Raw genomic sequence first — 72,089 nt, 5'->3', positions numbered from 1 at the left:
ATAAAATACATTTTCTCCCTGCATTCATTGAAATAAAAAGACAGACACATCTGTCCCAAATTTCTTTTAAGGAACAGAATGGCTGCTAGTAACTAGAAAATAGTGCCTTTCTGCTGGCTTACCTCAAGATAAATTTACAGCTTCACTGTAACAGTATCAGAATTCAAAATGAAATCAGTTCAAGTAGAATGAGATCAAACATTTCTGTCCACATTAACTCTTTGATGTCACAATTCAATATCTCACAATGAAAGATGGGGATGTAAAATGCGAGAAAGTTTATGCAAGTTCTTGCTGTTCTCAGAGTTGAAAAATCTGCGGGGTCTGTTACGTGGCGTTTGTACATTCCCATCGAAATGTGTGGTGAGCATTGTAGAAGGTTACCCTACCGCAGGAGTTGCAGATTTACATGCTTTTTGACCTCACAACCTCATAGTCCTGTAGCTGCTTAGAGACCTAAAACAACATCGCAGAGATAAAAAACCTCCCAGGCGCCCTTCAGTGCAAGATACTTGTGCAGTTAGAGTACCAACCGATTTCAAAAGTGTTTCAGGAAAGGGATGATTCTTCTGTCATCTGACCTCAGAGGAGGCATAGTCCACTCTCACCCCAAAACAGCGCAGAAAATGGAAAACAATAATTGCAGCTATACAAAAGAAAAACGGCACACTTTACAAGACAGAGAACAGTCGTCCTTCCCTACGACAACAGGTAGAGTTATTACACAAAGTCTCCCTGCAACTCCAGAACAAGGGATTTATGCAATGTCCCACGTCAAATGGAACACCCTTCTTTAAGAATTTCTGCTCTCCTCCCAGACCAGACATTTCTTCTTCATCCAAAGCCTTTGGTTCTCTCTGTTTCCTTTGCACTTCTCAGATGGCACCAAGGGGATACCAAGAAAAACCAGCAAGGAATTTCCTTATTTATGAAGCTAGAATCAGAGCATGCAAGCCGAACAGGCATATAAGCAATTGTTTGGTTTAATGTGGATTCCCTCTGTGGGGAAAGAACTGGCCTTATATTTTGGGGTCCTGAGTGCTAAGAACCTGAACTTTAAGAAAAGTTTTAAAAACTGAAGGCAGGAAAGGTGTGCGAACACCTAGCTATAATGGTGACCCTTCCTAATGAGAACCAAGAAGGGGTTTACTGGGGGTAACTAAGACTCAGCTAAAGGGGCTATAGGTCCCCATTAGCGCTGCCTGATGAAGTCCTCGTTTGTGGGGTGCTATGACACAGCTGCAGCTGCCCAGCAAGGCTGGGCTGCCCGCGCCCTGGCACACATTCAGCTTGTGCTGGCCAAAGAGCGCTTTGCTGGTCTAGCCCGAAAGAGTTCTGCAAACAAGGCAAGCTGTATGAGCAAAAATCACTTGATGCCAGGATAAGCTGCGTTCCCCTGAAAGCTTTTGCCAGCGTGAAGTGTTCTTAAAAACTGTAAAAATAAAAAACAAAAAATGTCACACCCTTGGCTGGCATTGGCATGTGTGCAGACGTTTTAAAGATATATTTGGCCCAGGTTTGCTTTTGCTGGATAAGACTGTACCAATGTAATTGAAGAATGTTATGTTAATAATAAATGTCATGTTTATTAACATATTTAACAACATTAATAAACGGGAAGCTGTCAAACTGGTGTTACCCTGAGCAAAGACCATAATAACATTAAATGGTAACTCTAGGGGACTATGTGAAAACCAGAACCTTTCTTCTGATGGACGTGCAAAGTACTGTAACCCAAAAATATAGTATCTCTCCTACCTTTGTGAAGAGCAACTTTCAGATAGGGAAGGTTACTGAGGCAGGGTCTAGAACATACAACGAAAGCAGGAAAGGAAAAAGAAATGAGCTTGTACTATAACAGGTCAAGGTCTCTGGATTCCCAAAGGCTATTTCTTTGCTAATAGAAGTGCTTTGCTGTCTATGAAACAGAGAGAGGGTATGCACTTGTCTATTGAGAAGCATCTAAAGTGATTTAACCTGCCACAGTGAAATGAAGACTTCCATGAGAGAGTCCCAGAGGAAAAATTAGTGGCCCTGAATATACCTGCCTGGGACAAAGCACGTGTCCTCCAAGGGATAGACAGGCCAGACTCTGCATCTGCCCAAGAAGTCTGAATACAAATCCTTGAAAACTAAAATTAAAAAGTAATTACCTGAATAAGGGTCACAGAATCCATTACTTTGTAGATAGGGCTTATTAGAACACGAGAATATCAGACAGATACGACAAGTATGACCCGCCATGATCCAAATAAACCACAGCTGCATATAAAAATGTACTATTTTATTCTGCGGAGCTGCCTGATTTTCAGAGCATTGTTAGCTTTGCTCTATGGCAAACCAGTGATTGCCTACCTTCTTCATAACTGGCATATAATGGGGGCTATAAACTGGGGAGACTAAACAATTGGGATTCAGAATAGATCATTTGCCTCGCTGCGTTTGCCAGCTGAGGTTTGGAGAGGGGAGGTTTTGAATATACTTTAGCACCACAGTTTTTCCTATTCAGCCAGCACTTTTTTTCCATAATTGCTTGCAGGTTAGAAGGACATTTGGACCCTGACCAGACAAAGCTCGTGAGTATTTCCAAGTCAAGAGCTTGGAAGTCAGTAGGATTACTCACCTATTTGGGAGCTCGAAGGAGCAAGGGAGGCAAGGTTTGTAGGGAGAGGTAATGTATTTTATGAGGAAAACTGATATCACTGGAAAAAATGGACAAGCTCTCATGGACACAAGTTCGAGGTGCAAGGCCTGTCAAAGGCTTTCATTTCTGGTGCAGATGAATTACTTGGTTCACACCTTCCATTGCCTTGAAACACCTCAGGGCCAGTTTCCTCCCATTTTCAGGCACTTGGCTGCAGAGCCTTTTCCCACAGCCTCGTCAATGAGATCTGAACTGCTCTCTAGACCTACCTACCTTTTTTTTCCCAGGGCACCTGAGGCACCTCCTGAATTATGTGCCTATAATTCAGGGGGATTTAGGACACTTGACGTGTCATGTAATGTTACACAATTACATCCCAGATCCTGGCTTTCAACATCTAAAATCCAGCAAACCCAGATGAGGCGATTTCAGGCTGACTTTCTTTGTGGTTCCATTATGATTTTTTGGACAATGATCAGCTGTAACATAAAGCAAATCGAAAAAAATCTGGCTCTGAATTCTCTATATACTCAATCCTCTAATCCACCCCCACGTAATCTGTTCTATCACACAGCCCTTGGTGTAGGTGTGTAGCTCAGATCTGATGACTGAATGCTATTATGTGAACACCCACACAGCGCTAGCAGACGGAGCGATGCTGCAGCTCCTCCTTCTGCACAGCAGTCAAGCTCGAGCATCCTTACTCCCCCCGCACCCCTTCACCCCATCTGCGCTCTCTTCTTTAATACGCTCCGGTGCCGGGGAATCGGTTTCTACAGACCAGACCGGTGTCTGTGCTCCACACCCTGCTCCGAATCTGCTTCGGCAAGATGGAAAAAGGGACTGACTTGTGTTTGACGTCACCAGAGCAGCAGGATCCCAGCTCGGCAGGTGAGAGTGGAAAATATGATATTCTGTGCTTCGTATTGCACAAACCCATGAGCTGGCAGTTAGTCTTCGTGAAGATCATAGAATCATAGAATCATAGAATCATAGAATCATTAAGGTTGGAAAAGACCTCTAAGATCATCGTGTCCAACCGTCAACCCAACACCACCATGCCCACTACACCATGTCCCTAAGGGCCTCATCTACACGTCTTTTAAATACCTCCAGGGATGGTGACTCCACCACTTCCCTGGGCAGCCTGTTCCAAGGCCTGACCACTCTTTCAGTAAAGAAATTTTTCCTAATGTTCAATCTAAACCTCCCTTGGCACAACTTGAGGCCATTTCCTCTTGTCCTATCGCTAGTTACTTGGGAGAAGAGACCAACACCCACCTCGCTACAACCTCCTTTCAGGTAGTTGTAGAGCGCGATGAGGTCTCCCCTCAGCCTCCTCTTCTCCAGGCTAAACAACCCCAGTTCCCTCAGCCGCTCCTCATAAGACTTGTGCTCCAGGCCCTTCACCAGCTTCGTTGCCCTCCTCTGGACGCGCTCCAGCACCTCCATGTCCTTCTTGTAGTGAGGGGCCCAAAACTGAACACAGTATTCGAGGTGCGGCCTCACCAGTGCCGAGTACAGGGGCACGATCACCTCCCTATTCCTGCTGGCCACACTATTTCTGATACAGGCCAGGATGCCGTTGGCCTTCTTGGCCACCTGAGCACACTGCCGGCTCATGTTCAGCCGGCTGTCAACCAGTACCCCCAGGTCCTTTTCCTCTGGGCAGCTTTCCAGCCACTCTTCCCCAAGCCTGTAGCGTTGCCTGGGGTTGTTGTGGCCAAAGTGCAGAACTCGGCACTTGGCTTTGTTGAACCTCATACAGTTGGCCTCGGCCCATCGATCCAGCCTGTCCAGGTCCCTCTGCAGAGCCTTCCTACCCTCCAGCAGATCAACACTCCCGCCCAACTTGGTGTCGTCTGCAAACTTACTGAGGGAGCACTCGATCCCCTCGTCCAGATCATTGATGAAGATATTGAACAGGACCGGCCCCAAAACTGAGCCCTGGGGAACACCGCTCGTGACCGGCCGCCAACTGGATTTAACTCCGTTCACCACAACTCTCTGGGCTCGGCCGTCCAGCCAGTTTTTTACCCAGCGAAGAGTGTACCTGTCTAGGCCGTGAGCCGCCAGCTTCTCTAGGAGAATGCTGTGAGATGCTGTGAGATGAGCAAGAGAAGAGGATAAGGATTTCAATTCATTGCATATTTCCCAGTTATTCCACTGCATTTGACATACACGGTCTTCATTTAGTTCAGCTCCTGTTGGGGAGATAGATTGAAACCCTGCTAGAAGTTACGTTGGCAAAATAGCTGCTCTTGCAATATATATACATGAGCATATTCCCGTTCTTGTTTTCAAGAGAAAATCATGCCTTTTACTTGCATATAGTGCACACTCTTAGTTCATTCCTCCCTCAATCTATTGTATTTAAGCTAGAACTGCAACTTTCAAACCAAATGCCTTCTTATATCCATTTATATTTACCAGCCTTCACAAATGTGCCAAATGCAGAGTTCCTGAAAAACAAAGGCCTGGTGAACAAGTGCTACTGCCTGCCAATAAAACAAGTTGTGCTGCAGAAACTTAATGGGAAGCTTGTTGAGTGTTTTAAAAAAAATACTAACAACCTCCACCCACCCAAATATCAATTGGAAAAATTGGCCAAAAGCCTCATACTCTTACATAAATCGACATTATTGTTAAGAAAAGATGTATTAAGGAAGATTCAGCCCCTAGCAGAAAGCAGCTTAAGAAACGGGGAAGTAGCAAAAGGGAGCTTAGCAAACGCAATGTCAGTGAGACATAGGACAATACATCCCATAGAAGTTATTTGCCTAAAGGAAACCCTTCTGATTTTGAAATCTAATTAAAAATTGTTACCAAATATCACATTAACCGATTCCAAAATCTGTTTCATCAGCTCAGAACTTTTTCATCTCATTGCGACTGCACAGGTGCATACAAAGGTATAATTTGAATTTGTTTCTTATGAAACAGCTCATAAGTAAAAAAATACCCTGGTTTAGCTATTATCAGACATATTTTTCTAGGTGCCCATAATGGCAAAACTAGCGTAAGCCATTCACATCATTAAAGCTTTGGGAGCTGACCAGGCTTGATACACAGGCTCTGTGAGACCATAAAGAAAATGTCTGCGAGCAAATTCCTATCAAGAATGAATCAAAACTCTGTGTGAAAGGTAATTCCAGGGTCTCTGGCCTAGCAAAGTAATGCCAATTTAAGTATATAAGACAGGTCGCTTTCCACTCTTGGCCTAGTTGAGTCAGCGTGACTTCTCAGGCAAGAGAGAGGGACTCAGAGCAGGAGTCTGTGCGCACTAAGGAAAGAACAAATCAACCTCTGTCATAAATCAGCTTTATTCTTACAGGAGCCAACCTCAGAGGTTCCTTTGTGAGCTCTGGAGGTAAAACCAAAGCAGTCAAGCTCCTGTTCAGGCAGTTCTTAATCAGGCTGGCATATTTTGTCCAACCACGCACCGCTGACCCAGAATCCCAGACAAATGACTAAAGTCTTTCTATTCAGATAACATTTCCAAGCAGAAAAAAAAAAGGTTATGTTGTAGGAAACCTCGGTGGGTATTAGTCCTTTTTGTTTTGTTTTGTTTTGTTTTTAAAGTAATAACACATCCTCATTCTAAAATCCACGAGCACATCATTTAACAGTTGTAGCTTGTGCCAGCTCTCTGGATTAGTAAATCAAAATAATGAAATTGTGAAATATCTTCCCACCATCAAGAAAAAAAAAAAAAAAAGAGTTTTAGGGCTTTCCCAAGCATTTGCAGTGATGAGCTTGCCAATCAATTCTTGTTGTGTAGTGAGCAGAAAAGAACTAATTACGTGACTTATATATTTTTTTTAATTTCAGAACAAAGAACATATAATAATTGTTGGTCCTGGAAACTTAAATATAGAATATGCTATAATCCAGAGTTCATTATGACTTGAGGAACTGGTAATAATAATAAGGCATTACGCAGTCCTAAGGAGCTTCATATCTAGAAGGTAAAGACTTAAAAGCCATGGTACATCAGCAAATCCAGAGGCAGGAATAGAGATTATTATGGTTTTAGGTTGGGGAACATTATAATTCTTGTTTTTAAATCAGCTTTAAATCTGACTGCAGAAGAGCTTGATTTCAAAAGGGAGATTTGGTATTCAACAACATGGGAAGGATCTGCATTTCAGGTACTTTCTACCACGTCTCTACTGGTATTCCACAGTAAAAAAAAGAGCCTGAAAATCATTAAGAATCAAACAAACTGAAGTTAAAAGCTTTGATCGTGTAGTGGAAATAGGAAGCAGATAAGTGCATAGTGTTTTCCTTTATTGTTTTGCCCTCAGACCAGGACGGCTGAAATTCAAAGTCATTGTTTGCTGATTTTTTTTGTTTACACTTTATACGTACAATGTTTCGATCATCTCGGTTCAGTTCTTCATACAGAAGGACCCTCACTGCAAAAAGCAACCACAAAACTGCCCTTGTTTTTGACAAGCTACAAAAAGTGGGTGGTTAAAGTTATTAAATGACCTCATTATCCTTCAAGCAATGATTAGCATCTGAGCCATAACTCTACATCAATAAGAACATATAATCTATATTATATAACTCTAGTTATAGAGTCTAACGATGGTTACTCTATAACTCTAGTAAATATATTATTAGTAACTAATTAAGGGTTGCAATGGGGTGTTCCGTCTCCTGAATGCCAGGCTGCCTTCAGTCACCCACCCTGTGCTTTGCTTTGACCCTAACGCAAGCCTTCGGGAGGAAAAGGGGAGGAGAGAGGACCTTTGGGGCCCTCCAGGTTCAGTTCTTGGAGGTGTCAGTGGTTTCAGAGTCCTGCTCCAAACAAGACAGAGGATTTCAATCACGGGCTACCCACATTCCAGTTACATATGCTAGCCATTGGACTGTGGGAGAGAGGGACTAGGGGAAGACTTGCTCTTTGAAATACAAATTTTGGTTAGAAATGAATCCTACAGAACTGACTTGCCGATCAATCAGCTGTGTTCCTGAACAGCTGTTTTAGCTAGCTTGGCTGCTGTGAATGCTCTCGTTAAGATGCTGCCTCTCCCCAAATACCAGGAGTAGCACAGGTCACAGAGCCCATTAGTCAGCATAAATATTCTCTTTCTATAATGCTTGACTTTGGCTATAAGTTGCTTTCTGGATTTAGCACTGAGGAGTGACAAAGAGTGACCTGTCACCTTATAGAAATGAGCCTGCTTCTGCAGCAGGGGACTCTCGGGCAAATGCCTTGTAAAACCAAGGGTGGAAAAGAAAAGAAGATGAGAAAAGCATCCCAAAGAAGCCCCTGAATTGAGGGAAAGGTAACAGCTGGATTAATGTTCAACTGCTTCATTTTGGGGTTTGCCATGAATAATTAAGTGCAATTAATAAATAGTGCCCTGAAGATAGGATCAAACAGACTTTGGGTGTGGTGCTTAATCCTTCCTGAGTTGGGGAGTAAGGCCAGCAGCCTATAATGGATTTAACTAATTCTCTTAATTGCAGCTTCATTTGCCTGATCTTTCTAAATGGTATTAATCTAGTGATTTGCAGAATAAGCACTTGGAAAAGACTTACCAAAATCACGTTAGAATCTCAAAGACATATTTCTCTTTTTAGATTTTTTTCAGTGGGAGAAGAGATTTCATTGTCAATGCAAATTCTATTAATTTGGCTAAGCATTCACAGTCTTTGTTGGTATAAAATAAGAATTTAAAATGTCATTAACAAATTCAACCCTTAGAATCATCATTGGTAATGACAAAATCTACAAGGTTCCTAATATTATAGATTAAATATTTTGTAAAAGACAGAACTACAATTTCTCTCTCACTGCCGTGCCGGGTACTGAAGCATTGCACAGATTTCTGCGTCTCACAGAAGCACTCACAAGAAACGCCTCCTGCGTGTTGGCAATCGCATGGGGAGACGACGAGATAATCGCATTTCTTTATCACCCTTTGCCTGGACAACAACAAATCTGCCCAGGAAGCCTTTAGCTCTGAGGAAATTCCAGCTAACAGAAGTTATAGCTCATATCCTCAGGTTTTCCCTATCAGATCTGCCCTCTGCTCCCACCACACACCACTCAGGTGTTCAGTTCCCTTCTCCGAAGAGCTCCCTAAGTTGAGCCCAGCAGAGCTAAAACAATTAACGAAATCTTGAGATGCAGACGACCGCCTTGGGCACAACAGAAAATTTCTTCTCTGACAGCGGTTTGTGGGAGAAAAAGCTGATGAACTGCAGCTCACGGGGAAAGAAGGGAAGCTCAGTGAATGCCGTGGACTTGCCATAGGTGACCGACTGTGCCAGTTTTGACTCTTGAGCCATTTTGAGTTTGATCCCGTTCATAAGTACTGCAGAGGTAACTTCTGTTCTCCTTGTCTGAAACTCAACAACGTCATTTGTGCTTTCACCCGTGCAAATAAACCCACTGGCTCAGCAGTGCAGCATCTACCAGTAAAGTCCAGTTCTGCCGTGCCTTTAGCTCATGGGAAGGATCATTCTATCTTTTAATTACAAGCTACGAATAAGATAGATAAAAAAACTTAATCAAACACAAGTAACACGGGCTGTCCAAGCACGCACGCAGCTGTGCTGGCTTAATGTAGGTTCACACTGCCTCTCCTTTTCCCTCCTATGGTTTGCCGCCTCCATTGCTCCATTTTGCCTTCAGTTGGGCTGTAAGTTATTAGGAAAGGCTTTTTTTTGTTACTCTGTGTTTGTACAGCATCAAGCACAGTGAGACTCCAAGGGCCTCTCACCCTACTGTACTACGAATAATTAAGAACAGTCATTATTTTATTCTCATTATCAAATCAAAGAAATAATGCTGCTTCGAAGCTACACATGCTGTTGCAAGTAGCAAAGTGCTTGTGATACCCATAGCCCTTTTGCTGCTCTTAGCTAGCCACTAACTCACTTAATTTTGTGTAGTTTAGCACATTACAAGATTGTTCAAGAGTGCCATAAATGATGTCAGGCACCATCAGAAACCACTTCAGAAAATCATTGCCTGTAGCCAGATCAAAAGGTGAACACCTGGAAACTTGCAGTTCTGGGAAAGCAGAATAAATCTTCTTTTTTTTTTTTCTCCTTTCTCTTCCTCTTGGAGATTTGTTTCTTTTTGCCTTAAAGAATTTGAAAGGTTTATTTACAGCTTTTCAAATGACCCCTAATCTATTTAGAAAAACATAGCATGGCAAATTCATCTCGGGTGTAACTCCATTTGTTGACTTAAGCAGACTTGTGCCAGAAGGGAGCCTGGCCCAGGAGTTTCTCTGCCGAGAAAAACAAAGCATTTGAATACAACGCTTAATTGGCTTGTTGAGTGCCATCACAGACTGTCCTGGAATATATTTATTAAAGGTAATTCTTTTATTTTGGTAAGATTGTACCACTAACTGGCTTGTTGAGTGCCATCACAGACTGTACTGGAATATATTTATTAAAGGTAATTCTTTTATTTTGGTAAGATTGTACTACTCACTGAAACTTATGGTATTAGCTTTAAACCTTGTCTTATTCCCCAGGCTTCGCTGCTTGGAGCTGATAATTTTCACAGCACCTCACAACATTTAAAGAGACATTGTATTATGTAGTTTAGTGAAATCTAAGACCATAAATAACTGGAAAGTTGCTTATTCTGTCAGATACCAGCAATATAATTAATTAAACAATCCATCAGGGTCAACTTTTGGGAAGTAATATAAAAAGTTATTTACTGTGGTACTGCAGAATTTAGAGACGTGCTGGGAGCCTGTTGCAAAGACACAGAGTCCATAAGTAATCTTAAAATGATGTCTGCTATAGATAATTTGATCAAAAGATAATTAGTTTGTTCAAGCTTCCAAATTGCTGGCATTCTTCTCTTGGTCAGGTATATATTGATGCATTGAGTCCCAAACCATGAATACTTTCAGGAACACATAAACCCCAGACAAAGAGTCTGGGGCACAATCAGTCCCATCAAAATTGGTCGCTGCCGCTTTTCATGTGATGCTGCACTAAATATATGGTGTGAATCTGGCTGTCAGAGCTCTCTCCACATGTTGTATGTGGAGCAGGGGCACAGGGGGAGAGTGGAAGGACGTTGGGGGAAAGGATTGGCAAAAAGGATAAGGAAAAGAGACAAAGCAGAAAGCAAGGAGCAAATTAGGAAGGGGGAAAGATGGAGATGTTTTGAAAAGCAGAAATAAGCAAATGAGATTGGGAGGTAGAGATGGGGCCAAAGCATCAGTGGACAACCAACCATCTTCCCTGCATGGCTGTTGAGTGGATATACCAGTTTATAGCACAAATCCTCCCCGTCCCGTCCCAAGAAACAAGCCCTAATTAACAAACCAGTGACGAAGTCGATAGAAAATTGGTGAATAACTTGTGTATGTTTTGGAAGAATCGGTTGCTTTGCATTCATTTGGATGCTAACAACGTTGTGATTGCATTAGGGTAAGCTGGTTTTTGGTTTTCTCAAGTACAAAAAATTCTGTACAATCTTAATTATTTTACTATGAGTGAGATCACTTTAAAGAGCAGCATTTGTAGAAGATTTCCATCCCTTTTTTTCTGACTTTAATATACCAACGTGAGAGTTGTGCTTACTGTACTATTCTGGCCTCTCACCATGGCTTTAGTCATATAGTTTAACAATTTGTAAGAAAATCCTGAGGCCACAGAGCATATGCAAACACATATCAGGCTGAACTGATGGACACAGCACTAAGAGGGAAATTTGTTTCAAAAATGAAAATGACCTTCCATGTGCAAGCAAACTGATTTGCAGGAAAAGAACCAATAAAACAGAGTCTTTTAATGAGACATCCAAACAATTTTTTTTTTACAAACCAACTTCTTGCTAAAGAAGCTGGCTGGGCGTATGCACATGCATTGCTGCTAAAATCAATTGGTTTACTACATATGCTAATAATGCTAACATACATATGCTAACAATTCAGCCAGGGCCAAAATATTAAAGAAAAAAAAAGTAGTATTCTATAGAATACTACTGGTTTGATATATCCAATAAATTTTTGAATTTATACACTGCAAAACATACGAAACAACAGCAGGTAATTTAAAAGTAACAAATGTAAACAGTAACCCCAAACAATTATTTTGAGATAAAGCAAATGAAATGCCCAAATTATTTCTGTACATATATATCTGATCCAGAGTCATTGGGATTTTAAAATTGACTTCATGAGAGCAAGATCAAGCTCTGTAGCAACAATGATATTATAGGCTCTATCTTGATCTGGAATTACAAAGTCTGAAAACTTCTGTTTTCGCTCTGGTGAGCTCTCTTGTATGAAGCACGCTTACAATCCTTTCAGTGGTTCCAGGTTACAAACGACAAACCTAATCTGAAGAGAAACATTTATATGTTTGAAGTTAACTGTAATAACAGCTTTGTTCAGTTAGATCTCTTAAACCTTTTAATAAAGCAGATACTTGACACATAGTTTTTATTTTATTTTTATAATAGATGCATCCCCCCCAAAGTTTGAAGTGATAAATTTGAATATAGAGTAATATTTCCCAGTATTTGCCATATAGTTTGTATGTGTTAGTATTGCATAATAAATAGATGTTTTAAATATTTGTTCACAGAGGTCTTTCCTTGAACTTAAGCATAAGTTATCTAAACAGTTGAAAAAAGATTTATAGTTATGAAGAGGCCTATATGTCAAGCAAAGTTTTATGATATGTTCCATAATAAATTAGCAATAAATGGATACAGGTGACTGTGGAATTTATGGCCTTTAATGTTTTAATGCTTCACTAAAGAAAACCCTATTATTAAGGTCCTAAAGGGTAATACAGGAATACCATCTACAAATTGTCAAATTAAATAGTTGTTGCCAGGTATTTGAACGGTGGAACATTTTGGCTTAACCAGCAGCAGGGATAGACAGCAAAGAAAGTAACAGAAAACTAGATCGTTTCAGAAGTACAAATGAAGATTTCACCCTGCTCAAGCCTGTCACCTCTGCTCCAGTCGTACTGAAAACACCAGGCCTGATCCTTAACCATCTCGCATTTGAAAAATCTGTAATTATCCAGGTACTCTAAGTCTACTCGTAGGGCTCTGAATCACCCACACAGGTAAAGGCTGCAGGATTCATCCCCCTTTAACTGGTGGCTAAAAGCTGCTGAGTGAAGCGCTTGGCTGAGACCTTTTCAAATGTTTCTATCCACGCGAAAACTATTGCTTGAATTCACAAAATAACGCACCGTGGGAAAGAAGCGGATTTCACTGTCCTATTGTGACCTCAGGTAACACTGGAAATTGCCCCAAAAATAACTTGGATAAATGCCGAAACTAGACGATGCACCCACCGCAGATGCCTGCGAACCCCTTCTGCTAACATCTCTTGAGTGGTTAAACCCCATCAAAAGAGAAAAATATGGATAAAGCAGAAGAGAACCCAAACCTTTGGGTCTAAACAGGGATGGTATTTGGTGGGGTAAAGGGAGAGAGATTTATCTTTCAATGGAAATCAGACCTGGCAGTAAGGAGTTAAGATCCCAAAGCCACTTGGCACCGCCTGCCCGCTCCTGGGGAACAGCCCCTCCGGAGATGTACCACAGAGCCAAGCCGGCACTCAAGAAAAGACTGGGTCAAAATTACTTTTTAAGATTAGGCATATCCAAGCCATTAGCACGACGTCTGCACGTTAACACATCAGCACAAAGATAGGGCAAGGGGGAGGGGGAAAGAGTTATGCAAAAGTGCTCTGCGACTGCCATTGCGGCAGTTCATCTCTAAAAGGAACCACATGTTACCCAACCCTACGCCTAATAGGGTTGGACAGTAATTAAAAAATATCTTTTATTTGGAGAGCTGGGTCTTGAAACTACCAACGTGCACCATTAATCTTTTTGATCTACTGCAAAGATCTGCAGCAAGGGTCAGTGAGCAGGATCTCTGCCATTTGTAGAGGGACGAGCGCACTGACAGGACAGTGAACTGTAAAACAGATATAGTCCGGCCGTACAGTTATCGATTAACGGTGGTTGGGAAAGGGATTGTATGGTAACCATTACCTGATCACATCACCGTCTGCTCTCATATCACTGGGCTGCCATTGGTAAATCACCTCGAAAACTACCAGCAGCTCCTCAGAAATAAAATTTATGTAAGGCAATTGCGCGGGGAAACTTGTTGGATCCAACAAGAAGTAGGCAGAGGGTACAGGGAAAGGTACCATTGCCCTCGGGCTGCCTTGTTCTGCTCGTCAGAGATGGCAGAGCAAAACCTACTGCTAAGCTGGAAATCTGGAGATTTGCTCAAGACATTTGCACTCCCGCATGTGAATGTGTAAAATGGGTTGCCCAAACGTCAACCTCTAGCATGTTAACTGTGCCATAAGAATTAAAACAGCAAACCCAACGCATCTGTCCATGCTACACACTTTCCTCCCAGCGATAACGCAGGTCTGCTCCACCAAATGGTTATGTCGGTCTGATTTGCCCCAGCTGGGGAACCCTTCTGGTCTAAGGCACCTTGACATCCTCTACCAGTAAAACTAAATCCACAGAGGGGCTACTACCGGTATAACGAGGCAGAGTTTGTGGCCAGGAGAAAATCTATCCATAACCAGAACAGTCACCAAATAACAGTTTCCTAGCAGAGCCTGGAGCGCGGTGTTTTAGCCAGCCTCTAACGCTATCTCAGAAGATGTCAGTTTAAGCCCTGCTGTCATTCAATTAATCTCCAGCATGTCTTCAGTAAAGAGAGAAGCTTTCCACTCCAGATAGGCAGGATAATCGTTAATTAACCCATTAGTCTTGCTCACTTCACAGTTCCTTTCCTTTCTGTGCTCTACTGTCATGACACCACTAGATGTTTTTCCTTATTTTGACAGGGCTAGGAATCTCTCTTTGTTTTTTTTTTTAGATTTTGGGGTGTTTTTAAAAAGAATTTGATGAACACCTGTGATTTCATCTGGAAGTTGTTTTTATCCTCGTGCTGTGAAGAGCTAACTTCCAGATCACCCTCCCATCCATATGCCTATCAGATGTGTTCGTGTTGTGCTCGGTTGGGCAGGGTGAGGTTTTTTTCACTATGAACTATGAGCTTATCTGACCCTTAGCGATGCCTGCTGCAGGTGAGTTGTAAAGCTATATGCTGTTCAGATAAAACTCATGCTACGCTACAGGTACGACCTCTGTTCCCAAGAGCCTTCTGCTGTGCTCTGTCCAGAGGGCCACCAGCTACTGCTCCCCAGGGAAGGCTCCTTTGTCCCCAGGGAGCCTTACCGGCTACAGCAGAGTCACATCTTATGGAAATTCTAAATAATTGCTATGTTTCCTTGTGCTTTTATTTGTTATTCATCACTTGCCCTACAAATTCTGTATCTCTGTAAAAGACAGATTATCGAATAAAGATCCCATGATTATTTCTTTGAATTCTTTCTCCCTCAGGACAGAACAAACTGGGATGATTGTGTGAGCAAAGGATTAGTTTAGCCTGAGCAAGTGTCCCCAGATCTGGCTCTAGGGTATAACACCACCTTTCTGTCATCTCTGAAGTACTTCTACTCAGGAAATACAGGGAAAAAGACACCCTCAGATACATTTTTTTTTTCTCCTTAGACAACCGAAGTTAGCAGACTTGGATCTAATCGTGATCCCTCTTAGGTTAATAGTGGTTTTATGACGGACTTCAGTGGCTATGATGAAGAGTCTACACACAGAAATACTCGGGAAAGGTCAGTTCACACGAACACTCAGCTTCTGGGGACAGGGCAAGTAAAACAACTCTTGTGTAGAGACAGTTGATATCTTCTTTTAAATAAAAAGTTACAAAAAAATAGGGCAGATTTGCTGGTTCAAGCCAACACTTGTTTAATGTACATATTTAGCTAGCATATTTGTGCACTACTACATTACCACAGGTAAGGTTCTTCATTATAACGACAGGCTTCTAAAATACGGTTTTTGGGCTATTCTTCCTCTATCTACTGATAAACATGATAAACCTTTAAACATATTATATGGCTATGTTTCTTGAGATTTCCAATGTATGGATATTTTAATGGCATCTACAGTAATGTTTAAATGAGTATAAAGAAATAAAATTCATGGATTTCAGATGCTTCCGAATTTAAAAGCAGACTGAAAAATATGAAAGTGAGGAATTGATGAGGTATAATGAACTATATGGAACTAATTGCTTTGATGAGGTATAATGAACTATAATTACTTTGCATTGGGGATTTTCAAACATGTTTAAGCCATTGGAATCTCTTCTTGCGTTCAGATACATTTCAAAGAGCTTTAAAGATTCCTTCTTCATATAGATGCTATGCATTGGGAACGGGTGTGAACCAAAGCCCTATTCTGGACGCTCCTGTGGCTCTGCATCACAACCTCCGCTTTGCAGCTGAGGTCCCTCCCTGTAACATGCAGGACTGCCAATTCTTGTAATACTTTGTGTAAGGAGCCGTTCCGAGTACTGAAATGATATCTGTGACCTCTGAGGGCTACAACTGGGAAGGAAGGGATGCTAACCTTCAGCTGCAGCCACCGAGACTGGACTGCAGGGACAGATGATGTTTCCAGTGACTACCAGTGGAAACTGCAGTATCGCTTGTTATGTCCTGCAAAATATGAGTGCTCTTCTGCCTGAGCAGTGTGTACTGAGCTAAAGGCCAGTACACGCTGGGGTGAGTAGAGATACAGAAGGTGTGTGGCTTTCATGCCCAGGTTGCTGGAGCCACTGTCAGAATAACTGAGGGAAAGAGGAGCAAAGCCTGCTTCTAGACACAAAGGTAAAGTGAGCTGGATGCAAGTAGGAGGTCTTCTGTCAGAAGGAATGGAGAAGGTGATTGAAGGAGCACAAGACAGAGCCATGTCCAAGCAAAGATGAAGAAATTAAGATGGGGATTTTTCTTCTAGGAACAAGACAGGACTACACAAAATCAGAAATAGCAAGAAGAGGTTAAGCCTTCTAGAAGGACGGGGTTGCTGTTTGCAAGATGAAGAGGAAGATGCTGAGATAAGTGTTTGAAAGAGTTGCTGTAAGAGATGGTACATGTACCATATTGATGAAAAAGAAATAAAAGAAAAAAAGGGGTGTGTCAGTTCATATGATTTTAGACATTTCAGGAGTTACTGTAGAGTCTGCAGAGAAAAAAAAAGGTCAATGATGTTGAAAAAAAGAAAAATAAAACAAGACAGAAAAGTGAATGAATCAGCCTCAAGATCAGTGATGTTGGTGATACTTTCCACATGCTCAGCAGGGGCTTCCTAAGAAATAGAGTGTCTTCTAATGCTGAAAGGGAAACACATAAGAAAAGCACCAGTAGCTACGACTATATCTCCATAAAATTTAAAGGAGAACTTGTACATACAGCTTCCATATAAAGCAACAGTCTAAAATGCCTGGGTTAGTTTGACTTCCTGGGTTAATTTATTTATAGTCTATTGCTCACATTTAAATATTTCCAAGTTGGTGATAATGAAGCATGATGCTTTTTTTTCTTCTCCTCTCCTGAAGGTATGCAGCAAGCTGAGTTTTCTATCCAAATATATGTGTCTCATTTGATATTGGCTTAAAGGCTACTTTCCCAAATACAATAATGTCTAGCCTCAACAGCATTTCTACTGTGATTTATATAACAGCCAAGTTCAGGGCCATTCCTCTTTTTTTGCTTGTCCTTGTCCTTTTTTTTTCTTGTTTACTTCAACTCAAGACGGACTCAGGGGAAAAAAAAAAAGTGGAAGTTATGTTAATGAAATTCTGTGTTTCCCTTTTAAATATACAAGCATAATCTTTCGCTAACATGCTTATTGCAAATTCAAGCATGCAGGATCAAAATTCAAAATTATTCTCCCTCTCAAAACAAATACGTAAAAATCTCTAGAACACAAATTTAAATCACAGCAGAGAATACCACACCTTGAAATCAATAGCCAAGTTCAAATATAAACCTGAAATCCCACCACTGAAGACACTGCGTGATGAATCCAGCCCAAGCTTTTGTCTGTAGATGCACTTTGTCAAACATCCCCACCCTGGGACCGGCAGAATGAAGCGATAGCAGAGTCACCTCTCCAGGAACCAAACTGACTGCAACTTGTCTGGAATTGAATGTCTGGTTCTGGTTTTATTTCTACGAGGCTGAAGTTAAACTATACATTCTTGCCCTCTGTCATTTGACAGAAGAATGTGCTCAGCCCCCTAACATTTGCACTGCCTGTCTTGCTGCCATCGTTAAGAGAACCTATTGCCTTGTAAAAATGTAACTACACGTGTTTCATAAAAATCGATATAAAAATAACAACACTAGGGTACTTACATCTTTCTGGAACAATTGAATTCTGAAACAAGCATCTCTGGTTCTTCCTCCTGCAAATGGATCAAATTACATTTCACTAGGTAATAAAGTGTGGTACAATAGCCTGCCCAATCTGTTTTCATCTTGTCTTGTACAAAGTCTCAGATATACTCACTCATTATTCAACCTAATGGGCCTGCATTTGGCATATATTGAATGTTAGCGCTCTCCTTGGAAGTTGCAGAGGTTAACTGCTCCTAACAGTCTCTTTCCTTCCTCTCTGGGCATGTTTTCACCATGAATAATAGAAACAACAGAACTGAATGTCATAATACCCTAGAACGAAGGTGCCGGTACAAACCACAGCGATGAAGTAATGGTAGCAATTTTTTTGTCTTCATCCCTGATCATCCCGATGGAACCTAGTCCATACCTGGAAATATTTTGAAATGTATCAGGGAAGGAATCTGCTCCTGCCAAAATGCTTGCAGAATTGAAGGTCCACATTACTAAGCATTATTATCATTCTTTATTCACTTTATTGGTAGTGTTCGCGTGATTGTGGCCATGCGTGAGAAAAAAAATGCTGTCAGAAGCTGAACTGGAGATGTTACACCCTTCATTTTATTACCATTTCAGGGGAGGAAAAAAATCTTTCTAAATACAAATGACCTAATTTCATGTTAATTATGACCTAAATCATGATCATTGTAGTCCTGTCAGTGGTCCTGCTGCAGCAAGTTAAAAACAAAATTACTTCTGAAAACAGAAGCTTGAAAAATATATGTATATAATTCACAAGCTCTACAGCAAGGGATTACACAAATTGCTAATCGCGCACAAAAGTGAATAAACTTGATACAGTTGAAATGGTTTCTTTGCTCTCGTTTTGCACTGTAATATTTTTCTAGTCCCTGCACTCAAAGTAGATACATCACATTTTGATGTAGTTAGGCTCTTTTCAAGGTGTGAAATTGGTAAGTACCAACACCAAAGGAAAAAAAGTCTTTTAATACTGCGCTGTGCCACTTGAAGCAGTATTACCCTTTGGCTTCGCGCCAGTAAACTCCAGTGAGAACTATTTTATAGCACATGACTATAATAAAAGATATTTAAACATGGCCTAACAATGGATTAAACTAGTAAGACATAGTTTGTGTTAGATCCCAAGGATGAATATCAAAAATAGAGGCAATAGTTTTGAAACAACAGCCAGCAGTGAAAAGTTTACTTCTAATATAAACCAGACAGTCCCCAAAATAATTTGTGGTTTATTTAATTCTTACCGTTCATCTTGTGTTCTTTTGAGTAAGCTAAAGTAAGACACCCGCCTGAAAACACCAGCTGGTTTAGATTTTGATTCTGGATCTCTAGTGAGCTGAAAAACTGTAATCTGCATCTGCAAGGGTGGGGAGTCATTTCTGTAAACAGGAAAAATAAGGATTTGCTGGGGGGGGGAAGGGCAGCTTATGAGAAGGTGCATTTTGGGAGAAGAGAGAAAAACCAACCTCGCTAATATATTATAATAAATTACTGTTTTGTCATTATCTGGTTATATTTGCACAAACATCAATTGCATGTGAGCCCTGAAAAAGAATGTCTCATTGCCTTTAATATGCACTGCAATGTGCACCCATACAAAATCATTACAGTAACAAAACCAGCTGCGTGTAATAGAAAGCAAATGATTTACAATGTTACTATAAGAAACTACTTTATTTCATATTATCATAAAAAGAACAGCACTGAAAATTTGCATGACAAACACAAGAATCCAGGAAATTCCAAATCTAATTCGTTTTTAGGTTTTAATAGGTATTAACTCATGGAGGTGAATTGTTAAGAACATTTCTTGAAGAATATTTCCAGAGAGGTTAGCTGCAATATTGGAACTCGTATTTCGTGAAATGCAAACTAGTCCAGCAGATGAAGAAAGTGCATAAACCTTAAACAGGGGATTCACTGCTGGACCTAAAAAAGCCTATTTAATTTTATCCCCATGCTATGGCTGGAGGTTCGGGTCTATCAAGGATCTCTCTCTTCAGTCATTGGGACTTCACTCCTCTGAACAAAGACTGCTGGATTAGATGCTGTTCTTCTTAAAATTTCAGTTCTGTTATCAACCTGCACAGCTACTGGTTTCAACTATTGTGAAACTATAACAAATAAACATAAGCAGTTTCAAACCCATGTTCTGCCCGGTCCTACGGAGTAGCTGGATTACTCAAGTGATTTAGCAGATTATGAAAGACCAACTCCCAGCTCTATCTCACACGAGTCATGAAACAAGTTTCTGGGGTATCGTGGAAGGTAAGCCTATTTTATGTAACTATCGAAGGAGATAACAGCTGTTACCGAAAAGGTGGCAGGCATGTAAAACAAAAACTAAAATCTTGAACAAATGAAGCTTTATAAGACCCAGGCAGGACTCAAACAAATGTTCAATGAAAGTCACTTTTATGGCTTTACTTTGGTTTATCGCAAGGCAGTAATAAATGTGTCTCATTAAAAGCCAGTAAAAGAACACCACCTACACCACCAATTGCTGTAACTGCAGATATAGCAGATCTGGAATAGTTACCTAAAGACCCTCATTTCCTAGCATTTAATGCTTCCCTGTCCATATAAACTAGCATTCTATGGATTTAAAGACTGTTGGATGCTAAAAGCAGCAGCTGTTGCTGGGAAAACGACACTTTCAAAGCCCTGTTTCTTTCTCAAGGTGAAGTAAGAGGGAGGTTGAATGAACACGGAGCTCTCCTTGGCTAAAAAAAATTGCCAGAGGAGACCATGCCAACAGAAAGACAAGCAATTCCCCCATTCTGGCTAGAGCATAAGTGTTTTGCCTCAGCTTTATTGCTCAGCGGGTCAAATTCATTCCTGGTGAAATGGCAGTTCCCATGGTGAAGCCGCAAGAAAATTCTGAAACCTTCTGGCACCTGTCAAGAAATGGGGCTGTGAAAGTGGGGGGAGGAACTGGCATGTAGAAGCTGGGATTAAGGGTGGGAGCCACCACATAAAAGGTTATTCTTGTTCGAGTTGTTAGAACTTTTTTATTGCGTAGAATTTACATACATGCTTATTAAGTGGTTTAAAAAAGAAGCCTGACAGATATTAAACAGCATGCCACACTCTTTATGCTGCTGCCATACAGATGTGTCCAAAGCATAAACAGACTTACAGTCAGCACTTGGTTGCTCTATGGGAGAGTATCTCTGTAGTAAATTTCTCCAAACTTTTCAGGACAATTAACTTGAGAATTGGAAACTTTTTTTCCCCTCAGATTTGATCCTTTGCTTGATCTCTCACTGCTTTCCAATTATGCAGGGAAAATATATAGCAAGTGTTTTAATACCCTAGATTGAATTTCCTAAACCTAAGCTAGCAGCAGAATTACTGGGCCAGGGATTCTGGCACAAGAAGTACAGCTGTGTGTGAGCTGGTGGGAAAACTACTGGAATATCATGACTAGTCTTGGTGTTCACACTTCAAAGAAGCCATGGAAAATTGAAAATAGATCAGAAAAGAATGATTTCAAGATCTGGAATATCTGCCTTGTAGGGATAGATGTATGCAGCCTAATCTGTTTACTTTATCAAAAGAAAGGTTAAGAGACTTGATCGTGATATATTAATACCTTCACGTGCAGAAGATTTGTAAAGGCTGTGTAATTTAGCGTATAAAAATGACTCAAGACCTAGAAGCTGAAAATGGTCAAATTCTGATTATGGATAAAGCAGACAGGATTAACAGTGAGGTTAATCAGTCATCAGGAAAATTTCTAGACAAGTATCATGGGTTCTTCACCCCAGAAGATTTTCAGTCAAGACTGGATGGCTCTTTGACATAAGGAGACCTGTGAACCGGGCTGGGTGCAGGATCCCCAGATGAGGCATTCTGGCCAGGGCAAATTTGTTAATCGTGATGATCCCTGTGACCAAGGATGTGCTGGGGCAGGTCAATCTTCTTCAGCTGAACTAGTTGGCAAAATCAATGTCGGTATATGAACCACAGTAAAACCTACATCCCGCATGGTCCCCTCCTCACAAGATCGCTGATGCTCTGGGAAGCCCTGTCAGCCCTGCTTGGCTTGGTGCGCAGCTCCCGCTTTCCTTCCGATACCCTCCATGCCTGGACTTTTCTGTAGAAAATATAAAAATGGAGCCAGGTAATCTGCTTTGTCCACTCCCACTGGTGCCATGCACTACCCAACTGCTCTAATCTTCTTCTATCTCTCTACCTCTTTTCTCTCGCCTCTTTTCTCTCAACCTAAATCTCAGGCTTGCCACTGGATAGAAAAGTTTGGAAAAATGTCTTCTTTGGGAACATATGCTGGATACTTAAACGCTGAAGTGAATCTCTGTTTCTGTGATTTAAGTAATTTCAGGAATGAGCCTGAAAAGTGGTATCTTAGCTGGGATGATATTTAAGTTAGTACTTAAAACTGGCTGTGAGTTTTGCTGAGTAAAGGTTATTTGCACAGTAATGTTAGTCTTCTGCCCCTTTAGTCAGCACTCTCGAGGCACATCACACCGCTCAAACCCAGCAATGGTGCAATTATTAATGCCTTACCTAAAAATTTCCATGACCTCTTGATATTGTCACTGGGGATGGAAGGATCCAGGTAGTTGCAGGACACTATACAAAGATCCTGAGATAAATTAATCAGCTAGAACATCTGATTGCCAAAGTGAAGCATTTAATTATATAGCATTTTCTTTCACTGTAAATGAAGGTGGACGTGCTGTTGCAGTAGTAAGGGGGAGAGAAAAAATGAGATTGAGCAGCAGCAAAGAAACAAAGGAGAAGCTGAAGGAAAACAAAATATGGAGATGATTTAAAATCACTTATGAGACCTGTGCCTGCTAATGCATTTTTTCAAATGATTATGACTTACATAAAATACATTCAGACATCTTCTTCTCATTAGAAATACTGAGTTGAAAAAGATATAACCAGTATCCCAGTGTGTTCCTCTTACATGAGCTTTTGAACCACAGCTACGAAGTTGCATCCAACACTGGTATGCCTTAACATCATGTGTTGCTGGATGATGAGACATCTGTGTTCTTACATGGACAATCATATTTACCCCAACATCAGTGAGAGTGTTTCTAGAGAACAATTGCTGATGTGTTAGCATGGTTTCTATTTTTCTGTTGAGACTGGTATGCCCCATCTTTGATTTCATAGTTTTCTAGCAGATGGGAGTTTCAAAAGAGCTGCTATAGAGAGCTTTTACTGTTATCCACTGCTTTTTCACAGCAACAATAGATAATGCTGTCAAACATCAATGGAAAAAGAGGGAGCGCCATTGGCGTAAGCCATGAAGATACACTGAAAACTCTACAGTAATGACGAAAGTAAGAAAACAAATCACTTTTGCTAACGGTAGATCCATTCAAAGTGGTCGGTGAAGAAGCTCAGAGGGTGACATCTATATCCTAACACTGTTAGTCTTGACTTTTTTAGTGAGGCTCAACAAGAGATAGCTCCAATGGCAAACCTCCACAGCAATTCCTCTTTTAGAAGCAAAGACAAAGGAGCATGAAGAGCAAAGCTACGTATCCAACAAGAGATTGTAACACCAGGTAACTGTTTTCATTTTTATTTACTCAGACTCCAAAAAGAACTAAATCTGACCGCACCGCTTTGCTTTCATGCGCAGGTACATTTTCGGAGCACAATTCTAAAGCGATAGTGGACAAGCTGACAGAAGAGACTCAGCAGATTTCCAGTGCAGGGGGAAGGGCTTCAGAGCTGCAAATAATAATCAGAGGCTAAATTCTGCTCTCCGTCACGCTGGAGAAAATTCAAAGTAATCACCCCACTGACTTCAGTGGAGTGATCCTAGATTTATATTACTGTAAATGACAGCAAAAATTGGACCCAATATAGAAATAACTTATCTAAGGCCCTAAGTATAGTTGCACAATTCAATCTGTAAATAATGCCACTAATGCACATATGGCTAATTTACATCCAGACTATGAGAACATATCCAGTGCTGATTTCCAGGATGCTTGAAGCACTAGGCAGTGCCAAAATAAATTTGCAGTATTCCCATAGCCCTTACAATCCTTCCAACTTTTGGTTTTGGGAAGAAGATGCACTACAGATATTTTGGAAAAGTGAAATTTTATCTGTTATATGACTAGGTATTGGATAATTCTTACAAAAAAGGCATAGAAGGCTGTCAAGCAGCACTCCACATCTACTTGCATGAGCTCTGCAAGCTCTCTCTTCTCAATAAGTTGTTTTTATCTAATTTGTCTCTTACTGGGAGCAGAATTTTAGGAGCAGCTTGAGTTTTCTAAGAATAAACCATGCTTCAAAGAAAGAAGGGTTGTAAGTAACAGTGGAGAAGAGTGCTTGGGGTACATACATTTAATGCACATAAAACTTAACTACAGCAATTTAATTTAGATTCCTTCTCTAATCACATATTTATATTAAGACCTTGCTGAAGCCAAATTGAAATTTATATTGCTAAGAGGCAAAGATGATATAAAATCTGAATTATTCATCAACTCAGCAAGAGAAAAAAAATTCTCCCAAAATATCAAATATTGTTCTGGGCTTTATACCAGCTCTGCAATGTGGGGTGAAGAGTTAGAGAATCCATGTCTTGGTTTACCAGGACTTGAAAGGAGACAAGTTAAGTCTAAGTCTAACAAATACAGCTACCCTCCTTCCTTCCTTCATAAAATATTTTATGTTATGTTATTTTATTTTACTTTTTTTTTTTTTGTATCATCAGGAAAGAAGGGTTCTCCTGTTACCAGCATGCAGGAGGTGTTGAGACCCTGCACTTAACTGCAGATTAATCACGGCTGACTCAGTGCTGCAGGTGGATTCCATTAGACCCTTCAACAACAGAAGAGACATGGGGTAGTCCTCTGGTAGGAGAAAATCCCTGGGAAGAAATTTTGGGGACAGCTAAGCCTGGGAAAAAGTCTTGGGAACGAGCAGGAAGTTTAAATGTGTTGTTTTAGTTAAGAAGACCAAACTTCAAGGAGGACTTTTCACTCTTTTCAAGGAGCATGCTATGCTTTAAGGTGGGTAGGTACTTTACCAGCTTGCTGCTACTGCTAACTTAGTACTCAATGATGGAAGTATAACAATTTAATCTTCTTGCAAATAATTCCCTTTTGTCTGCCCTCATACGGCAGCCTACTGATATTGAATGTGTAGGTCCTGTAAAGCATTTTGAAGGCCTAGGGAGGAAAAAGAAGTAGAGAAGTTCAGAACTTCCACTATTAGAACTTTTTTTTAGGACATAATTTTCTGGTATTTTCTGAGATTCTCAGTTGATAAGTTGATAACTTTGGATAATTTCTGAGGTAATGGTCTCTCAGATCCTTGGAGACCTATAAAGAGAGAGTAAATGCATGAGTTATTTAAACCCAGGAAAAATACCTCTGAAGAAACCTCATACTCAGACAATGACAAAAATCTTTCTTTTTTTTTTTTCCCCAGCTAGTTCATTAGGAAACCAGAAAGAAGGTCATAATTTTCAAGTCGTTTGTTTCTATTGCTAATATTTCTTAGGTTCTGACAAGCACGAAAAAGATTATTCTCTGCAGAGATGGCAAAATTATCCTTGACTCTGCTTATATTATTTATGTCCATTTCCAATGCATAAAAGTTGTTTGTAACCCTCAAGCATTGGACGTGTACTGAAAACAAGAAAAGAATGTGCCTATTTAAGTCTGAAAATAGACGTCATATAGCCAGTTTCTATTTCTAATCTAACTCCTTAGTTTGTGTTTCTGTGATTTTTTTGAACGGGTACTTCTCTAAGGGTCAGTTTTAGGAGAGCTAACGGCAAATCTGAATCTAGCCCTTAGCGGTTAGTTTTAGAAGAGTTGCATGTGACTGGTCGCCCGTGGAGGTGTTGCTGAAGACAGTCTGAATCCTACCAGGTCTAGGGCAGGGCTATGGCCTTTCAGTGTGCCTGAGGGATCCCACGGCTATTTAGAAGTGCTCAAGGAGTTCGCATGATGGGGATGCTTTGACAGAAGAGCAAGATGATTTGCCTGCTTACGATTTGTGCAAAAGCTGCTGAGAGCTAGGTGTCTTCATGTCTTTAAAAGACTGAAATGAAATCCAAGCCAGACACCTGACTAACATCTTGAGACACAGGCAGTTTGGGTCAAATCTGGATGACTGGCAAGTTTAATTATAGCATTTGATGACTGTTTTACAGCATTTAAGCCTCTTTGAACTTCACAATGGATGACAGTGTTGAAAAGCTGTGAAACAAGTTCAGCTAAAAATGAACAAAAACGATGATGCTTCCAACACTCTTAGTGGTACCTGGTGTTTATTTGAAGTCTGATACCGCACAAAATTCTAGTGTATCTGTGACTCCAGGTTTCTGGTTGAAAAGTACCGGATTTCTACCAAAACAATGGACAATTCCATGGGCATTTGCCTGATTTCAAGCCCCCACTCTCCTCTTTAGAGACGCATTTCCTTTGCTATTTGTTGCATCATCCTGTTTATTGCTGTAACGCAAGCAAGCCAGCAAAGAACGAGGCATGGGAGACACAAATTGCATCCTAAGCAGAGGGGAGGATAAACCCATACCCGGCTAGGGAGAACGACGGCACAGAAGCAATGACAGTGGCAGTACCCGAGAGCTCAGCACCAGTGAGGTGTGTGTAGGGCTGTCAAGAGCTATCAGAGAGGATTCAGCCCTAGTGTGGAGGCCAAAGACAGCCGGAGGACGAGATCGTACTTCTGAGGAGGCGTTCCATAAGAGTGGATGTGGAAGGTAAAAGGCAGCACGCAGAGCAGGACAGTGCCTAACTCACCCAGCCTCAGAAAACCATAAATGCTTGGGGATGCAAAATTTGGGTTCAGGACAGAAACATGATAAATATTCATCTAGCTTTTAATATTTACATCAAAATACTTCCACTTAATGAATTCTTCTCAAACCACGAGAGCAGACAAAAACAGTAGCTTGAGAAAAACTTTCCAATCCACAGTGGTGGGTTTGAGCCCAGTTATTTGATTTCTGCAATCAATTAATTCCAGTGAATTCCTGAAGAAGTCACTAATTGAAAAAATAACGACAGCTAAGATAAAGTTAACAGACAACAATGTGCAGTCTCAAAATTTGCATACTCTCTCCAGAAAATGTGCAATCTGGACAGTTGCAACAGCTACTGAAAGTTAGAGTCAGCTAGGCAGAAAGCAGAAGCTCGTTACATGTCTAGACAAAACCAGCCTGTGCCTCACAACTGCATAATGTTCAAAACAAACACATCGCCCGAGCTCTGCCAACAAAGAATTATGCAGCAAATAATTTCAAAGAAGAGATAGCATTTTCATAAAAAATAACAAAATGCTTCCTACTTCATAAACAGAAATCAGGGAGAAATTAAATCACCAAATGATCTGCTACAGTTTCCCACTGTAAGCACAACTGCTCTGATCCTCTTTAGCAAGTATGCAACTGGAAACGAGAAGCAGAAGATGGAACTGTCTCAGCAGCACAGGCGAAAAGATTTTCTTTTGCAAGGGCAGCCAGAATATCAAGCCTGATGTTTAATCAGATGTACCATTGGCTCAGGAGGGAAAATTGAGAGGGAATTTCAAATTACTGAAATTGAAGAAAATCCACCATAATTCTTGGAATTCCCTCTTTAAAAAATAATGTAGATCTCCTAGGCCAGAAATGCCTGGGAGAACATGTAATAGAGATAGATGGCACACATGAGGATTAAGGTTCCGTATTAAATACACCATAGATATCCACTGTTGTTCTCTGATAAACAATCATTTTTTAAACTCACTCTCATCACTATATCGTGTTTTCTGTCCAAGTCCGCTCACTCTGAGGATGTTCTATCACGAATTTTCCAGTCCTTGGCTTTGTTTCTTTTAGAGGATTTTGAGCTCAAGCTCCAAACGTAACATTTTGAGCTCCCTTGAGCGCTATATTGTGGTAAAAAGGATTTCTCTCTGAGGATGGTAGCTCCTGTATCGTTCTCTGCCTTGTCCCTTTTCCCTGTCCTCCCACCACTTGTGTAGGGCTGGAGAAAGACATCTGAGAAAAGCAAGCCCAGAATTCTTGCTGCTGAAGAAAAACCCATCAAAGCTGGAACATCTGGCCTCAGAAAACTGTTTCTCCATTTCTGATTTGCACTATCTGTACTGTGCTCCTGGTGGCTGCTCCAACGCCCCCTCTCCTTGTAGATAATGTCCCTCTCTTCTCTCACGTTGTTAGTCCACTTAGCTATGCCTTCCTAAATAAACCACTCAAAATAAATAAACTTCTGGGATTAAGGAGCATTTTGATGACGTGAGCTAGTTAGATGAAGGAGTATGGTGACCTTGATATATAAAAAGCCGTAAGTCTTTTTCACAGAGAAAGCATGAATTGTAGATCTTGCCAAAACCCAATCTAAGAAAAATTCCGCCCTTTACCCAGGAGACATTTGAGTTTTAATTATCTCTTTCAGAGTCCCTAGACTTTCCTTTTCTTGTATCTATTTTTGTCTGCTTATTCTAATCAGCGAAGAGACAGTGAAAACAGAATTTGTCCATCACTTCTGTCAGCTTCACGGTATCCTTCCCCACGTGAACTGTTGTTTGGTTAGTGCCCACTTCAAATTCAGGCAGAAAAAATGGTTTCTCAAAGATTAGTCATCCTCATTAGCATTCCCACTGTACTGCTAAGGCAAAGTATTTAATATTAATGACCACTGATATTCCCGCACTGTTTGTCCTGCATCCACAGTGCTTGGTCTCAACATGGGGAGGAAAAGCAAAAGCAAAGGAACAGTACGATCTCGTAACCAAAATGGTGCATAGAAAACAAAATGGATTTTCTAATATAATGTTCACTAAATCATGGAGAGTGATGAGCAAAACCTACAGTGAATGCAGCCACTGAGCGGTGGCAGTGGTTTAGTAAGCGGGAATCTGAGTCGTTTCTGGATTAATGCTCTAACATAGTGCCAGGGGACACTGTGTTGCTGGAGATATCATTATTTCTCTGAGATGTTTTGTCATTTATATCGCACGTTACATTCAAGAAGATGACAATGTCCCTATTCCAAAGAGAACGAAATCAAAAGGCCGGATTGCAACTTGACCCCAGAGGGGTGTAAGAGGGAATAAAATATATCTGGTGCACCTTTGAGCAGAATTCACTTCAAGCACAGGGGTGGGGGAGTTGAGAGGGCATCTCCCCAGTGCCTGCTCCACCAGCTGAGCAGAGAGGAGAGACATGAGAAAGGCTCCCCTCTCCTCTTCTCACATGCCAGATTGCATGTAAGGAGTAGAGGACTAATAATCTGCTTATTTTTGAAAGCAGGAAAGGCAGATTGGGTATTGTATTGCTATATTGTATGCGGAGGTACAAAAGTTCTTCAACCTTCCCCTGTTCAGCTGCATGCATACGTGTTACAGTCAGACCCCATCTAGAAAGAGACAATAATAAGAAATGATAGAATACCAACAAAAGACAAAGGGAAAAGCACAAATCCCGCCTGTTGTAAGAACCCATAAAACTCTTCCTAAGACACAGCATGCAAGACATGATGTTTGACTTAAATTTCTGATTAAATAAATACATTCTGCCTACCTAAAATTCATTTCTTGTTTTGATTTGATGAGTGCATCATGCTTGGTTTCGATTTAGTGCAATGAAGAATATTCTATTAAAACAGAATTTGTATGTGGTAAAACTCATTTAAGAAATAATGTGATGTACATATGTCTCCCTGGTTTCCAACAAGAACCCTGTGGCTTTCCCCCATGGCCTAAGTCTCCTGCAGAAGACTTTTACCAGAATCCTTCCTGGCTCTTCCAGCCTGAAATACTGCTACTCTTTCCCCCAGCACAGCAGTTCACCCTGGGAGCTTTGCTGACAACTCATTGGGAAACATTTGGGAGAGATACCTGAGGATGTGGGACACTGGTAGCTGGAGAGGAGGGGAAGTGATTTCCAGGTGATGGGGATGGCGATTTCTCCCAAAGAGTTGATGTGCAGCCTTAATTTGACCGTTAGTATCTCACCAATACAAACCAAGGCAGATAATCACAGCATATAACTCTTTAAGAAATTACTACCCTAGATAATCCATTTACTTGCTTTTGTCTAAATATGATCCCAAGATATGTTCTGAAGTTATCATTTCCAACTGGACCACCTATTTTCCAACATCAACAAAAATCAGATACAATGTGGAAGAGGAAGGAAGTGCCAGCACTGTGTTAATTATCACAGCACACAGACAAATATCTTTCCTAGTCAAAACTTAAGGGTCATTTGAGTAGTTATTTAAATTGTGTACAGAGATAACATGAGCTGGGATTCAGACTAATGACCATGTGTAGATTGGTGATCCCCAACCTTTTCTGTCCCTGGACAATAACTCGCTCAGCATTAAGTGTTGTGGGCAGCAACATACTTTACTCTCCCTAATGGCCTTCACTTTAACTTTTTAATTTCCTGTAGGTCTCAGCAGTATAAGAAGGTCTCCCAAGCTTCTTGTTGCTCACTAACCCGTGAGCGTGGACGGGGGGCTCATGAGTGAGGGGTGGTGGATGAAGTATTATCTGACTTGGCTGCTGCTTTCCCTGCTTGTGATGGGTTTTGGGGGTGGGATATGGAGCCTTGCAACCCTAATTGCACGTGGGCTTCTCTTCTTTTTTTGTAGAAACAAAGTTAACACCTGTGACTCCGCTTACAGGTGCGCATGTACGCGCACACATACACACGTAGCCTCCAGGTGTGTCATCAACAAAATTATGTGTCCTCCAAACATCCGATAATTATTTCCGCTTTCCCGTTTAAATCCAACAGAATCGCCAGGGCGGGCAGATGGGGTGGAAAATACACAAGTTCCCAAAGCGGCTCGCAGCAGGACGGGCCGACCGAGAGCTTCCTCCAGAGCAGCACGAGCCTGCGGCTGCCCCGAGCCCCCGCCGGCCCCAGCGCCGGGGCAGCCAGCACTGCCTGAACCCTGCCGAATTTAAGGGGGCTTCCTTCCCTTGCTAATATAATTAATAATTAATAACAACATTATGACTATTGTTATATTACTAATTAACAGTAAGATAAATACAAGAATATTGATATTATTCCTATAACACTAGCTAATAATAACGCCTGTAGAAGTTCCCTCCTGCCCACAGCTCCAGCAGAGCTCTCGCTCCCCTCTAGAAATAAAAACAGTGATGAACTAACGAGCCAGGGATCTCCGGGAGGGCACCCCGAGGGCCCAGCTCACCCCCGGGGGGACCCCGGCCTCTCCCCGCCCTGTCCTCGGGCAGGACCGCCGGGAGCGGGGGGCCCTCAGCGCTGGTAGCCGGGGCCCTCCGCGGCGCTCGCCGCGGGTGACCGGCCACAGCGCGGCGGGGAACGGGAGGGGAGGAGAGGCGGTCGCCCGCCCCGGCGGCGGGGAGGGGGCGAACCCTGCCCTCTGCCCTCTGACCGCCGCGGAGGCCGCCGCCGCCGCTGGCAGCATGGGGAAGGCGGAAGCGGCGGAGCCGGCCCGTCAGGCCGGGCGGCGGCGGGGGGGGAGCGCGGCGAGAGGCTGAGGCAGGCGGGAGGGCAGCGCCGTGACGGCCGCGCCGGCCGCGGCAGCCCGGCCCGACACCCCCGCCAGGAGCGGGGCGCCGGCGAGCCCTCCCCCCCGGCGCTGCCCGCCGCCCTGAGGCATCGAGCTGTGAGGGGCAGGGGGAGGCCGCCGGCGGCCTGCGGGGCCCGCGCCGGGCCGGGCCGCGCTGAGGGGCCGCGGCGCTCCGGGCCGGGCCGGGCCGGGCGGCGGAGGGGCCCTGCCCGGCGGATGTCCTGGGGGCGGCGGGGAGCCGGGCCGGCGGCAGCGGCGGGAGGGGAGCGGCGCCGGCGGGCGGGGGGAGGCCGGGGGCAGGAGGGGAGAAGTGCCGGTGCTGCGGGGGGGACCCCGCAGCTCCCAGCCATGGAGCCGCAGGTAGGGCTGCGTGGGGAGGGGGGAACCTGAGGACCGGTGAGTGCCACCCGCGGCGAGGAGCGCTGGGGAAGGACCAGGCTGAGCCCCTGGCAGGTGTCTCGGCAGTAAGTGCCCTTACGCAGTAACTCGAAGACTTACAGACTTTGTGTTTGTTATTGCTGCTGCGATCTTCAAAGATGATGTTAGCAGAGCAAGCCCAGAAGTGGTTCCCAACTCACGTGCAAGTGACGGTCCTTCAAGCCAAAGGTCTGAAGCCAAAAGGTAAAAATGGCAGCAACGATGCCTACACCATCATACAGCTGGGCAAGGAGAAGTATTCCACCTCGGTGGCCGAGAAGACCCTGGATCCCATCTGGAAAGAAGAGGCCTCCTTCGAGCTCCCTGGATTACTCATGCAGGAGAATCCAGAAAAATACATCCTGTACCTGATTGTCATGCACAGGTCGCTGGTGGGGCTGGACAAGTTTTTGGGACAGGTGGCAATAAGTCTGAATGATATATTTGAGGACAAGCAAAGAAGGAAAACAGAGTAAGTGATGGTTGGTTTTTTTCATTATAATTTGGATTCCTGGTACACTTGCACTTGGGGGGGGAAGTAGTAGCCTTATTATCAGCGTACTTGGAAATGAAATTAGGACATTTCTCTCTTCTGTGGTGTGTTCAAAGCCCCTAACATATACAGTTATGTCATTGTGGCCTGACCTCTGCCAGAGAGAAGTTTACTGTAATCACAGTGGTCGTGCTGCACAGGGAAGGACTGTCAATAACATTAACATTTTTTGACAAATTCTTGTGTGCAACATGAACTCATTACAATCTATTTTTCTAAAGATTTTTCTTCGTTCTGCTCAGGGCCGTATCCCCATTCAACTCCTACCTCAATTTGAACCACGCATGAGACTCAGACTCCCTCGAAGCCTGGTGTCGTTTTCTTTTAAAATGTTTTCCTTCAATTGCTGCAACCAAGCGTCTTTAAATATTTTATATTTGTGTTTTAGTGGTCAATGAACTGTGACTTAATGAAGGCTTACCACAGCAGCACAGTGCTTTTCTGATCCTGATTAGTCTTAGGCCACGATCCTAAGGCTGCTCTGTACAGCAGGCCTCAACAGAGAAGACTGAAGAGAAATTTCTGCTGTTGTAGTAGCCTCCATCATTACCTACATAAGCCTTTGTCAAATAAAATTGCCATTTACCAGCAAATTCTGGCACTGGAATGCAAAAAACAAAAAGGGAAAAAGTACAAGCATTACAGCAGTTTATTAGGCTAAACTGTAAACGTATCTAACTCTGGGTTTTTCAACTGAGTTAGTAAAATTTTTTATAATTTCTAGTTAGGACATGTAGTTGCACGAAGATGTCTGGTACCAGTGTAATTTATCCTCCAAAGTGTACAGGAATAAACTGCAGGTGTAAACGTACTGCAGGCATGCCTGCGACTACATGATTTGTGTTTGGTTTGGCTATGCTTGTCCCACAGAAGTAGCCCGAGAACAGCATGGAGAGCTCCAAGCTACCTCTCTGTAGACAGTGACCTATGAGCGCTGACAAATCTTTCTGCAGTGGTTAAAAAGTTCCTGCCCCAGGTGCCTTTCCTCCTCTAGTGTCTCTTCAGTAGAGTGGAAAGGCTCCTGTGCCCAAATCTCAGCTGTTACAATTAAAGTCTGGTATTTCTTCTGTTGGTGATGGTGGTCTACGGTAAGATGCTGGATTTTGCATCAAAGTGACGAAGAGGCTGGCGTCGTTTGTCTGTCGCTGACTGTGCTGGGGAGGCGTCAACCTCCAGCAGAGTCAGAGCGGGCAGCTGGAGGCGGAAATCAGTCCAGCAACACCAGCCAGGTCTTGTAGATCAGGCAAATATTTCTGCAGAAACTATCTCAAAACCTGGTCCTGCTTAAGTGCAGTGGCTGAGGTTGAAGGAGCACCAAAGACAAGTCAAAGCTGTCTTTGCCCTGGTGTTTGGGTTTTTTTCTGTAAACTAAATTTTTAGCAAAACAGTATGTTCACTAATCATATGACAGGGAAAAACGTGTCTGTGCAGAATCTCTTGTGGGTTCATGGTCTGAAGTATTATACTTTTTAAGTGGTTATCTTTTTAAGGACAAACCAGTTATCTTGATGCAATACATGGTAATGCCTGTAGCCCTAGGGTCTTAATTTCTATTTACACTCGATTCAAGAATTTTCAGTGCTCTTTAGACATGCATCTTAAATATTCTTTAATCATCAGTTGTAATTATCTTGCAAGTCATAGGCAACTACTTTAGTTTAAACACCTAGCTGCTCTACAGAAAAAAAGGTGAATGAATGAAGCAGAAATGCTGCTGACTGTAAATGCTTTGCAAGACTAGGTAGAAATATGTGTTCAGAAACTGGAGGAAAATATGTAAATTATTCATGTATTACTGTGAGTAACAAAACCTCTTTTCCCTTTGGGGAACCATACACTTTTGCAGCAATTTTAGCAAAAGTAGTATTGGAGTCTTGCAAAATTATTGCAAAAATTTGTAAGTGGGGTAATTAAGATAGTCCTTGTGACAGTTAAATAAACATTCAGATCTCTTCAGTATTTTTACATGAAGTTGTGCTTAGCAGGGCTTCATAGGTGTTCTTTATTTTTTCATTTCTTTCTCTGAAGTGTGAGAGAGGAACTCCCGCTATGTAAATGTGCAGCGGTGCTTCCCTAGACCACCGCTGAAGTTACCAGGCCTCCCCGAGACTGCTGCGCTCTGCCTGCGAGCTGTGCTGCAGAAGATGGGGGCCTATGGGGAAATTCTTACAAACAGCCCAAGTCCTATTTTCAGAAGTTACTCGAGCATTTAAGATTGCAAATCGTATTAAAAGTTAATGGGTGTTAGGCTTCTAGAGCCGAACAGCCGTACTTGTAAAAGTCTTATATACGTGTAAAAGTGCGGATAGGCGGTTAGTGGGATTTTTGGCAGCACATACTCACTTAATGTCGATTTAAATTCTTAGGAGCCACTGAAAGTCCAGGTTTCCTATTGGTGTCTTTAGGTGCTTAGAAACCTAGAAAATGTCCTTTTTGAAACTCACTTTTGAAAAAATAATTCCAAGTCCTTAAGCGTTTAGATGTTTTTGAAAAGTTACCAGGGTTTTCTACTTGTATGCCTTCGTGGAATGTGTGTGTGTTGTTGCTGTCTCCTTTAAGCATTACTTGGAGTTGTGGATGCAATATTTGTACGTGTATGTGGGAGGAGGGCAAACTTTCAAGAATATATTTGCAAATGCGATCTCAAACAAAACGCTCTTTTTTTTTTCTTCCTTTTATTAAATCCTTTTTGATACAAAATATTCCTAGTCCTGTGTTGGCAGTAAACTAAGGGTAATATATCTGGACCCAAAGACCTTCTAGCAGTGACTGTGGTGTGGGAACTGAGATACCCAGTGCCTTTCAAGACCAAGTCCAATGTCTTTATTACCAAAGCATTTTGATGGTTGAAAGCTATATTCATTGTTTCAGAAACACTAATCTGTTTTATTAAGCAATGTTTTTACTTTCAAATATGTTCAACAGGCTTGTGGTGTTATTAAATCCAGAGTTATTTTCTCATGTTGATGTAACCTTAACATTTCTTGCTTTGTTTGGGGATGAATGAGATCCAGTTATTTGATGAAGTGTCTATTGGTAATATTTCTACTTTTTAATATATTTAATAGCTTCCTCTTTCCAACACAGCTGTACATATGGTGCTGTAAGAGACAGACTCAAGAGTCACCAGGGTATTGCAAAAAAGATATTTAATATTCTGCACAATGCTGAACCCTGTCAGCAATTCCCTAGTGCTTTTTTAGTAAGGAGGTATGAGAAGTGAAGGCTACCAGCTGATCTTGAATTCCTAGGAAGAACATCGTGCGGTGTGTGACATTCAGCTTTTTGTATAATTTTTTTTATTTAATATTTTATAATTTGGAAGAAATAAATTTTAAAATTCACTGCAGCTTCAGAAACATTATGTTGGGGAAAAATAATCCTTTCTTCTGTATAGCTTTTTTTATTACTTGTCACACCTTAAGAAAAATACTCTCTGCAGTAAAGTTTTCAGGCAGAGGCCTCATGATAGGATTTATGTGTCTTGTGTTCTAATAAACTTGATTTCATACAATATTTAATGAAAAAAAGCAGTATATTTATTATAATTTGATAGTGAAAATTTTGTACGCACCGTCCCGCAATGTCCTTTCTCTTTCTTTCTGAAACCGATGATTTTTGGAATTCTTAAAAGTGAAAATTCCTGGAACGGTTAGATCCAGATGTGGCTCAGATGGTCCTTTACTAGGTCTCTTCCTGAGACCTCGGCCAAAGCATCTGCAGGATCCTACTTCATTTTCTTTCTGCGTTGGTGCAAAAGTGCCCATCACGCTGTGCTAACTTTGTAAATGTGTGTCTCTGGCATCTCTGCTGTAGTTGGAAATGGACAGGCTCTTTTTACTTCTGCTCTTTGCTCCAGAGTTGAAAACCAGGCTCCAGATGCTGAGAGATTTTACAGAGTTTTTTTAACAGTTCAAAAAGCTTGGGAGATACAGCTTTATTGGAAGTATATTTAGCGTAAGTTTTCAGATCTTAGATTTCTGACATGGTTTTATTTTTTGCAGTAAAATCCTGCGGATTTTTTTTCAACTCATCCTGAGAAATACATGACAATTTTTTTGGTCTGCTGTTGCAGAAAAAATATACCTCTCTTGCTCTTGCAGTTTAAATGTAAATGATGATCAATGAATGTGTTGTTTTAAAGCATATATTTTTTTTGGTAATAATTTCAATTCGGTTATAATTCATAGTTGCCCTAATACTGCTAATGATCTGACAATGCGTAACATAAGAACAAATTTTTTGAATTATAATGGAATAAAATAATAATCATTTATTGAAATGTCTTAATTTACTGAAGTATTTTTCAGTGGTTTTACTTAATGACTGTGCTTAGTTTTTTTTCTCCTGTGTGCTAAATTAACACAGCAATAGAAGAACAAATTTCCGTTAGCTTTCACCATGATGTTACTTATTTCATTGGCATTTGCTTCATCCTTGTTGTTCTCTAATTCCGCACTATTTATTGTCTATTCCTTTATTAGCTTTCCTGGAGAGCTGATGTTATTATACCTTCAGCTGATTTAAGATGTAACACTTGTCTGGAATGTTATAAATTTGAGGGGGCAGGCGATGATAGAGTTATTATTTCTTAGGGAAATTTTGTTGGAGAAGGCATTTTTTATTTGTGACTTAATTCCCCTTTTCCCGGGTTTCTATAATACCTCAACAATCCCCACCCCACCCCCCTGAATTGCAGCAGTGTTGTAAAATTGGTTATTTGAGCATAATACACTGAAGGAATCTTGGCCTTATCTAAGATGCTTCTCTGCTTACATCGACCATATAAAATAGTCAAAACCAGCTTCTCAGCAAACAAACAAACAAAAAGAATTAACAATTGACTACGATCAATACCCCTGTGCTGTAAGCACTTACACTTTAGGGCTGCTGAGCTTCCTGAAAGAGACGAAAATTGTGTGACTTTCTCCAAATTAATGTGAATTCCTTCTTGGCATCCTTCTTCCCTCTTGGATATGGACAGGTTCCTCCTTCGCCTGCCTCTGCCGTATCCTCTCTCTCATCTGTAGCAGCATAAGCAAGAGGCAGGCGCTCGAGTAGGCAGCTTCAAATGCAACTTGAATTATGAACAAGCAAACAACAACTAGTAAACGGATAGTATGATTGTCAAGGACTCAGTGCTTGTTAAGGAATAGTGCCTTTTTAAAAATAATTCTACAAATCATAGCACATTGTAAACATTATTTACTGGTTTTGAGTCTTAAATTTAGTTTAAACCAGAAAAACGCATTTTAGGTGATAAAACTAAATAGTAGTGGAAATGGCAGGCTGTAACAGAAATTATCAAAATATTGTGGTTAAAGTAAGAGAAGAAATTCGTTCCACTCTAGTCAAAAGTGGGAAGAGTAGTAACTGCGAAATTTGTTAAAGGCGCAGTAATATTGAGCATCCTGGAGGATCCATATGAATTTGTGCTGTTGCTTTCGTGGTTCCACTCAGTAAATGTAAAAAAAAAAAAGAAGGAAAGTTAGTAGTGAGGAACAGAAGAGAAAGATGGTTATGGGGGAAAACAAAAAGTTGCACCCAGTTGTAGCTTTATGGGATTATAGCAATATTTTCAAATTATCTAGTAATATTCTCAGCATTTACATTTTGACAACAAATGCAAGCACATCCTCTGAGTCAGGGTCTGAGTGCCATCTGGATTGAAATACTTCTCCGTTTTCTGTGCACACACACACATGCTTGCACATACACTCAACTGAAATAACTGGTCTTAATTCTCATACCTTCAGTTATTTTGTTTCTAAAGTAAGTTTTCACACATAGTCTTTAGCCAAAATAATAAGTAAACTAAGACCACTTAATTCCTTTGATTCCAGTTGACGTTACCTAACCCCTTAGTAAGGGTGTTGGGATATGTATCAGTTCCCATATGTTTTGTGGTGTTACGATGTCACACTGTAATATTTATTTTTAAACTCTACTTTGTATATCTCATTTCAGTTGGCTTCCAGAAAGTAATAGTATTCATCTTTGTGAATGTCATCACTTATTTTAATAAATACTCTGTTTTCTTCTTCGTTTCCCCTCATACACGATGTAGTCTGTGCTCAGCCCCTTGCTTTAATTTTCCTACTTACTGACTTTTGGGGCTGTCTTTCGGTATGGTATCTGAGTGATTTATCACAAAACATACTTCTGCATTTCTCAAAGTGCATTTGCTGCTAATGAAAATGTTAAGACGGTTCTGGGCTTTGGATGCTGGTTTTTATCCATTAGCTGTGGACATTAATGTTAGTGGGATTTTGTGAAGCAAGTTTCTTCAGTGTATCTAGCTGGAACATAGTAATCTAAGATGAAGAACTACTTCTTTCCTGTGACAGCTGATGGACATGTTCTATCATTGGGATTTTGATGGTCTTTTATAGGGGTAGTTCTAGAAGTACCTGCTGGTGTAGAAAATTCTCCTCATCACTGTATAGCAGACTGAAGTTGCTTAGCAGATGAGAATGCTGATTTTACCTGTAAAATCAAGGTTAGAAGCCTTGTGGATGCTGTGATGATTATGTGGCTTTTTGCAGAATTCCTTCAGTAATCTGTGAATTAAAATCAAGATTCTGCAAAAATCTTTGGGTGCAATCTAATGATTTCAGCAAAGCAAAATTAGATCAGCTCAATAGATATTTACTGGTAGAGTGAAGGCAGAGTGGCGTGTTTGAGAAGCAGCAAAATGAGTGGGAAAATTCCTTTAGTACTTTCCATCTTCGGCACTGTCAAGAAGAGAGGGTCAGAAGGTCATCTGTCGTGCGCAGGTTGAATGTGCTGGCTAGAAGACTTATAATTCCTGTTGAAGTTGGTAGACAAGTATCCCAGTGGTTTTGGAGGCTGTTAAAGTTTTAAGTATATAATTAAAGTGTAATTAAAATTACATAGTGGTTTTTCTTACCCATACTGTTACTATTTTTCTTACCCATACTGTCAACCTGTCCTGCTCACTGTTACACGAGGAGCAGACTAGGTTGAGTGATGCTTCTTCAAAGAAGAGAGAGGGCTGAGACTTGGAACTGTCAAATTCTGTGGATAAGACACAACGACATCTCCTAATAGCAGACTATTAGGAGAAGAGAAACAAGATACTGGTTTCAAAATATTTGTTTTATGCAGGATGAAGGGTGCAATGAGAATAGTACAGATAAGCAAAAGTGAGTTGGAAAAACCAAGTTAATGGGAATAAAATGAGATCAGGGGAGGAAAAGAACAGCTGAAGAAATTGTGTTGAAAATGTAAGTATGTTTGTAGATCATTAGCTATTTAGATAGAATAGGCAGGCCAGAATTTTGTAACTTACTTATTTATAGTAACTTATTTCAGTTTTCTTCTTCACTCTTCCTGTCTATCTTTACTAAGGTAAAGGGTTCAGTACTGCTAATACTACAGAATTTACTTTAATGGTATGCAGAAGATGGTTATTGTATTTCTTAGAAATAAGGGAGTTTGCTTTTTCCACTCCTAATTGTAGGTATGGCCAAAATTGAGTGATTTTGTCATGGTTAGAAAATAGCTGTGTTTCTTCAGATAGGGGTTTAGTTTTTCAGGGCTGACTGGTCAGCAGGATTTTTCCTATTCAGCCTTGAATGTTGGTCTTCTCTTTACGTGTTCAAAAAAATTGTCAGCATACAGAGTGGCAATTTATATAATACTTACAAAATAAAACCTGTGCAAGACAGGCGAAGCCCATTAGCACACTCAAAAACACATGAGAAAAAGAAGCAAGGGTTGTTCTGATGGAAACCATAGGGGAAAAGTCGTAATTAGAGGGTGTATGGAGGACGTTGTCCTACAGAACATTTGAAGGTGAGAGCAAGAAGTATGAATGTGATTCAGAAGGCAATAGGGCTTCCTTTGAAGTTGGGAAAATTTGCCAGACTTTGTACAAGGTCTGTTTAAATAAAGACTGTCTGCAAGACTGGATGTAATATTTGGTTATTAAATAAAAGGGCATCTGCTCTCATAAAAGCCACCCTGTTTTGTTCGTGTATGTTATTGGCTATTTTCCTACTTTGTACGGGCTTTCTATAGAATAAGCTCATGGCAGCCTGACAAATGGAGCATTTATTGTGGCTAAAAGTACTGTAAACAAAACCAAAATAGCAAGTTTTATTGGCTTTTATAATGCATTACAATTTTTTAAATTGGCAGTGGTATAGTGGAATTTAGTATTTTAGGACCCAAATGTTGTTATCTGAAAACAGTGGACTTCATTTTCCAATTCTTTTTTCTATTATATACAGCGCTGTTTTTTCTATTTGTTGCTCACGCCCATGTGTTGTAGAAACAGATTCTAATAAGAAACATTTACAGACTTAGTTGCTCGTTCACGTGGAGCTCCACACAAATGCATTGCCTGCATTTGTTCTCATCTGTTTAAAAAAGTAATTATTCGCCTTTGAATTTGAAGAAAATCATGATTTGAGTCTGCTTCTCATATTGTCTTGTTATGAGCTGAAGCATATGGAACCTTCATTATAACTAAAACAAGATAAACTCTCCAAGGTAACAAAGAAACCTCCTCGAAATGCCTATGAAAATTAAATATCTGTCTTTTATACAAAGATTTGATCCAGCAATCATTATTCAAATAGAAATTCCACTGAAGTCCAGAGGAATTTTGCTGGAGTAAAGTTTATGATTAAATTCTGTTGGAATCAGTAGTAGGGTTGAACCTGGTCCCATCAGGTATGAGGTCCAGTCCCTTATGCCGTTCTGTTGTCTTCCTAGGGTAAAGAGAGTTTCTTTGTTTTCCGAGCTGAAATTATTTTTAGTTCTTCAAAGTCTACTTTGAAAACAAATGTACAAGCTGCAAAGGCAATGTATTAGTTGTGTGCTGGAATTCTCTCCTTCAGACCTGGTGAATGTCAAAATAGCATGCAGAGGTATGCCGTTAGCAGGTGAGTACTGGTAGAGACACAGAGTGGTTGTTGATTCACGATAAGAAGGTCAATAATTGAGTTAAATTAAGTTTTAAAAGAAAAGGCTTTCTTCCACACAGCAAAAGCTTAAGAATTTATGTCTTGATATTGTTCTAAAACAAATTAGCAAGTGTCATACATCAGTTTAAAATTTTGGTAATTCCTGAGTAAAAACATACGAAAATTCAGCAATCTTATCAGAGATACAGTATTAACGTTTGAGCCCTGTGAGGGGAGGGAAAGAGGGAGAAAGGGTGTATGTTTTCTTACAGTGTAGACTGAGCCATTAAATTTGAATGTCAAAAAGTGAGGTCCTCTCTGCCTATTAAGCCTCTTAAAACACTCATAAGCCTTATTTATATTTATGTTTATGTTTAGTGTCTGTCTAAGGAGTTATGGGGAGGACTTTCTCACTTTCAGGGTGGTTTTTGGTTTGGGTTTTTTTTTCTGCACAGGCAAGATCTGTCTGAGCAAGAGCTTGCTCATTATGGCTGTGTATTTTTTTTTTTAAGAGAATATATGAACATATTTTCTTTTAAAGAAGAGTTGTAAAGAAAATAGGCTATCTTGTCTTCAAGTTTTTGCGATATTATATATCACAAAAAAGATTGACCCGTGGTTCTGTTGTGTGTGTTTTCTGTAACGACTCTATAGATGACTTTCTTTAAGTGTTTCTGGAATCAGTTACCAAGAAGTGAAACATTATTAACTAAAAGGAAAAACAATCCATCTTCTTCAGACACATAACATATTTCAGGTTTTGCATTTCATTTAAAATACATAAATGAAGTTACCTCACAACAGAAGAAAAACTTTCTTCCTGAAGGTTCAATTGTCCTCCTACTGTTTGAACTTCTGGATCTACTGGTCTGGATTCATGTTGTCCAGTGCCGGGACAGAGAAGGTCTGATATTTCTTAATTATTCTGGTTTAGTATGGGACATAAAACCTTTTGGACATCACAAAGCAATAAAAAAAGTCATAATACACTTTATCCTTTTGTTATTTCTTTGGCGGGTCACTCTTAGAAGTATTTTCTCAACTCAAAAAATAGTATCTCTGCCTGAAAATTTGATTTCAGCTGTCATCTTTAAAAATATTTGTGAAATCTGAAAGGAAATTGAGGGTTGTTTTTCTCCTTTCTTGACCTTGTTTTCTATATTTGGCAGTATTGAATAATGTATGTATAACTGCATGATCAATTTTGCACCTGTGCTGATAGGCAATTTCATTTCTTAGTCTCCAGTTCAAAAGTTACTTCATCGCACTGTTGTGTTGGCATGTGTGCATGCATCTCTCCTGACAGTGGGTTTAGAGCACTTCTTTGGAGCTGGCGGATCTGAAATGTGCCCTTGTGCCCCTTTTGAAATAGGAAAAGGCTGTTGGTGGTGGGTGTGGAGAAGGGGCTGTCTGTCAGTCATTCATTTAGGTGAAGGAAGATTGAGCCATAATTCTGCAGATGCTTCCATGGGATAATGGAGCACAATAGGGAATGAATAAGACGCTTGGATGATGATAAAGCCTTTATTGGACCTGGCAAAGAAGCGCACTTGGCTTTTTGAATCAGATGATCACACCTTTGATCTCTTTTCAAGGAGTGGGAGTTTATGTCATGGTTCCAAAGCCTGTGGAAATACTTCTGAAGTTAATCCTACTGGTGACCTGCAAAAGAAGGGGTGGCTGTTAGATACACATGTGCACTCGCTGTTCTGCCACCGATGCTCGGGGAGTTACCTCCAGTGTTAGCAGGGGTTGCAGTTTGCAGAACTGAAGTGATGGCTGACTGTTAGGGGTCTCAGATAATTATTTCTTTGCTCGTGCTAGTGCAGTTGACATAAATCTTAACCAGTGGTTAGAAGGAAGGGACAGAGGGGAAAAAATGTTTGCCAGCATATAAACCTGAGCAAAATCAAAGCAGAAGAGATTACTAAATATTTGCCATGTAGGATATGCTCAGGTGATGTACATCACTGCTAAATAAAGGCCACTTGAAAAATAACAAGTGTTCTTTTAAATAGCAAAGTAAAATGTATTTGTATTTATAATTAACATTAGATACGAATTCTCCTTCATAAGCAGATGTGAGCCCATTAGCTTTGATGAAGTTTAGTAAGCTTCCACAGAGTTGATTTTGGTTCTCGAAACAGGTGAACACTGCAAAAAGCTTCGTGCTTGCTTAGTTATTAAGTTTTCTCTTCAAAAACAAATATAGACAAAAAAAGTTTGTCAGTACAGGAATGTTTTAATTTTTGTTATGGAATATGGTTTTCATATTTTAAGTTATACTAGCCAGATACATTAACCAACTAACCAGAGTTTAATGACTAGCCTCCAGAAAACACATCTTAACTTACTCTTTTTCTCCTTTAAGGTGGTTTCACCTAGAGTCCAGACAAGGGAAGAGAACTAAAGACAGAGGAGAAATAAAGGTCAATATTCAGTTTATGAGGAATAACATGACAGCAAGTATGTTTGATTTGTCAATGAAGGACAAAACCAAATCCCCTTTTGCTAAACTAAAAGACAAAATGAAGGGTCGAAAAAACGATGGGACGTTTTCGGATACATCCTCTGCAATCATCCCAAGTACTCACATACCTGATGCAAACGTAGAGGTATGTAGTGGTGAAGTACAAATGAAATCAAAACCAAAAAAACCTTTCCTTTTGGGACCTCAGCGGCTATCCTCAGCTCATTCGATGTCAGATTTAACAGGACCGCATGTCTCCTCAGAAAAGAAATCCAGCACAGTTGGCTACCCTCATCTTTTCAGGCGTCAGCTAGAATCTTTTGGTTCAGTTGATGAAGGTGGTAAGTAAAAGTCATGACCATTATAATTACAGTTCACTGCTATTAGAGCAGTCAAAAGTTGTTTCTTTAGTTTATGAAGCAATTACAAGGCCAAAAAGCTAAGAATTGTTGCTGGCCTATTATTTTTTTCACTTCCATTAGTTGGTGGTAACTCATAATTGCTGTTTCTGAGCACAAGAAATAACTTCTATTGGTCATAATGTATGGTAATTTAGCATTTTTCTCATGTCCTCATTTGAGAGTATGTTGTAGTGAAGCATTGCATTCTAGAGGAAACTCTAGGCAATACAGCATCTTGTGAAAAACATAAGTCTGTTTAAAAAGTTGAAAACTATCACCAAAGTTTTAAACCTGATTTATACAAAGAACTGAAAATACTTTGCGTTGTTCAAAGTTATTATGCAGCAACAGACTACTGTCGCTTTCTGGAATGGCACACTAGTCATAGCTGTCTTCTTTGTAGAACTTAGTTTTCACACAGGAAGCAAGAATTTGCTGTAGTGTCTGTCCATAAACATTTCTGAACCACGAAGTCAAGGCCACAGCTGTTCTTTTTTTTTTTTAAATAGCTTAGTTACTCAGCAGTGTTTTGAACTGAGACTCAATTGCAAAGCTTCTAGACCTAAGGTAAAATGGGTTCTCTGCATGTCATAAACTATGATATAGTGTCTCATTGATAATATACTAATGATAGATTGTTTGCAGGGAGTCTAAAATCTCCACATAGAAGGACATTAAGTGTTGATACTTCTAAAATGAACCAGCTTGACAGAACAGTTGATGAAACTGGACTTGAAGCACAAAATGACCCATTTACCAATGTGAGTGCTTCGTTACCCCAAAAATTTGCTACACTGCCAAGACAGAAGAATCCGTTTGAAGAAAGCCCAGCAACATGGGATCAAAACATAAGTCTGTTTTCCAAACCTGTCGAAATCAGAAAAGAAATTAAAAAAGAGAAAAAAGAGAAAGTTAGTCTTTTTGAAAGAGTGACTGGAAAAAAAGATAGCAAGAGGTCAGATAAACTTAGCAATGGGGGATCAGACAGTTCTACTGACTTGAAATCACCTAGTGCATTTGGTGAAACTCATCAGGAGAGTTTTGATTATGATTCGACTAATCCGTTTATGACAAACTTCAAGCCTACAAGCATGTTGCCATCTTCAAGGTAGGTTTTTGCTGTATTTCGATCTGATATCTTGAACATGTTATATAAATGAAAATGTGAAGTGTTGAGGAACACAATCTTTGTGCTTTATATACGTTTATGTCATTGCTTATCTGTTTCTAAGTAAAAGTTATGAACTTTTTATATAGTTTGATCTTTTCTTCATTTTGAAGTTACATTTATATTACTAATAAGTACTGTGAATGTTCTTGGGTACTTGCGCTTGTGGAAGACCTTGTTCATGCTTCAGAATGGGTTCTTCCTGAAAGTCTTCTGCTTTCACTGAACACTCATTGCTAATTATTACGCTGCCTTAAGTCAAGGTTTTAGAGGGAAAGGTTTTAAGTCTAAGGGAAAGGTGAAACAATAAATAAAAGGGTGAAGAAAATGTAATGAAAACAAATGCTGTGGATGGCACCATTTGGGAAAAAACTGGATTTAGATTCTATACGTTAAAGCACAAGAATTTAAGACCATTCTGTTTCTAAATGGGAGCACCCACATGGGCACTTATCATGCTTGAATTCATTTGGCTCACTGTAGCTTTGCTGAATTCCTGTGTATTCAAGTCATTGCACAAGGCAGCAGTTTATGTGCTAAGCAGAGTGAATTAAGTTACAGGGACTGATAAGAAACTTTGATTTAAATAATCCATTTTAATCTTTGTTTGTCTATCAACAGTTAACTTGTTTTCCTTAAAAAAAAAAGTGTATCCCACAGCTTCGTTCCTTTCTGGCTTTTGTTTGCCACATACACACCCCCCCCCCCCCATATACTGTTCCCAATAGATAAATATTTAAGCAGTTAATTATTTAACTTTTAGTCATTTGCATTCTCATTTTTTTCTGTATATTAATGCCAGAAATTAACTGTCCTTTTTTTCCAAGGTAATGATTCATTTCTATTTAATGACTTAAATTTGGTAGAAATTGAATTCTAAATTAAAATGCTCCAAACTGGAATTTTAAGGTTGTAAAATAAATCACCGTTTTAAATGGAAAACATGGTTCTAACAAATTTGCTTTTTCTCTGTCTATTAATTCCTTAATTAATGACACAGTAGTATTTTCTTTTAAAAAAAATAATTTGTTTCTTGTTATCTTGTTCTTTAAGATTTTAGAACAGATTGATCCTATTGTATCCCAACTCAGTTTTATTCATAGGTTAAAATGCATGCACTCCTGATTTAAACTTATAATCATTTTCTCAAAAAATTAATCATGGATGTGAATTAGATAAATGAACTGAAATGGAACTGCTACAGAAATGAGCTGTTGCTAGAAGCTCATACGGACTTCAATGAATTATCTTTTTAGCGTCTTCTACGAGTCAAGTCAGTTCCTAGTGCCTCAAATATCATGTTTACAGACAGAGTCTTAGAATATTATTTATTTAATAAAGGATTTCTCTAGATTAGAGTAAGGTTAGGATGTAGCTTGGTTTGTCAGAAGTTAAACTTCCATTTAAATAAGCTCCTTTAAAGAGAAGTAATTTAAATAACAATTAAAATTACATAGCATTTAATTTTTTTTTTTAATGCAAAAATGTATTCAGGCAGATGCTAGATATAAGTAGTGAAATCTTTTGAAATTCTTGAAGCAGCAGATCTTGATAAATATAAATCTTTAACAGTAATCATGATGGACTTTTTTTTCTTTATTTTGTAATTAAAAAGCTCATCACAGTGCCCATTCAGAAGGACTCTAGTCATTTGTTCCCCCTCTTTGTATGAGGCTCTTTTACTAGTTCTTGACTTTTATGTAAACATAAACTTTTGCTAAGACAAATAGATACTCTGTTATTTTCAAAAAGCCCAAAATATTAAACGTTTTGACCTTTTATATAAGACAGCTATTATGGAATAATATCTAGCATGCAATAATTTAAGTTAGGAGCTCTCAATTTTTATATGCTCCAGTATTATGTTCTGTGAGACTCTTTTAGAATAAGTTCACTTTCTTTCAAATGTATCTTGTACAATGATTTTCTTTTGAAGTAGAAACTAATACAAAATGTGCATATTTAATAAGTTTACAGTTTAAGTTTACCTTTTATCTGTGGAGGATTTGTTGAATAGAATCCATTTTTAATTTTTCAAACTAGTAATACTGTGAAGAAAGAATTGTATAAATCTGTGGGCACAAAATAAATGAGGTTGAGTAACAAATTCAGTATGCAGAAAACATACACAGAGAATTTAGACTTTGAGTTGCTTTTTATTTACTCAACATGCTATTAAGCTCTTTTGGATGGATAGCATTTCCGCAAGTAAACTGGGCAGTATCTTTTTATTAAGGTGTGTCCAAAACCAGTGTTCTGGTGTGGATGAGGAGTTTGCTTTGCAGGTGGATCTCCCAGTTGACCCCACTTAGCCTTTGTTTGAGTGATGGAACAGTCTTGGGGCCTGTGAACTGGATTCCTGTCTGATGAAACTCAACTGGAAGATGTATTCCAGGAGCACACTGTAGCCACAAAACGGTGGGACCAGGCTGGAGGTAGTGCAAAGTGGAAGAAAAAAACCCTTTTCCTCCACCCTCAAAAAAAATGACCAAACCCAGCTCCATCATGTGCAGAGTGTGAAAGTCGGGTTCCAAGCACCAATGAACCTATGTCTGTAAAGTTAGTGGGAGTCTTTTCAGTGACTTTGGTGAGCTTTGGGTCAGACTCAAGTCCATCCTAATTAACTGTGTTTGGGAATGTTGACTAAGCAGTAATGATGTGCAGGACAGCAGCTCGTAACATCACTAACTGATGGCTAGGTGAGTTGCAGAACAGAGCTGCTGAATAGCCCTTCACCTAACCAATCGTTAAGTGCTAACTGGCTGTGCATACTCTGTCACTAATTACTCTTACTTACTAATTAAAAGAGTGAAACCTGCCTGGTTTGTGTATAATACTAGTTGTCAGGAAATCACAAAATATGGACCCCTAATTTCTATTAATCTCTGCTCTGGCAAAGGCTTGTTCTGTGGCTTTGGTTAAATCACTTATTATTCTTGCTCCTGATCTGTAAAATGGGGGTGATATTTTGTTACCTCTTACAAATGCTGGGTGGATAAATTAGTATTTTCTAAGGGTTTTATAAATACGGTATTACAATATTACATAAGTGTTAAGATTGGGGTTTTTTATTGTCTGGTGTAGGTGTAATATAGATATTTATGAGCTGATTTCATGACAATTTTAAAATGCTGCAGTCTCATAGTGAAACAAGAAACACTGTTTTGGTAAATATTACAAAATCTGTTAGTTCCAGAGGATTTATATCATATAGCCAATGAAGAATTTTTAAGCACACAATATGTCTAGTATTTTTAGCCAGCGTTTACCAATAGTAGTTTTGTCTTCGTACTTCTTAATCCACTGCTTTGAAATTTTTACCTAATATTATCTTAAATTGCATTCTTTCTTACAATTACTGCTATCGTCATGGCTCTCAAGAGGTTAATTTGCAGTCAGGAGCCACGTGGATTTTGTATTGAACACAGTTAAAGAAATTGAGGGTACTCCTGGAAAACAAAGATTGTTTTCTGCCATGACCAAACCTTGCGCATCATTTCTCTGAAATTGTTTGTGTTTAGGAAAATACACTACAGTAGGCTAAAACTGATGTGAAAATTTCTCAATTTACACCCCTTGACAAGTGCTAAAAGAAAAGCATCTTTAATTTTAATGTGTTATTAGGACCTTTTTAGAGAGATTGTACAAGTTATTAACAAGGTCCTCTGAGACAGGAGACGGGTAATTAACAAGACCTACAGAAAGAGAGTTTAGGTAATTAACAAGATCTTAGGCACTGGACACAGGGAAACAAATAGTCCAATATTTAAAGCTGACAGGTTGTTACTAGTCTGATCAAATTCCGGATCTGGGAAACTGAATTGATAGGTGTTTGGGAGCTTTCTAAGAAAGACTAGATACAAAATACATATATACATACACACGATATAAATGTGTGTCTGTATATACATATATGTATACATATATAGAGACATACATTAAAAAAAAACCTTTTAAAGTAGCGCTTCCATGACCTAAGTATTGTTAAACTTAGAGAAAAGAAGGTAAAGCTTGTGTCTACAAACTGGTTACACTTCATCTCAACTTCTTGCAATAAATACGTTACATTCTAAGCACTATGGAAGATGGTATAGTGGAGGAGGAAGAAACATGTATCTTACTAGGATTCACTGTAACAATTACGAATAATACTCATAACATTAGTTGTTGGTCAATTGGAGCATAAAATACAAAAATTTTTTTTTTTTTTTCTGTATTCTTTTACTGCTTCAGCCTTTTTTAAAAATTGCAACTCAAAAAAAAAACCTCCAACCCTTAAACTCATCTCTTTTGCATCTTTCCACTTTGTCTGTCATTTCCGAATAATCCGGTTATTTTCTTCAGCATCTCTCCCACATACTGTCATCACACGGAGCTGTTAGAGCTGCCTGCCTTTCCAGTGGTGCCTGTTCCAAACAAATCAGTATCTGCAGTTTCATTTTTCCCAATGGATGCAATGATTGAAATAAGCAATTTCAAATGTTTGATATGTCTGTTACTAGATTTGGGAAAAAAAAAAAGTGAGGTGCCATGAAAATATGAGGCTTTTGATAACCGTGGTGTGTTTGGATCATATTAAATTGTTAAGTCTAAAGAACAGCTGATGTCTGTTACATTTCAGCAAATATTAAAATTTTGTATGTGATGGTCAACTAGTTAGAGAAGCTTTTGCAAAATCATGGTGTTACTCTGAATTCCTAGGTTACTGCTTGTCCCTTGAGGTGCCTGGCTCTAGTCAACTGCAGTTGTAAAGTAAAACCTGTTAACTTATCTTCAGCGTGGTTTAAGCTATTAGTGCAATAACTTCAACATCATCAAAGATAAATGACTGTTAAATGGTTTCAATCTCGCCTGTTACATATGATGTGCCAGAGGCATAGTTACTGGCCACAGCTCCATTGGAATGAACCCCAGAAGTTGCCTGATCAGAGGAAAGGGTTGTAATGGCTGTGTATTTCTTTACCAAGTAGGTCATCCTTTTCCAGTGTACAGTACAACTCACTGTTTTTAATTTTCGTATGCCTTGTTCAGAAATGTTGATCTCTAACAAGTTTATTATTGTGCTTGCTAGAGTAATAAAGTCTATTCCAACATTTTAACATAGATTTCTCTGTTAGTTAAAAAATGACATCAGGTGAACTATGCTATTTTCAGAATTTTGTTTCCTCTGTCAGTGTTAGCATGTCTTATTTTAAGAACAGCGTACTTCTGCATTGCTTGTCTTGAAACGAAAGGGTTTTTTTCAGTTCTCTACTGAAATGTGACTGGACATCTCTAGTGAACTGTGATTATCTATAGTCTAGGTAGAATATTGATAAACTACAACAGTGCGTTAATTATACTGTAGACTGTTAATATTTGTTAATTTGGTGTGGTAAAGCTATCGGTAGAACATTATTTCAACAAAACAAATACATTACAGGTATGTGATGGTAATGGGAAACGGGAAAACACAGAACATGCAAGGATTCTTGGTCTGCTGGTCTGTCCTGCCAAGACTGTTACCGTCCGATTTAGAAAGATCACTGCGTGTGATGAGAGAACAATGAAATCTTGCCCGAAGCTACTACAAAGCAACGGTCACAGTTTTTGGGATATTGCTAGGGTGGTTTGGCGCAATCAGTTCTTAGACAGATATTGTAGAAATACTTAGTATTAATCTTGACTTTTGCAGACTCTTCACCAGCAATCATTTACTCCTAATTAGTTGTCTGCTTTAGGAACACTGGCAAGTTCATCCTGCTGGCTGCATGACAAGATTTTTTCAAGCTTTCATTGTCTCTTGGTGCACATTAGGGCATGTGAAAACTTTTTTGAGTGGATGCATGAGGCATATTATCTGTCCCAAGGGGGAATGCACTGCCTGTTCTATTTTCTTTAAAAAAAAAAAATTAAATAGTTATATCCAGTTTCTGTATTAATAAATGCAGAAGCTATGTAAAATTGATTAACATTTTTTTTTCTGTTTCATTATAAGAACTCAGAATTAGTGCTGGTTTTTTAAGCATTCAAAAACAGTTCTGGAAGTTTCAATGCCAAATTTTACTTTAGGGTTGTTGGGTTTTTTGGTTGATGTATAGATCTCTAATAGTAGGGTCTTTTAGTGGAGGTGCTAGCACAACTTTTAGTATAAAAGAACTTTAGTGGTCTCTTGAGGATAAAACTTCATTAGTTTTTTAGCCATAGCACAACTGCCTTGTAAAAGGAGAAATATTTAAATGCTTAAAAATATTAACTTTTTATGTAAAACTGTTGTTGTTTGTTTCCAGAAACTTAAATTAACATTCAGTTGAGTGCACCGTGTAAGATCACTTTGGAGTTTAGAATGCCTCGTAAGTCCTGAATAATAAGTGAATTTGCATGGGTAATGTGTCCAGCAGTGTGCAAGTACAAGTGCCATTGTTTTAAGATACTTATATTTTTGGAAGGGGAAGGCTAGCACTCTTATAGAGCTCATGAATGCAGCCCTGTATGCCTCCAGCTCCCTTGATCTGTCTCAGACACCTCAGAATTGGCCACCAGCCTATTATGGATCCAAATTCATGTCTGTTTTCGAAATGAAGAGGTTTATACAAAAAGGCAAAATTTTGTTAAATTTTTCAAGTTGTTTTAACTGAAAACTTCTGTAGTGTTGCATTGTCATGTTTCTACTGCACTAGATTTGAAATATACGTGAGCCACAAGAGAACAGGCTGCTTCCTTGAAGTGCTTATTGTTCAGGACCATTATCGAGCACTGTATTCTGAGACTGTAACTTCTTTATCTCATGGAACCTTCTGCCATCTTTAAAGGGCTCCGTAGAGTGCAGCAGTATACTCATGAACAGACCATTTCCAAAGTAGTCTATGCAAAGAATACGTACCTTGAGAACAAATGATTTGCAAGAAAAATGTGTCTTACATTCAAAGTTCAGGGCTTTTGGACCAATTTCTTAACTCTTGGCATGAGACTTTACAGTAATATTAAGAAAATGGAGTAATAGCAACAAAACCTGATACTCTTTTTGTGTCCTCTTGGGGTTACACAAACTCCAGAAGGCCTCGGAGCATGGCTTGACAGCAGGACAATTTATATAGTGAAGTGTCTTAAGTGATGTTCCCCAGAATCTGATTGGGAAATAAATGGTAATATGCTTACTCCATACTTGCTTAGCTGCCAGACATGACAGTCATTCCTTCTCAGAGTATAAAGTGATGTCTGCATTGCCAGGCACAGCAGGCTAATAATATTCTATGGAAAGCAAAGTTTCTGAATTTCATTAACTGTATCTGATTTTCTTCATTTCTTTTGTTTTTCTAGTACATTGGTAATAACTTAAACTGCATCCTAATATTTCAAGGTTTTGATACGTGTTGTGAGAATCCAAAGAAAAATGCATAAGCAATGTAGTAAGAATCAGTCCAAAGACCAAGAAGTAGGAATAGGAATAATTTTTCAACTCTAATGGAAAATGAACATGGTAGAGTTTTGCTAATAACTTGTACATAGATGTTCCATATTAAAGGAAAAAAACTGAAAGCTCACACTGAGCACGTAGGTATTATGGTTATTTTACAAGATGTCAAGTTAACAAAGAAGATTTCAATACTTTGAATAGTAAAGATTAATGTAAATATTGTAGTTTTAATTTCTAATAGTATACAGTACAATGATCATATAACTAATACAAATAGCTGAAGATAAGTAAAAAGCTTTTGTTCCGTAAGAAAATATGCTTTCCATACAGCATAATTTAGGAGTCTGATTCCCATTCATTATGTTGTCAGAGTGAATGGTTCAGGCACTAAAATGTTTAAATCAGTTATAGGAAAGATTTTTTTAAACATTGTTTTAATCTCTAGGCATTTAGAAGCTAAATATTTAAGCAACCACTAGACCTAATGTTTGAATTTTTAACTACCATTAAACTTCAAAAGACAAAATTACAAGCTCCAGTCATAAACTTGAGCCTGTGATACATCCTAAACTCCGCTGTGTTGAAGTTTCTATACAAACTGCAAATAATCAGCACGCAATGTAAGTATTTAACTACCTCATAAAAAGAAGGTGTTATGAAAAAAGTAAATTTCATATAGTTTTAATGAAATGTATTTAAATAGGAAAAATAACAAGAAAGTATAAAATAATATGCTTGTTATGATTATGAAATAGTCATCCAAAACACTCTGCAGAATCAGCATTATAGTATGTCTGTCTCCATTATTAGTTTATTCTATTTTTATTTCTCATCACTTCCCCCCCCCACCCAAGCAACATGGAAATAGGGAAGTGTTCTCATCTCAGATGAGCTAAAATTTAAATCCAAGCTAATAAAACCCCAGAAATCCCAACAAATTTTACTATTCAGTAAAAATGTCCGTGTAAAGAAAAAGTTGCAATAAAATAAGGGATATGATTTAATCTGGTAAAAATATCTCATATAAAGTAACTGTTAAGGAAACTAATTGAATTCCCAGATGAGTGAAACGGGGGACACGACTAGTTTCTGTGCTAGATTGAAGAAGTCGGTTCTACCTATAGTGGGGTAGGGGCAGTGTAGAAGTTGGGTGGCTTGCTGGTGTGATTTACCTCCCTTTTACTAGTTCCTACCTTTCTTGAAGGTGATTGGAGTGAATGAAAGTTTATTAGCTGTAAGAGACAAGCCATGGAGCTTCTGTTAAAAATGGTTACGGCACCTGGGACACCACCTTGAGGCACATGAGACTCCACAGTGGTGGAGCGGGGGCTTCTTGCCCTGTCTGGATAAGTGCAAGAGGTAGAAAATTACTTGATTCCTTGGAGATGATGAAGGACACAGGAGCAAGAAGGTAGATGGGCTCTTTTCAGTGAACAGAAAGAGGAGTAGTCAAGCCAGTTTGTGTAGGTTGGAAGGTATGTCCAGTAAGAAGGCATTAGACTCAGATATAATACCTGGGAGTTACACACAGTGTTAATGACGACGAGCCAGAGAAACCCAGTTTGACTTTAGTTTTCAGGGTGAGTTGGCAGAAAGTCCATTTGTTAGAAAAGAATCATCTTTTTACTTGTAAACTGAGCAAACTTAGTTTCGGCATAACTGAGAAACAATAATTATAGAATCCCACAATGCCACTTTTTTTTTTACAGTCACTGCTCACAGAAAGCTGCACTCAAAAAAAGAGCCAAAAGAAATTTTTTTACCAGGCTGTGAACATAGTTTTTTCATGCTTCCATAGCAAAAGTTCCCTGCCGATTTATCAAACCCTGGGGAAAAAACAGAGATGGGACTATAACAAGCATTATCACTATGAACTGTGATTGTAACACAGCAAAAAAAATGACATTATTTTTTATAATTGCTTAGAGCAATGATTTCAGAGTGCTCTTAGGAAGCCAAGAAAACGGCTGCTCGAAGGAGGCTTATGATGGTCGTACAGCATGTGGGATGTGGTCCTAGAGGCGTTTTTTCTGTAAGCTATTACTAGTAATTGAGAGATGGTAACTTTAGGGGTGTATTATTGTGATGAAATTTAAATTAAAAAATAAACGCTCTCATGAATTTCAATACACCAAACATGCAACTCCCCCAACTGTATGCATTCATAATTTTACAGTATTTTCTTTTGCGGTATTACTTGGTCCTCGGACAGTGAATTATGTGTACAGCGGTGAGAGCCTGCATCTGCTCACGCTCACCTTGGGCTGGAAGCGCTGGCAGGAAACCCTGCGGGGCTCAGCGAGGCCGTGGAGCTCCCACCTTACTTAGCAGACAATCTGATTTTAAAAAAAAGTTATATGCAATCTCAGCACCTGTTTGTTCCTTGAGAAGCAGTATATTTTCCACATATCTCTTTAAAATACGAGTAAGAGTATTCATGGGGTTTGGGTTTTTATTGGTGAGTATTTTGTTTAATAGCTTTTCATATTTTGCAAGTATATTCAAATTGCTTGATGTGAAATACACAGATGTGCTCTTTTGTAATTGCAGTTACAATGTCTGAAATGTTATGGAAATGACTGCAGGTTTTTTAGCTAAAAAAAAAAAAAAATTAGTCCATATTGTTAGGGATTTATATTTCTAATTTTCAAATGCAACTTTTTGTAGTCAGAACTGCTGCTTTTCTTTTAAGCTGCTTCTATGAAAAAGAGTCGCAGAACTTATTTCACAGAAACTATAAAGTCATTCAAGGCAATGAAAGATCTTGCTTTTTTAACCTTTCAGAAAGTCACTCAGTTGAGCAGTCAGGCCGTATTATTCTATATCTTGTCTAACATGAGGAAACAGTCCCAAAAGAAAGATATCCCAAATTAACGCCACACTTCGTTAAATAGAGACATTCTTGGTTTTCACCAAGCTAATTCGATCCAGTTCAGTTAACTCTTTTTTTTTGTACTGGGATCACAAAAGGCAGCCATGAATGAAGCAAGTTCATCATGTGTTTGACACATCAGTGTGAAACTAAAAGGCGGGCTGTGAGGGAGGGTTCCTGCCTTTAGCTTTTTAGACAATACCCGATGAAAGAGGCCCCTCATTCACAACGGGTCTCCAGCAAACTAGGCAGACTGCTGCGGATCACTGTTACAAACAGGTATAATGGGAATTAGCCAGAACTTGATTCGTCAGACACCTCTTGATTTCTAGTTGTGACTGTTCGTGTAATCCAATCTTTATCTAATATCCTCAGTCCAGCAGATGGTTCACGGGACTTCTATAAGAGCAAAAGACTGCCTACTTTGGAAATTAAAAATAATGTACAGAATAAAAAATTTTAATTAAAAAAAAAGTTGTAATGTAAACAAATTTTTTTTTACAGAAATTTTGTCCCTTCCACTTTTACACCATGAAATATATGGCTTATAAATTCAGATGACAAAGAGTGATGAACAGTCACAAAATACATGTTCCTTACTTTAAGCTACCTTTAAAATTAAAAAAAAGTGTAAACATATTTTCGTAACTTTTTGCATTATTCTCAGTCAACAAATGTCACCCTTGACAGCTGGTACATGCAATCTAACTAAATAGTAGATTCTGTGAAAGAATCATGTCTGGTGTGATGCTACCAGGTAAATAGTATTTGCGAGCCATATCCACATTCTGAACACATTTTCAGAGAGTTAGTTTTCTCTCCAAACTTACTGTAGCAAGTACGTAAGAACATAGCAGCACTGATTTTTGAAGATATTTGCTAATAATTACATCAACCTGAGAGACCAGTGGACCCTTTCCTAGGTCTGACACTTAGACAATGGCTGCTTTTATCAATATCAACTGCACTTTTGCAGTTGAGGAAGAAAAAAATCTCAACACAACATCATGAAATAGCTTTGCTTTTTGGATATGTGGGATCATCACCAGGTTTATGAAATAGTAGATTATTTACTCAATTTTAAGTACGAAACAAATGTTGCTGAGAGAAAATGGCTTTTCAGCGTCTGACTTAAGCTGGTGATCTCACTGGAATTTCTAAAGGACCTTTCTCCTCTAGCAGCTGCCATGAAGCTGGGAATACATGTTAGTCTGCAGGGTTTTGTTGCTGTTTTTTAACAATCTCATCCCAGGGACCTGTTTCCAGACTATTTCATTTGAAGTACCTCTTTTTGCTTAGAAGCTCGAGGTAAGTCTAGAGATAGGAGAAGAGTTAGGGAAGCCCAGTTCGTAATATCCTTTCTTGCATATCCTTTCTTGCCTTTCTTAATTACTTAGTCAAGTTTTATGACAAAAAGAATATGAAAAATACAAAAAATTGTGAACAAAGAATATATGAAAATTTCCATTAACTTTGATTATTTTCCTACTTTTCCTAAGTTCAACAAATCAAGAAAATAAATCATATTAAGTATTTTATAGCTATATACCTAATTCAGTAGTGTCTTCTAGTAGATGTTTTGTTCAGATACGTATGCACTGCTAATATTTGGGGTTTTTGTTTTTCCCCCACAGTTTTAATATGAATCCTTCTGGCATTGAGGACCTCAGGAAAACAATGGTGAGTTATGAAGTGTTACGGAAAGCCATCAGTAAATGCCAATTAATTGGTGCTTGACACAATATAAGCTATTATTCTTGTTTAACCTCTTACAAGGAAATGTTGTGGATTTTTTGTTTTTCTTTTGACATATCCAGAAAATCTAATTAGAAAATTACAGGCTTAATATAAATTTGGAAATAAAGAAGAGTTTTACACTCAATATGCAGTGTACTTCTGGTATGATGATGTAGAGAAGACGGGAAAAATTAGATCTTTGCACAGAAAGTAAAAGAAAACTGTTGCTTTGGGGTATTTAGATGACTCTAGAGAAGTAATGGTCAGGTGAGGAACTCTGCATTAGGAATGATGTATTAATTGACCTAACAGAAGTTTCCTATCACTATGGTCGGAGTCTTGAGGACAGTCTTTAGATGGCAAATTAAAATTGAAGTAATGAACTGATACATGATAGGATTAATAATACAAATAATAAATGAACAGCCTCTCAGAAAACACTAAAACTAGAAATATTAGAAGTTATTATTCAGAATACTCTTTTTGACTCTAAAAGTACCTAGAATAAATTGTGTACTAAGAAAAGACCAAAAAAATCCACAGATTTCCTATGCAGTGTCTTTGTTTGAAGGAAAACATGGTCTTACTAGAATTTGTTCTGTGAATAGATGAAATCTTTAAAAGTGGGTTTGTTTTCAATCTTTAAAATATATAGAAAACAAGTTTCACAAGCAAATATGACTTTGTACTGTTTGGTTTTTGCTGGTTTATGTAAATGATTTGTAATAACATTTGATGTTATTGTAAATGCTCAAGTTTTTATAATGTAAGTAACTGGTGGGAGATGTCAGAGTATATGAAGGCTGCTTTTGATCAGATAGTAAACTGAATTCTACCAGGCGGTTACTTAATCTCTGACAAAAAGCGACATCAAAAAATTTGATTTAACTTAACAGCTATTGTCTGTAAAGTCACCATAATTACAGTTTCTATGTGCTTGCAAATGTACTACCGCAAATCATGTAATTTATTGCTGGTAAAAGCATCAGTTTAATTCTTTTAAGAAATAAGATGTGAATTGTTTTATTTAAAGGATTTAAAGGTGATAAAAGAAATCCTTGATGATTTTTCTTTTGGAATACCAGCTATCCTAAATGCCGGTTGTAGGATTATGAGGTGGTGCTCATTTAATACAAAATACAAATTAGGAGGAGAAGAAACTATATCTCAACCATAGTTTTGAATGAAACCATTTGAATTTTTTTTTTAAATATTCAAGATTGCTTTCTAAGGTGTTTGAAGTAATTTATTATTAGGTTTTGCAATAATAGCCCTCACCAAGTTATTATATTTCTTCCTTCTGCATCACATTTAGTAATTATGTTTGTATGTCTTCTACTCTGGTGCCAACACCTGTCTCTGAAAGCAGTGTTTAAATGGGAGCAGTAGCCAGTTGAAAGGGCAGTGTGAGCTCTTTAAGGCCTAATTAAGAACTGAAAGGAAGATGAAGTAAGTAGGACAAAAGATGTGAAAGTAGCTTAGATGATATTCCCAGAGCAGAATTCCTCATTAGAACAATAAAGAGATGATCAGAGATTGCCAGGCCTTCATTTTATCTAACTCCATTTCCTCTGACTGTCAGTGTGTACCCCAGTAGTATTCGTAGCTGAGACAATCGTTCTTTGCATAGCTTGTTATTTAGAATCTTTTTTTTCTTAATAATTCATTATATGATTAATGTTTTGTATTAAAATTGTAGTATCTGTTTTTGTAAAGATACAGTTCTTCCTTATACATTTAAGTATCACTTATTTGCTCAAACTGAACATTTAAAATCTTCTTAACTTTAACAATATTTATTTCTAAGTACTAACATCCTTTAACTAGAATTTTCTTGTGTAATTAATGTGATAGGTTATTCCCCTCAAAGATCTATATGGAGCATGTGTATGACAAAACATCTTTAAAGCATATGTATTACACACAGTTTTCCAGTAAACTTTATGTAATAATTAAAGACATCATTGCATCTTAATTCCTGCACCTTTGCCAAATCGGAAAATTAGACAAACCCTATATTTTAGACATGGAAGTGTTAATGATGTCTTTTCCAACGTGTACAAAAATTCAGTGCCATAAAGAGAAAATTTTACTTCCTTCTTATAGAAGAAAATGTGCTAAAAAATACAATGACCACAAAGTGAACTTATTTTCTCTTCTATACTTGTTGGAAATCAGTTACTAACCAATTTATAAATTTCATCAAGATAGCCATTTTAATAAAGTGGGAGTTATTGATCACTTGCAATCTTGTAACTTGGTAAGTTTAAAATACTGAATACACTTAGATAAACGTGGCATTAAATATCTCGAATGTACTGAGAAACCCTTAAAAGCACATATTTTTGAGAGCTACTATTAGAATATAATTGATGGAGAGAGGCTGATTGATCTGTCGTACTTCAGCCTATTTGCAGTGCACCATCACTTTTAATTAGGTTTATTTGAAAACTTTGGCCACCTGCGTATTTTAATGATTCAGCATATGTCAATGTGCAAATATGGAGCTGTATGGAAAGAAAAGGAATGGAGCATGGAAAAGGAATGAATATGATTTTATTATGTGGTGTGCTGCCTAGCTGTGCAAGCTTTATAATTTTTAATGACAAGTTTTTACTGTAAACAAAAGCTATCTTGTGTTCTTCTTCTGCCCTGTTAGAGGTGCAGGATTTGAGCGGTTAGATTATTTTACTCAATTAGAGGTTCCATATCTTTTAATTGTCTCCATTTCTGAATCAGATAAAATTTACTGCTTAGCATGTCTAACAGTGCCAATACTTTTATAAACCAACTCTCAGTTACACATTTCCAAATTTTTCATGATCCGGTTATAGCTAATTCTTCTTGACACAGAATAAGACATTCAAGTTTATAGTATTTTGGATCGCGTGTTGCCCTTTGTTAAGGGGACTAATTTGTCCATCTCTGCTAATTCCTACACTTACTGAGTCATCAGAAATCATTACAGAAACAATTCTGTTTTCCCTACTGCTTAATTCTGGGCCCCTCCTGCTCTAAAGCAAGCAAGCAGGCAAGCAAGATCTTTTAGTAGTACACATTTCTGTCTTAAGTGCTCTGATGCAAATAAGGTGCAGCCTTTTAGCTTCACCTGAAACTTAAAATTGAAGGTTTTATTATATGATTCAGAGGCCAAGGCCTGGAGAACCACTGGTGACTAAAAATAGAATATGAAAGACAGATGAGGGCTGATGTCATTTAGAGCTAAGTAAATGTTTTGTTACGATACGCTCAAAAGGCGAGAACTCAGGAAAGTTACAGTAGGACTTGAATTCTCAGGGCTCTTTCTCTTGTTCTTCTATAATTAAGGTTACCACATAGCTGGTTTCCCAAAATGGACCTGCTAACTCTTCTTGTAGTTACTGCTTGTATGGTCATCAACTGTGTATACATTTCACCGAGAACAATATTTTTTTCTGAGATGACAGTGTAGGAAACTTACTTCAAACTGGGCAACCAATCTCCAGTTGTCTGCTCCAGTGGGGGTATTGGAGGGAAAAGCTCTAGAGCAAACGGAGGTATGTTGTCTAAGAAAAGTTGCTTCTGTCAAGAGATGCACATGAGAAACATACGAAAAGCGATAATCCATCATTTTTTTCAGAACGCTGAACTATTTATTGAAATCTGGTGTTTTTTTTAAACTTATCTGTAGGATGGAAATCCTTTCGACGCCACTGCAGGATACCGTAACCTTACTTATGAAGAGGTTTTGCAGGAGCTGGTGAAACATAAAGAGCAACTTAAGAAGAAGGACACCCATATTCGTGAACTTGAGGATTACATTGATAATCTTCTCGTACGAGTAATGGAAGAAACACCTAGTATTCTCAGAGTGCCATACGAACCTTCTCGAAAAGCTGGCAAATTTTCCAAAAGCTAAGATAGCGATACTTGATGGTACTTTCTGCTGAATACATTAGTGGAAGGAAATCACACTTTAACATTTTGACTTCTCTTCATTCCTTTTCTCCTAAGAAATTCCAGGAATTGGGGGAGGACGGGACTATGGCGTGGGGTTTTTTTGTTTGTTTTTTACTCCAAACACTAGCAGGGACTGCCAAAAATAATATTCTGTTAGATTACGTAAATAACTTTTTTTTTTTTCTTTTTGAAAACACCTTTAGGTACAGAATACTTACGGTAGAGTTAATAATATACATTAAATATGTCCATGCAGTTTATATAATAGCTTAGTGTTCACCGTGTGGCCGTTTCAACTGGGAAGCCTCTGCTGTTACGAATGTTTTCTTGAGTGATTATTGGTATTATGCAAATATATCAATTCTGATATTACAGCATGCCATCAAGACCACTGTTTTCAAGCCAGTGTAGTATGCTTTACTAAACCCAAGTGTGGTTTGTTGCAATGGAATGTAGTTTGTTCTACACATATTAGAGGAAAACAGTGATGCACAATCTTTGCAGAGTAAGTGCTGTATCCTATACAATGTGCTTTTTGTTTAACAATGTAAAAAATACTATGCCATTTCAGTAATGGCACATGCTGGAATCAATTACTTTACACTTAAATGCTGAATTTTGTGTATAATGATTGAACTTTGGTAGTGAGCTCATGACATAAGGTTGTTTTGAGGATCTTTTTGTATGAAGTTATTGCATGCCTTTTTAGATGTTAAAGTAATTTGAACAGTGTTAATAGAGTCGGAGGTAGGACTGGAGAAAAGTATGGAATAAAGATATGAATACTTTGTTCAGTCAAAGTCTACTACAGTGAAAATGTAGGAGAAATGAAGAGTGACTTAAATAGACAAGATAATTCAAAAAATATAGAACTGACTCAATTTAAGGTTGAGTTTTACGTGATATATATCTGTCTAGGTTTTTTAAGTCTTATGTCAACGAAGTATACGGCTTTAGAAATAGGCTATGTTGCTTACACACATATAGAGTACTTAGAAAGGCTTTTCATTAAAAAAAAAATCTGTATTCCTTGTAAGTACTTCTAAAAGTCAGTTTTCATTGAGGCAAATGAAAGAGTCAGTTTTCATTGAGGCAAATGAAAGAAGAATGTAGTAAATGTCTTCCTGATCATTTAATAATTGTAAAATGACATATGAAAAAGGTATCTGTTATTCAATAAATTGGAAAAATATAATGATGAACATGTAATGAGAAAATACTGTAGAAGAATCCTCACAATATTAACATAAATAGATTTTAATTTTAATTTCCTCCATAAAAGTCTCAGTTAGATTGTCTGTTGCTGTGAAACAGTAAGATGATATTAAAAAAAAAGTACAGAGAATATTTTAGATTTGGATTTAAGAAAACTGACTGTGTTCTACTCCTCCTCTTCTTTTTCTAGACCTGATCTGTTTCTTTTCTTACAGCACCACATAATGGCTGTTGCTGAGGAGGGGAAAAAACCTTGAAATTAAATTCCAATTCTTTTGTTGTTGTAAAAGATCTAAATATGTTTTCATTTTTAAAACTGCAAAAATTAGTAATATCTTGAATAATTATGATCTGGAAAAGTTGAAAAAGTTCTACTGTCTGAATGCTTTTGACAATATTAGTATTGTATGACAGCACAGAATTATTCTTGTTAGAAAAAAATACTTTGTACAATTGTTCTCAGATTTCATGTACTTATTTTTGGCTTTTTCTTCTTTTCTACTTTCTTTCTTCTTTTTATTTCCTTCTTCTTTTTCTTAGCAGCTACCTCCCATCCCCCTAGCGCTATGTCCCTAAAACGTCTGCCGTTTGAGTGTTCCCAACCCACTGTTGGGTCCATTGGCATAGATCATTGTGCCTGGATGGAGCCTGAGTGATTCAGGCCCTACCTAATTGTAGTGCTCTGCATTTAGATGTTTGTAGCACGGAAACGGGCCCACTTCATCAGGTAGTCTCTCTTTTGACAACCTAAGGATTTATCAAGTTCGGTACCTCATAAACCACATGAATGTTCTTTTGACCCACTTAAGATCTAAATGACTGTAAATTTGTTGTAATATATTCGAAGTGCCAAAGGTTATGTACTAAGTTATGGTACGTTTACTGTTGGAAGTTAGGTTTTGCACTCAATTAGATTTTAATTTCCTAATTACACCAAGATGTATTTCAGTTACTCAGTATTTCCATACAAGTTCTTAAACATTTTCAAATGTTTGGCCGAAGCAAGTGGTTTTCTCATATTGTTAATGGGGAAGCGTTGTGCAATTGTTTTGAATTCCACAGTCATTTTCAAACTAACTGGTATGAGACCATCTGTAGTATCTACAATGATTAAATCACACACACCAATGGGGTTGAACAAGTGAACTAACCAGAGAATATGCTCCAATGACTTTTCTTGTAGTTATTAAAATGAAAGTCTACTATATTTACAACCTCTGAAATCACTTCTTTTAGAATGTAAATGTAGAATATCAAACTGCATAATTGACTAAAAGCAGATCATTTGACATATTTGCATACCAAGAACGATAAGCAGATTAAAGGTAGCGAAAAGATCAATTTTTGTGCATTAGTGAAGAAATTTAGTGAAGCTTTGAATGCGCTATCTAGTCTTTATCTGATCTGTAAGTGAATAAAAGCACCTTTTGTTTCTAACAGTTTGTCAAGAAAAAGGGGAGAACGACAAATGCAATTTAGGAAAAGGTAAAGTTACTAAGAGAGGCAGAATGGGACATTTACAACTATGAAAATATTTTTATAGCGTTCTTATAGCTAAAGATATAGGCAGCTTTTGGAGCAATTCTGGAAGGATTACATGCACGTCATGTTCTGCTTAGAAAGAAAATTTTAACATTTTTCTGTATTTTGAGATTATTTTTGAAAAGCATCTTCACCCCACATGTATTTTTTGAACGATGCAGCTTTCAAATGAAAACATATCATACAGAGTAATTTATATGTTGAAAACAAAGGAAGTTCTGTTTCTCCCATAGGATAAAATTGTAAACTTTCTTGCAGATCATTTTAAAACCATAATAACTTGCCACTTACGGTCAGTCTTTCTTGCCCTTTAAAATGTAGGGATGAAAATTTTGGACATCTCCACATTATTTTGATTTTTTTCTCTCAAAAATTAGCATAAGAGTTCATCCATGCACACCCTATACTTTGAAATTATCCTTTGAAACAGCCCTGCTTATAGCCATGTACTTTACTTACTTTAAAGAACAAATATCAAGGCCATACTTTAACGTTATAAGTAACAAATTTAAACTTTCTGCCATTCAAGAAGGATGTTTAATATTTGTATATGTTACCTCTTGCTGCTGTATTTTACGTTTCGCTTGGTTTTCCACCTACTAATGAATGTAGCATTCTCCCTAGATTATACATAACTACATTTATTGCTGTTGGCTCTGTATCAAGAACTATCTGTAATTTTCCAGCTGTGAAAATGTTGCCTTGCATTTAGAAAGGTTTCATGATTTGGGGACCTAATGAAGCTCACGCTCATTAGGTACTAGTTGGCATTTCTTTCTGTACTGGATGCCCTTTCTTAGATGCATCTTAAAACAAACAGAACTGCTGTCTTAATGTGTTTACTGCTGCACTGGAGGTTTATTTACACTTCCAGCTTTAAAGAAGAATTATTGTCCTACATCAAGTATGTAAAGTAAGCTCATGCTTTTTTGTTCTTTATGTATCCATTACTGTTGTAGATATGATAGAGGCGTTAGCTGTGGGCTTTTAAAATGGTGATATTTAAAGCATGTTGAGTAACTTCCTCTCTTTGAAGTACATGGTGAAGGATTGTAGCGCTGCTGAGTTGATGATGCTAGATTTAAGGGTCTGTCAGCACTTTCGGTATGAAACCCTATTTTCAGGGATTTATAACTTCTAAATGTAGATACAGTCACTGGAAGTATTTAATATGCAATAGGTAGCACTTTAATCTGTTTATGAAGGGTTTTGAGATTTCTTTCTGTTGAAAAAGTCATGGTCTCCTAAAGCGTGGTGGGCATTTGCTTTATCTTCCATAATTTGTACGTTGAAGAAGCCACTGTATGTTACAAATGGTAGAGCCATTCCTATTCATCTTAGAAGCTTCCAGATGTCTTGTATTACAATGTGCTATAAAAAGCTGAAGATCCAGGTTATATAGGAAGTCTGTAAAAGATATGAACATTACTTATAACTTAAGGGTTGATTTCGTCTCGTGCAATCAATGGTAGTTTGTCTACATTTAATAATGGTACAGAATCACAACTATATGCACATGTGAGAACTATAAACTTAGAATGCATGAAAAACTTTATTTTTGTTTCATTATTGCAACTTCAACTCCTTTAATTTGATTAAAATGTTATCTTAAATATTTTAATTTCTGTTCATTAAATAAATATTGCATGTCTAACACTAATAAAGCACCACAATGCACTACCGCAGTATTTCTTGAATTGTGTTATTTATCTGTGTTATGCAAAGCATGTAACTCCTAAGCTCTGCTTAAGTATGTGTTTGTAAGAACCATGCTGTTAAGACTCTCAGACTACAGAGAGGTGTATTTCCGTCAGGACAGCTCTAAATGAATATCCCAGCTGTTTGCATTAAGGGAAATCTCTTCAGTAGTGTCCAAAACTTACAATTAGTGAAAAAAATGGCATGTTCTTAATGTGCTAATATGTATGTCTTTTTTTATATGACAGCTCCAGTCCCTTTAGATGCACCATGCCTCTGATTTTGTGGTTGTGTAAATATTACTAGGAGATCTTTGGCACTGCAGGCCAGAACTGCATTTCGCATGAGGACAAACACTCTGCAAATTTTGATACGGAAAACATGATGCGTATTTCTCTTCATGCTTGACAGAATAAAACCCAGCCAGAATGACAGCAAACTGGAGCATTCTCCCCCACCTCCCTGCCCCATAGGTATTTTTTTCAATGCTCCCACAAGTTTTTCAACACACTTTTCTCAGAAAAAAAAGTGCTTTTGCCTGTCGTCTTTTCCTCTTCCTTGAGGCAGCAAGGAAGTCTGTCCCCTGACAATAATAGGTTTTCTGGATGCTAAGGAGATATGAAGAGTGGTCCTGGCTCAGGAGAACACCATTGTGAGTAGTTCACTCAGTTACTCGGAGGCTTGAATTTCACTGGGGTATGATTCCTTTCCTTGCAGTTAACTTGCTCCGTGACTAGGTTCTTCATTGTACAACTATGGAATTACGAGGTTTAGAAAGGGTTCGTCCTTTGAGGTATCCATGAAACGTGGTGGTCACAGGAAATCATAGTCAATTTTTGAGATGTACGTGACCTTACACATGCTTTGTTATGCAGGTTTCCATCAGCTGTCTCACCCCGTGTCTCACTGACTTTGCAGCTGTCCCGATGGGTGAGTAGATGAGGAATGAGGACAGAGGAGGAAGGCAGGTTTCTGAAAGCACCATGCTGCATATTAAATACCAGTTTCCATTTGTAATTCACATCTGGTGACTAATCTCAGTTCCTATGCCGATTTGAAAATGGAGCCAGCGCAATTTCCCTACTTCAGAGGCATAATGTTTGTTAGTTGATACCAACCGTAATTCTATTGACAATGTAAGAGCCCAGCTTGATTAAACAGCTTCCAGTTTCCCCAGCATGGAGCTGGTTTTTGAGTTTTCATTATTTAACATCTCAACCCCCTAATAAAGGTTTTCAAGGATATTTTAAATATAGTTTAGCAGTTAAAGAGCTATTGAAATATTTAGATGTAAACTAGAAGGATCATTAAGGACAGTTCTCTTTCCAGTTACATGTATTAAAGTTAATTCTTTATGGAACCATACAGAGTAAAAATCAGGATTTCATTTCCATATTTTAAGTTGTTTAATTTGTTTTTATGGGAGTGTTGTGCAAGCTCTGGCTGCAGCTTGCTTGGGATACGTTGCCCTTTTGTGTAACACTGGGCACATTATAACAGTAAAGTTATAAATAATGGTGAAAAACAAATCCCGTCTCTTATTCTGCATTAATAAATTAAATGTTGGATTATTTTGTTGGATTATTTTGTAATAGTGCCATTTTATGAGAGAGAGGAATAAGACTATCTGCTAAAGGAAGCTGTTTTGTCCGTACTATTTACTGACTAATGATGATAGCAGGCTACCACGCTAAGTACAGTCCGATTTGAAAACGGTGTGGCATTGTCTGTGTAATGTTTATATAAATATCAGTATATTCAATGCTGGAAGCCAATGGCTATTACATGGAGATTATTACAATGTATTTATAATGTGTTTTTACAGCATTTAGTAACATAGATCAGTCTTTGATAAATGGATGGTGATTTAGGACAGAAAAGTACCCTCTGTGGCTAAATACTGACATGTTTGTACTTTAAAAGTAAGCAGTTTAAAAAGGTTTTGGGGACATGCAGCATTTAAATGAAGCCAAATATTAAAAGGGGGAAAAAACTTCCTGGGATGGTCTTTTGTTTCAGCCTTAACAGTATCTGCTGTGTGATGAGGAAATGAGTAAAAGCAGCATTGGGGAGATTCCACTGTTGGGATCCAAAAAAACCCAACAATAAAAAGTTAGTAGGACTAGGACTGGGATTTTAAAGCATCTATTTGCCCAGCATGTGCCAGGTTTTTTTTTTTTGTAATAGGAAAAGATAACACAGCATCCTTCGCTGGCAGGATCAGTGTCAGGGTGAAAACCCAAAAAACCCCTGGGAGTTTAACAGAAGGATTAGTTCCCGAGGTGTAGATGCAAGGTAGGTGTCAGGCAGAGGCGCGGTGCTTTAGCCAGCTGTCGCTCCTGCTTTTTTAGTCCCTCTGCTATTGTAGTATTAACTTTAGGGATTAAATGAACCACTTTCCTAGGAAAGTTAGGAAGCATCTGAGGAAATCTGGTGTATGCAGCACGTGGCTGGCCTCTGTTGTTACTTGAAGGAGGTGTCTGGCTCAGGGTCTTGTGGCCTCTAACGAATAAACCACCAAAATGTGTTCTATCACCTCCTTCTCTAAATGATTCATTCGGGGCCTTCTTAGGCGATGAATGTCTCCTTCTCCGATAACTTGCTGCTTACATTATGAATTCCTTGAAAATTGACTCCCTGGGACATCTTTACAGGAGACATCAAGGGTCTCCATTTAAATTTAATGAATATTATGTAATTTGCCAAGGACTTCTACAATGCATTAAGAAAATCTGCCTCTGAGGCCAGAACTTTGTCAAAATAATGGCAGCTTAATGGCATCCTTTAAAAGCAGCTGCTGACTCTCCAGCTATGAGTATTTTCTATTTCCTAATAAAATGTTTTCCTCATTAAAGCAGCTTATTTCCTTAACTTATAATTCATAGCTTCAATATGCTTGTATTTTGCTAATTGTAGATTACTTAGTACTTATTTTTAAGGAACACTGAAGCACAAAATGTCAAGTTTTTTTAAGAGAAAGGTCTTGCCTTGTGCATAGCAATTGCATTTGGATAAGCATTTTTCAATACACTATTTTTAAGGAGTTTTTACATGCTGTTTTAAACCAAGTCATTAAATATGTATAACAAGAAACAATTTAAAGTGTTGATGAAATTTATAGTTTTAATTCCTTTATAGATATGTGCTCCAATATTTTATTGTTACGATTCAAAAGCTACCACAATCACATATTTTAAATTGTAAAGTAATATTGTGACATCCCACATTATTTTTTTCCAAAATATACAGAGCCAAAGTATCTGATGTTCTCTTTTGTGTATTGTAGAAGTTAAAAATGAGGTCTGGGAGAATTAAGGTTTTCCTAAAAAAATGGTACAAGCCTATGTGTTGAATTGCAGTGCAACTAAACTTGGGTATGTAGCCTCAGGCACTCCTTTATCCAACAGACTAGCATCGAATTTGCTTTCTTTTCTTTATAAAGTGGAGGACAAGAGAATAGGAATCAGATTACAGCAGGTGCTAGGTACGGCTCTTGGGGACCAAGGGAGACAATATTGACCCTTTGTGAGACGTGGTCTTGACTTTTTTGTGTTTGAGAAGCACCAATACCAGGTTTATGTGTTTCCAGGGTCAGATCTAGAAAAGTTCCTATTTCTTATATTTTCACATTTAAAAACTCGTATAAATAACTCTTTCTTTATTGCTAAGGGCCAGATTGTTGTTGGCTAGAATATATGTAACTGTTCACTTGATTAACGTTACTGCTGTTTGAGACCCTTTCGTAATTGCCCGCCTCGTAATCCACACACAGAATACTGTGAAATAGTGTGAATTTTAAGCTGAGACACTAAATGAAAGGAATATCCAACAGCAGTGGGGAGAAATAAAATAATCCTGATTAAAAGCAAAATAATTGTGTGATCTGATTTAAGATTCAGTTGGTGGATACTGAAGAGTATTTTTTCTGGAAAGTATTTTTATTATAACTGTCCAGTATAATTGCTTTGGAAAAAACCTCATCCTTCATATTTGATGGTGTAAACTTTACTCGCTCTTTATAAACCAAATATTAAGTTAAGGACGTGTGCTTAACCTTTGTTTCATCAGACACGATTTCAGAGAGTTGAAGCAACATTTTATTGCTGGAGTTGATCATGGCAGAGTTATATTTACTAATGGGGTCTTAGCTATTCTTTTATCTGCTTCATGATTTTCTGTGTAGTTTTAAGTTCTGAACATTTCACCACAGTCTATTTAGAGCATTATTTAAAACTCGTTCCAGTTCTCTTCATTCTTATGCACGCTGATGTGCTAAACTACTCCAGAAACCAGCTTAGCTCTCACCATATTTGGAGGCTGTTCCTCTTCTTTGCTCTTGGACTGTTTTGGATGGGGACTTACGTCTAAAGTAACAAATGAAATATGTGACAAGAGATGACTGCCAAAACTGGGATCAAAGAAAGTTTCTGAAGGGCTCATTGGAAAACTATCTTGAACTTTGGAAGGATGACTCAAAGCCACAGTCTAAATAGAGCAAAACATAGTGAAATAAATGTCAAGGTGGGAACAAAGTTCTTGAATATGGGGGGGGGGGGTGGGTGTCCCCCTAAGACTAGACAGTCACTTTGGTCTTAGGGGAAGGGAAACAAATAAGCAGACAAATTTCCAAATGCATATCAATCAGGATGGGTTGGTCAGGGTGTTTTTCATCTGCAAGCCCACAAAGCTTTCCTGTTCCTGTTCGGGCTTACAAAAGTGTGTTAGCCCAAAAGCATTCAAAATAAATGGTAGCATTTGTTGATAATGTCCTGTGGGACATCATTAACTTGTCCAAAAAGTTGCCAACTTTGGAGATGGTTTCTGTTAAATACATTCAGTGTCTTTCTCATCTAACTTAAAAATAGGAGAATATTCAGCTTTGCTTCGATTCATGAGTTACAGCCAGTTCATGTGAATGAAGAGAAGACCATATTTTCCCTATATCCCTATAAGAAACATGTAGACTTGCAAAAGACAGCTGCTGTAACCGAGTAAGTAGATAGCTGTTGTTTGTGGTTGAATATGTGTGTTAAAAAAAACTAGCGTTGGAGAAAAGAGTTCTGTGAAAAACCTAACCAAAGCCCCTCTCACAATCACAGTATCTCTCAAAGTCCCAATATTTTAAGGTGTTCAGAAATAAAGAAGTAGGAGAAACCATTCAGCAATGATGGTCTTTAGCAACTGGGAATTGTGCATTTAGGTAAAAAATGAAATGTTAATTTTAGAAGAAAAGGAAGACAGTTTTTAGATAGTCAATGTACTGAAGATTGATCAAATGCTAATATGTAAGGTAGCTGTAGAAGGGAACAGCATCTCACTCAGAATATAAAAGGTGAAGAATGAGCTTGTTGAGTTTTCCCGTGCTAGGCTTGAGAAGCAATAACTGATTCCTTACAGGAGGCAATAACTGACCAGCCACAGTAAGCATCACACTTCAGGAGTGTGCTAGCTCCTGTGAACACAAATAGTAACAGATTTCTCGGATTTTCCTAGTGCCTGGAAAAAAGTCCACAAATTTTCCACCAAAGTAAATTGCTTGAATTACAAGCCCCTGATTTTATTTATTTACTTATTTATTTATTTATTTATTACCCAAAGGACAATTAGCAGCTACGCAAAATATTAAATCTTTCACTGCTTTATTTGATTCCTCATTTGACTTGTCTTCGAAAGAAAAATTGCGGCTTTTAGTCTAACAAAAGGCTAACGGAGTCAATGCTTTGTTCAAAGACTGACATATAAACAGGGAGTGATGCAGTTATCCAGGAGATATATTAGGCTAGTAGAGTTCTTTTTACAAACAGAACCTTTTGGAATGGTGGTCTTCTGGCAGGAGCACGTGTTGCCATGTCCTGGCAAACATCCTTCCCTCAGTAAATCCCCACACAAAGTAGCCGTCATTCTAGCTTGGGAAGAGTTACTGGCATGCTACTGGCCGGTTGAAATAACCCCTCACTGCAATCCCAAATACAAAGTGATACTTTTTCTGAAGTATTTTAGAAGGCAATGCTTTCTCTTTAGAGTACTTCAAAAGACACTGAGGGATAAGATCATCACTTCTTATAAAATTTCCAGGATTTCAGCTTTTTCTCATTGCTAACCTAGGGCTGGTACTTGCACAGCTGAGGCAGTGTCTGAAAACCTTTGAGCAAGTTGGTTGTAGCCCTCGCAGTTTGCACGGTAGCAGATCTCAGCCTGACATTTGGATTATTGTTATCCTTTTGCTGCGGTACCCAATGGAACCACTGT

The 72,089-nt window shown here is 38.7% G+C and overlaps 1 protein-coding gene and 2 long non-coding RNA genes across 3 annotated transcripts; 1 reads left to right on the top strand and 2 right to left on the bottom strand.

Annotated features, from left to right (window-relative positions):
- Positions 1-617: 617 nt before the first annotated feature.
- Positions 618-3,605, bottom strand: LOC142084635 (uncharacterized). Its single transcript, XR_012674403.1, has 3 exons — positions 3,493-3,605; positions 1,759-1,805; positions 618-646 (listed from the first exon to the last, which is right to left on the bottom strand). It is a non-coding gene; the product is annotated as an uncharacterized LOC142084635 (long non-coding RNA).
- A 1,152-nt stretch (positions 3,606-4,757) lies between these two features.
- Positions 4,758-19,306, bottom strand: LOC142084634 (uncharacterized). Its single transcript, XR_012674402.1, has 4 exons — positions 19,191-19,306; positions 18,080-18,337; positions 17,926-17,975; positions 4,758-4,848 (listed from the first exon to the last, which is right to left on the bottom strand). It is a non-coding gene; the product is annotated as an uncharacterized LOC142084634 (long non-coding RNA).
- A 12,521-nt stretch (positions 19,307-31,827) lies between these two features.
- On the top strand, positions 31,828-65,827 carry RAB11FIP2 (RAB11 family interacting protein 2). Its single transcript, XM_075155149.1, has 5 exons — positions 31,828-32,388; positions 43,774-44,213; positions 44,919-45,381; positions 57,344-57,389; positions 61,117-65,827. Exons 1-5 carry the CDS (start codon positions 32,036-32,038, stop codon positions 61,342-61,344), a joined length of 1,530 nt encoding a protein of 509 aa, XP_075011250.1. The 5' UTR covers positions 31,828-32,035; the 3' UTR covers positions 61,345-65,827.
- Positions 65,828-72,089: the final 6,262 nt, after the last annotated feature.

This window comes from Calonectris borealis, chromosome 7 (assembly GCF_964195595.1).
Source record: "Calonectris borealis chromosome 7, bCalBor7.hap1.2, whole genome shotgun sequence".
NCBI lineage: Eukaryota > Metazoa > Chordata > Aves > Procellariiformes > Procellariidae > Calonectris > Calonectris borealis.
Note: the sequence above shows the minus strand (reverse complement) of the source record. Positions and strands in the feature narration are given on the sequence as shown.

Excerpts from the sequence above, each read along its gene's own strand:
- RAB11FIP2 (XM_075155149.1), top strand. The coding sequence starts at position 32,036 with ATGATGTTAGCAGAGCAAGCCCAGAAGTGGTTCCCAACTCACGTGCAA. Across the intron at positions 32,389-43,773 it reads AAGCAAAGAAGGAAAACAGA|GTGGTTTCACCTAGAGTCCA; the intron begins GTAAGTGATGGT and ends TTCTCCTTTAAG. Across the intron at positions 57,390-61,116 it reads AGGACCTCAGGAAAACAATG|GATGGAAATCCTTTCGACGC; the intron begins GTGAGTTATGAA and ends ACTTATCTGTAG.